Below are 72,089 nucleotides of genomic sequence, written 5' to 3'. Positions count from 1 at the left end.
AACCAAAACAGCACGGTACTGGTACCAAAACAGAGATATAGATCAATGGAACAGAACAGAGTCCTCAGAAATAATGCCGCATATCTACAACCATCTGATCTTTGACAACCCTGACAAAAACAAGAAATGGGGAAAGGATTCCCTGTTTAATAAATGGTGTTGGGAAAACTGGCTAGCCATATGGAGAAAGCTGAAACTGGATCCCTTCCTTACACCTTATACAAAAATTAATTCAAGATGGATTAAAGACTTACATGTTAGACCTAAAAACCATGAAAACCCTAGAAGAAAACCTAGGCAATACCATTCAGGACATAGACATGGGCAAGGACTTCATGTCTAAAACACCAAAACCAAGGGCAACAAAAGCCAAAATTGACAAATGGGATCTAATTACACTAAAGAGTTTCTGCACAGCAAAAGAAACTACCATCAGAGTGAAGAGGCAACCTACGGAATGGGAGAAAATTTTTGCAATCTACTCATCTGACAAAGGGCTAATATCTAGAATCTACAATGAACTCAAATAGATTTACAAGAAATAAACAAAGAACCCCATCAACAAATGGGCGAAGGATATGAACAGACCTTTCTCAAAAGAAGACATTTATGCAGCCAACAGACACATGCAAAAATGCTCATCATCACTGGCCATCAGAGAAATGCAAATCAAAACCACAATGAGATACCATCTCACACCAGTTAGAATGGCCATCATTAAAAAGTCAGGAAACAACAGGTGCTGGAGAGGATATGGAGAAATAGGAAAACTTTCACACTGTTGGTGGGACTGTAAACTAGTTCAGCCATTGTGGAAGTCAGTGTGGCAATTCCTCAGGGATCTAGAACTAGAAATACCATTTGACCCAGCCATCCCATTACTGGATATATACCCAAAGGATTATAACTCATGCTGCTATAAAGACACGTGTACACATATGTTTATTGCAGCACTATTCACAATAGCAAAGACTTGGAACCAAGCAAATTGTCCAACAACAATAGACTGGATTAAGAAAATGTGGCACATATACACCATGGAATACTGTGCAGCCATAAAAAATGATGAGTTCATGTCCTTTGTAGGGACATGGATGAAACTGGAAACCATCATTCTCAGTAAACTATCACAAGGACAAAAAAACAAACACAACATGTTCTCACTCATAGGTGGGAATTGAACAAGGAGAACACATGGACACAGGAAGGGGAACATCACACACCGGGGCCTGTTGTGGGGTGGGAGGAGAGCAGAGGGATAGCATTAGGAGATATACCTAATGTTAAATGACGAGTTAATGGGTGCAGCACACCAATATGGCACATGGATACATATGTAACAAACCTGCACATTGTGCACATGTACCCTAAAACATAAATTATAAAAAAATTTAAAAAGAAGCATTTGGAGCAGACCTTGAATACATTTTATTGTAGTTAACTGGTTGTCAGCTTTCACACATGTAGGAGTTTGTCTAAGGGAGATTTTTACATAGTTTTATCAGAAAATGATAATTTATGTATAAGATCCACTCAAAGTTATTTTTCTATCAATCTTTTTCACCTTTTTATGTGGAAGCAGCAGGAAAGAACGTGTTGGGATTCTTTTTTTATGCCATGTTTTGATCAGCTTAGCTCTGTCTGAATGTTTGTTGTAAGGACTTGTGGCTGCTTCTAGCAGGCACCATTGTTAGGCAGGAATATAGACACTTTCCGATTTAAAGAACCCTGTCTGTTTACAAAGATAACTTTTTTCCCTAAAGTTTTGGCTGAGAGAGGAGTTGAGGCCAAACCTGAGAAAATGCTTACATTGTACTGTTTTCCTGAATTCAGAATTATCTTTAAGTGGTTTGGGGGCCTCTTCACAGCCTCATGCTGCTCCATGCCTTTGTGCTCCATCGCAGTTGGGTTCTTATCATGAGATGAGGAAATGGAGAAATTGGTCTGACGTGATTCGACTTTGGGCGAGTATCAACCAGTGCTTACAAAGGCAGGATTGGGCATGCAGTGAGCATCCTAAACCTTTGAGAAATTCAAGCCCCTTACTCTTGCATATAATCTTTTTATAAAAATATGTATTAAAGCCAGTGTGCAAAAGTTGAAATAAGGGTGTCTGCTTTGGAAAGAGATTTATTTCTCTGGAGCAATAATGATAACAAAATATTGTAAAACAGTATTTTATCATAATTAAATCATCCAGTGAACACTTGCTATGAGCCAGCTCTCTGAGGTTCTGCTCACATCACATGTTATTTTTTCACTTCTGCTTTACAACAGCCCTTTTGGGTAGATACAAATGCACCCTTTTTACTGTTGAGAAATCCAAGGCTCAGAGAGGAAGAGTTCCAAGCAGAGTTAGGGAGTTGAACAGCCTAACTTTAAACATGCCAATGTGTCTCTTAACCTCATTCTATAACCACTATGCTATTGCATATTACATTTTAAATGTGCATTTCAGTGTCCTTTTTAAGTTTAATGGCTATATTTAAATTTTGTAATTTTTTTTCTCTTAATGATTTAATGCAATAGTAGACAGAAGCCAGAAAATGGTGACAGGAAAACTGGGCTTCAGAGAGGGTAGTAAACTGCTGAAGGCAATGCAGGTAACTGGAAAGATAGAATTGGATCTGAGCTCTCTCTGACTACAAACCTCATCTAACATACTATGATGTTTTTGAGGCAGCCTGGACTAGAACTAAATTATGCTGCTCCTATTTTAGGAATACCAGTCCCTATATGAAGAATTTTAAGTGATACTGCCTGGTTTTGTTCTGCTTTTCTCTTAAGATAATTCAATAAGGGAAGCTTCATGTGGTGTGTGGAATAATGGGGAACAGGCAAAATGTTGGATGCAATAAAGTTTTGACATTTTTGAAGAGTAACTTTTTACTTGGGACCTTAACTAAGTTTAATTCAGTTCTCAGATCCCAGGTCCATGTCCATCAACCCTCACCCCACAATCCCTTTAGAACAAGAGCAATGAACAAGACTTCAGCCGCTAGATGATCTTTAAGGAAGCCTAACATTCCATGATAATACATTTTATTTGAGGAAGTTGAACTTATTATATGTAACATGAATCAAAGAAAACTTTTATTTTTGACCATTATGTTACTGATAAAATAGGAAAAGGGCAAAAAATTTCTCATATTCAAAAAGCATAACTTTACAGTAAAAGAAATCTATTGTATTCTTATGTAGTAAATAGTTATGTCTATTTGTTGTTTTGCTTGTTGCTTGTTTATATTTCTTTCCTACTAATTCAAAAACACCTAAAAAATCATGCATTAATACAGTATTTGTACGTTAGGGAAAAAGTCCAAAACAGCAACTAAAAAGATTAAAAATAACAGATCACATTTTATTGAAAAAAGCGCAATGCTTGATTTCATAGTTTAAAAATGTGATAGCATTTGATGAATGTCAACATACACCATCAGAAATGATTTTGTCTTGCATTGTGGGATGACTTCTTTTGCACTTTGTATCATCTTGGGAATCACAATAGCAAATATGCATTTAGAAGCAAACATCACCATCATTTACTACCTCTGTACCCTCATGCATTCCAGGTGTCATGTAGCACCAGAAAGACACACGTTCTGACTTCGAATTTCTAAAGGTTATCCATTAAATGTAATGCAAAGGTGTTGGACAATAAGCATATTTTGTTGAGGTCTACAAGATATCACTACACACGTGTTGTAACAGTGACATTTTAATCACTTATTTGGTAGTCCACCATGAATATATTCAGCTCATAAAAAAGAATATAGATTTGTCTCTAAAAATTTCCCAGGAGCAAAAACACTATTCAAAGTATCTAATTTTGAGCCTTTGTTTTTAATTTACACCCAGGGTTGGTGTGATAAAACTGCTTTCATTTAACACATTTCTAGTCTGTTTTTGAAACTATCTAGATACATTGTGGTCTATTGAACATCTGTCTTAATCAGATTAAAAATGTTTTCTAGGTCAAAATTTTCTTCAAAAATGTCATCCACTCATTCAACAAAAAAATACACTGGACTCCTACTACATTCCAGTCAGAGTAGTGATTAGACAGTTGGGATGCCTGCTTTAAGGGTGTGTTAATTCTAAGAACGAGGATAGACACCCAGCAACAAACTTTATGAAAGGGAAGCCCAGTTTGCCTGAAATATGTGAATATGGAACCTAACTTTATGTAGTAATATATTCATTCCTACACTGTTCTCTGTCTACTTAGCCACAGCACAAACATCCTTGCATTTTAATTGTGTTTTTATACTTTTGATACGAGGAACAAAAAGTTAGATGTTTTATTCATCTAGTTTCCAGCAGTGTCTAACACATGGTAGGTGGTCAATTTATTTTCTTGAACAGAAGTTAACAAGGGACATGGATACTTGCAGAGTATACAGTGGACTTCACTATCAATCATCTCATAAGCAGGTGGGCAAGGCTAGGTAAGCAATTTAGCCTAGATTCTCTTTTACTTTATTCAGGGTATTTTTAAATCTCAATCGCAGTGTTTAATTGTGCAGAGAAATCCATGGCCTAACATTAGAACATGTCACAATATCCAAAGATTTAGAAATTCTTATCCTGATAAATAAAACTAAAGAAATTGGTTGTGGGGGGTCTGCTTCAAATGAACAATAACTTAGACCTTGCCATATTTGAACAATTAGAAATAAAGAAAATTGTTCATACAGTTGCTCTAGAATTCTTTGTATTTTTTTTTTTAAGCAAATCGTAAGTAGAAGAGTCATCAAATTTACCTAGTTCTGGATATATAAACTTACTTAAGGAAATCAGGACTCTTTCTACCATATGCTGATGAGAAATACACCACAAGACACTATGCTATGGCGCACCTGCTCCTGACAAGTACCACATGGGAAGTCTTAGCTCAGGGTTTATCAGAGGCAGACCCTGAGTCAAGCAGTATTGAGGCAAGCATTTGTATGAAAGGAATTCATTTGGTCAGTGATCCTAGGAAGCAGTGTGAGGAAATGGGGAAGGGAGATCAGGGAGGGAGGGATATCAACAAGGAGTGCAGTAAGTGGCAGGAGATCTCTATGGACATCTAGAGCTCAATCCCCTTGGGATCTCCCTAAGAGATTGTGTGGAGCTGTCTCACAGAGAGAAAAGGGGACTGGAGCTTTTGCACCCATGCTTAATCCTTCTTGGTTGAGGTTGATCTTGGGGTGCTACCTGCAGCCTGTCCCCGTGTGTGCCTGGCACACTCCCAGGGGCAGAGAGGACCCTCAGGTAGAAAGATGTTGGATGCAAGCCAGGCGCGGTGGCTCACCCTGTAATCCTGGCACTTTGGGAGGCCGAGATGGGTGGATCACATGAGGTCAGGAGTTCGAGACCAGCCTAACCAACATGGAGAAACCCTGTCTCTACTAAAATACAAAAATTAGCCAGGCATGGTGGCACATGCCTGTAATCCCAGCTACTCGGGATGCTGAGGCAGGAGAATCACTTGAAGCTGGGAGGCAGAGGTTGCGGTGAGCCGAGATTGCAGCACTGCACTCCAGCCTGGGCAAGAAGAGTGAAATTTCATCAAAAAAAGAAGGAAGGGAGGGGAAGGGAAGGGAAGGGAAGGGAAGGGAAGGGAAGGGAAGAGGGGAGGGAGGGAGGGAGGAAGGAAGGAAGGAAGGAAGGAAGGAAGGAAGGAAGGAAGGAAGGAAAAAGAAGAAAGGAAGAGAGAGAGAGAAGGAAGGAAGAAAGAAAGGAAGGAAGAAAGAAAGAAAGAAAGAAAGAAAAAAAGAAAGAGAAAAGAGGGAAAGGATAGATACTGGATGCCACTGGCAGGGCTGGAAATTGTTCAAGGTTACCTCCTGGGTAGGTTGAAAAGACATGGACAGGGACCAATAGCATCAGCTACATGTATCTTATGTCAACTCTTTTAATGAGCTGGTGAGGTTGGCTACATTGCTCCATTATTATAACTGAGAAAAAGCCAGAGAGGTTAGTAACTTACCCTGCTTTATCAGTATAATAAATGATAGAGCAAAAACTCAAACCCACCTACACAGAAATCCAGGACTTTTTGCCTTCCCATTATACTATGCCTAATATATAGGGATTAGACAAAGGAAATGTTATAACCTTTTATCAAAGCAAACTGCATCAAAAAATGCTGAACTCAAAACCTGAAACATTAGATACCTCAAACATGTTATACTCTGCTATCATAGCACAGTGATAGCACCTAAATCCAATGGCTGCTGTCTCTATAAGACAATTATTTATAATTTACTGCTTAATATTTTTGAGAAGAAGAATTTGATTTAGATATTAACAGATCTTTTTGAAAGAAAAACAAATGAGGGAACATTAATTGCAAGAATCTGGGTTTGCACAAAAAAAACTTAAAAATGCCTATGTTTGTTCATCATATGCACTGAAATGATTTTTGTTATTATTTATTACTCATTTTTAAAGAAATTCAGCACTCTCTAAATGGCGTACTATATGATCCTTCCCAAAGTATTTGAAATTTTATGGTACAAGTTAAGGGACCTTTACTTTCTTTGTGAATCCCTGTTACACCTCCATGTTACTATGGCAATTCATCCAAACAACTGTCTTTCTTAAGCTATGTAATTTTTCCTCATTAAATTATTGCACACCGTGCAAAAAATCAACATTGAAACATTAATAATGACCAAGACACAGCCATTGATCAATATTGATGCCCAGAACCCAGGCAGGCATTATGGAGCGAGAGGTTGTACCTTAATAAATGGCCACTTTGCCTTTTCTGAGCAGTTGTCATAAAAACACACCTTAGAGGGGTAATTTCTCTTTCCACCAGAACTTTTTATTGCTTGTAATTTAGAGCCACAGTAATTGAGATGTTGAGTGGGGAATTGGTGACAGAAAGGTGAGAGCTTGGGGAAAGGAAGTTTTGACCCACATGTTAATAACGTATGATCACAGCTTGAGAAGATGGTAGATCCTGTTTTTAATAGCAGAAAAAAAGAGGCTTGTCTTTGTTGGAGAGTAAAATAGCAGCCCCGGAAATTGGAGGGGAAGGAATGGATTAAAATGAAGACACTGGGACAATATTTGTTAAGAAAGTTGTACTGGGCCTTGGTAACAATAAAATCTATGCACTTGGTTTCATCTGATACAGGCTCTTTGAATTTTATTTGACAGTTCTCCTCTTTTCTCCAGCTGCTAAAAAGCCAGACCTGTATTTGTCTTCCAAAGTCAACAAACACGTAAGATATTATGGTATGCATTTCATGATTAATCTTTCCCTCGGATGAAAATTAATTTCCTAGTTTTCTTCCTTCATCTTTTAAATTTTGTTTGGTATTGTGCATACTTCTGGTCTCAAAGCCTTCACAGACCACGCAGGATATAAATCAATCTGTCAATTACATTTTAATGAACATGGCAGGCTAATAAAGTGAACTAGACCATCAACCATATCATAAATATATTGCATTATTTTTGACTCTTTTTATTTACAAGAGGAAGAGGTCAGAAATGCATTTTTCCCTTTAATGCTCATCTTTGTTTAGTTAGCCTTTTCTTCTATTTATGTATAAAAAAGTGAGGTTTCATTCAGCTTAGAAAATATCTGGCTTTAGGCAAACAACTAGTGTTCCCCATCCCATAAACTGTCAAGAAAGGGTTTGAGTAAATATATTTTACTTCATGATTACTGATTTGAAATTGCGAAGACATAGTTTCAGGTTTCATCCCAGATGAAGCTCTCAGCAAATGTAATTCTGACCCATTTCAGACAAGCATTAGAGGTTGTGTGCCATGCACCCGTTCTGTAGACATGATGAGCACTGGCTGCTTGCAGGGCCCATACAACACTGAGCTCCGACCCCTCTCAAAGCTGGGCCGCAGTTATGATGGTGTTTCTCTCAGCATTTCAGAGTCCTCCTGACTCCGAGGGATTTTACTCTATGTTTTATTCATCCATATGGTCACAAGGTTTGAGGACAGTACAGCCTCAAGAAACAGGTGATAAAGGAGTGTGGGGTTTGCCCCTCCATTAACAGCTCCTCTTTTATTCCTGTGACTGATTCCACATTCTTTCATTTTCCCAGGCCAGACATCTTTTACTTTCATTGACCCTCTATTTCATTTGAAAGAGGAAAAATCATGAAGACCTCTGGATTCTTCCTTAGAAATGTATTCTACAGCAAATCTCTCCAGACTTTATTTCATTTAACATTATCTTTATCTGTGGCCTCATCATACTGGGTGCCATATACTAACATAACTTTGGGACTATCTTAGCTGTCTCCAACTGTCCCTTTCTTTATGCTATTTGAATATACCTAAAATATGTTTTTTGTTGTGTCTTTTCCCTTATGAATAATTTCTGCCATTTAATATTTAGTATGTCCTTTTCGGGCACTGAGCTGTCTCTACAATCTGGCTTCACCTCTCGCCCACATTCTTTTCACCAGACTCCCTATCCATTATTGGCCTTCAGAAAATCTGTTTTTATAGTGCAGATTCTGATTTTACACTTCTTGTTTCTCCTTTGCAGAGGCATGTAAGAATCAGTCTTTAATGCCAACATCTGCACCACCAAGAGCATAAAGTTCTTCATTGCTCACATCCTTTTAGGTTTTTCATCATGACACCTGAGACTCTAAAGTAAATAGTGAAGGAAAGATGGAAGGATACTGGCAAGACATTTTATTTTACACATGCAATAAAATAAGGATGTGCCAGATTAAAACATAAAGATTAGGATGGACACACCAAACTCAAAATTGACATTTTCACCCTATTACACCATGACTTAAATAAATATTAGAATTTTCCTGGGTTCTATCTCATATTGCATTTCTTCTCTCGCTGGACCACACTACACATTTCTTAGTTTCACTTGTCACTAATATGCCAGTTACACCCAGAGCTGTGCCTCTTGTGTCTATCTCTCTGCTGCTTGTTGTCCTAACTCTACCTAGATGCCTTCAAACAAGCTCAAATGTTTTAATTCATTGTAGTTTTCACCAAACGAGTTTATCCTCCAAAAATTTCTGTTGAATATTCACCTTGAAGTCTACCTTCTGTAGAAGACTTACAAAAAAGAGGACGAATCAGTGGAAAGTAGAGACTCCGGGCAGAAGTATGAGAACAAGAATACCCCAGGCAAGGGGGAGGGCCCATTGTGGTGCTTGGGAAGGACGAGATGGTAGCTTTAGGTGGTAAATAAGCATGCTACAAGGCACAAGAGTAATGCACAATAGAATTGAAGTGCAATGGATATGTTTGAAAATATTCTAAAACAAGGTGGAAACAGATACTCATATTTAGACCACCTCCCCCTCAAAAGAGTGGAGGAAAGGCAGGAATAGAGGCGGGGGATAGGAAAAGAAGGACAGAAGCAAAATGTATTGTTGAAAATTTAAAAGGTGATGTATACCAATGATCAACAAATAATAATGGCCTAGAATCATCTATTGAAATAAAATGAGCAAAAGGGTCCTCCAGAAATTCCCAGTTATAATTTATGTGAAAATAACAGACCTACCACTGAAGGATGGTTGAAAGTTTGGGGTTAAACTTAGAAAATACTAACCACAAGAAAGTTATGAAATATAACAATTTTAGACAAAACAGACTTTAATAATAAAAGCATTTTTAGACATTTGGAGGATAAAATGTGTGATAAAAGGTTCAATTTAGCAGGAAAATATAACAGTTATCATCTTAAATGCATAGAATAAATTAATATCAAATAAGATAAAGGAAAATAATTGCATAATTACAAGGAAAAATATAAACTACACTATCAAATATGGGGGTTGTAATGCAACTCTGTTGGCAGTCAAGCATTTAAATAACATCCATATACCTAAATAAGCCATCTGTATAGCATAAACTACATGCTTTTTGTTTTTTTTACACCTAAAAGAGAACTCAGGTTCTCAAGAACATACACAATTTTCAGTTTGCCATGGTCTTTGCATTACATTTTTTCAGAAACAGAATTTGGGATAAATATATTAGTACCAGTACTTTACTTATGAGGGGAAGGAAACACTGACAAAGAAATGGAAAGTGAGATAGGAAAAGGAAAAACTAAAGCACTGAGTTTTAAAGCAGTTATCAGCAAGAGTAAATGGAGCTTGTTCTTGCTGAGAAACTGACAGCATAAAACATGCATCTGAGTTCTTCCACACAGGGACAATGGAGCTGGAAAACTGATAGACTAACTCCCATCAGTCGTTGGTTGGATGCTGCTCCTTGGGGGTTGCAAATTCTGGAACACCTCTTGTTCCAGCTCAGCCATCGCACAGGCCATGGCCATCGAAAGAAGGTTACAGGCGAGCAGGTGCTGGCAGTTGGAAATCAAGAAAACTGAAGTGGAGAGGAAGAGGCAATAAGGCTAAACTATCAGCAACGTTTGCTACAACCGCATTCTAGTCAATATAACAAATATAAACACATTTAAGGAATCTGTTCCATATTGTTTAAGTCTAGGGTACAGTGCAACTAAAGTATAATAGTAAAGATATTTTAAATCCACATACATTAAATTTTTTTAAAAAAGTTCTAAATGACTACACATCAAAAATAAACTCCCAATAAAAATTTAAAGAAATATCCAGAATTGAGAGATAATAAAAATTATGTATAGAAACTTAGGAGATGCAGTTATAGAAAGATTTAAAAGAACATTTACAAAAAATAGCTGAAAGTTAATAAGCTAAGCAACTACATTATAAAGTAGTAGGAGTACAGCAAAATAACCAAAAAAATCAAAGGAAGAAAATAATAACCAAGATGACAGTAGAAATTAACAAAAGAGAAAATACCACAAAGAGGGTCAAGAGAGCTAAATGTTGATAGAAAAACAAAAACTAGTGGAACAGATAAATACCTGGGAAGATTGAAGAAAAATAAAATAAATTATAAATAAACTATATTTGAACATTAACTATACATATAATACATAGAGAGCCTCTATAATTATATATATAATGGTGTGTATGTATAATGTTTATGTCTCTAACATAGTTCCATATATGTGGAAATTATTCAATACATTTTAAAATTTATATTAAATATTTGAATTTCTTTTAATTTAACATTTGAAGTGCCCCTCAAGTTATAAACTAGTTTTTGGCCACAGGTTTGTACACATAACAAAATAAAACATTGCCTTTGAGATTAAACATTCCTCTGGAGACCCTGATGGCATTTTGCATGACTCTACAAAATCAAACCGGAACATTGACATTGGTATTACACTTTTAGCTGGATTATAGACGTTGGTCAGTTCTATCTTTACATGCAAACTTGTGTGTATTACGCTGTGTCCAGTTCTATAGAAAGAAATCAATTTTAGAAAATTTAAAATTAAGTAAAATTATGCTCTATACATAAAGTTTAAAGATGCTTATGCATATCATAAGTATGTATCATAGAATATATATTTAAAAACAGATGACAACATAGGTGAGGAGATATGCAGTGATAACGAAAGGTCGTTTTAATGTTTTAGTTTTTAGATGGGTGGTGAGTTCACAAATTCCATTTTCAATTTATATTTCTAATTTACATAAGTGAAATATAAATATATCAATTGTTGTGGAATAAAATATTTCATTGCTTGTAGAAATCTGGAGGCTGTTGTTGATCTCCCTAGGACTGTTGCAGGAGGTATTCCCAAATGCTGACACAGAGATGATAGAGTAAGCATTGCTCTACTGAGTGGATGGGAGAGGAAGAGAGAAAATGTAGGCCTGAGTGGGCATAGCAAGCAAAGTGGCTTTTGTACAAGTTTATGCTTCAGCCTGGGAGCTGTGCACAGTGGATGACACTTGAATGACTAAAGATGGAAGAGATATACAATGCAGCCACAGGGAAGGGAGGGAGTCCATGGGCATCTGATTGATCACTATCAAAGAAGATTAAGGAAGTTTGACCTCCAAATCTTGGTTGGACATTTTTGTGCTTGGGGGAAGGTTAAGAGAAAAGATCTGAAACATTTTCTCTTAGATGCATTTATCTTTTTACTGATGCCCTCCAAAGGTCAAGGGTTAAGAGAAAAAGAGAGGCTAGGCTGGATGTGGAGAGCAGACACGAGTGCAAAATAGCTACAGGGAAGGAGGAGAATAAAAGTCATCTGAGAGCAAATAAAGATTGACTGAAAGCCCAGCTGGGATCAGATTATACAAGTGTGCAGGGGAGGTTTATTATATTCTTTGAGGGGAGCCTGACAAGGATTGGGTATTAATTAGTCACTGATCTGTATTAAATGATATATATATTTTTCCAGGCTGTGGTGATTTGGAGTGCACGTAGATTGGTAGGAACAAGCATCCTACCAGGTCAGTTGACAGAGGACTTTACCTTCCATGGGCATAATATCATATGGATTACGAGGACACACTTAACACACCCTCAATTTCAGGGATATTGAAATGCAAATATTTTGATTGAGATAAGAAGATTCTTGGAGGAGCCCACTTATATACTACCCTGACTGCTCTCCATGCTGTGAAGAGGGGTTTTTAAAAAGAACATCATGGGCCAGGCGCGGTGGCTCACGCCTGTAATCCCAGCACTTTGGGAGGCCGAGGCGGGCGGATCACGAGGTCAGGAGATCGAGACTATCCTGGCTAACACAGTGAAACCCCGTCTCCACTAAAAATACAAAAAATTAGCCGGGCGAGGTGGCAGGCGCCTGTAGTCCCAGCTACGCGGGAGGCTGAGGCAGGAGAATGGCGTGAACCCCAGGGGGCGGAGCCTGCAGTGAGCCGAGATCGTGCCACTGCACTCCAGCCTGGGTGAAAGAGTGAGACTCTGCCTCAAAAAAAAAAAAAAGAACATCATGATCTGGAGAAAGGCAAGGATTAGGTTTGCTGAGCTCTACATTGAGAAGATGAAGGAGAGTGAGAGATTGGGTGCTCCCAGACAATAGCTAGTAAAGGAATTAAAAACAAAAGCCGAGAAACTACGAAGAAAGAAACTTTGAAATATTCCTTTGATTCAATGCCCATTAAAAAATATGCTCTATGCAAATTTACATCTATATCTGTTTCTAGATCTATGTATCTATGTATGTGTGTATGTATGTATGTATGTATCTATCTATCTATCTATCTATCTATCATCTATCTATCTATCTATCTATCTATACCTACTGTATATGTTTTAAATGAATGCTGGCAAGCAAGTTTGATGTAGTGACTATCCCTGATTTTAAAAGATGCTTACAATCCACAGTGGGTGGGGGTGGGAGTGGTGACAGATGGGGGTAAAGGAACAATTTAATGCTATCAAAAATGAGGGACATATTGCTGGGCATGGGTTGTGGATAAATGTGGCAAACCTCAAGTTCATAAAACATAATAAAATCAACAATAATCCCAACAGGCACTATTTCTGAGCACCTAACTTAAATTAGGTGCTTTACAGTACCATTTCAACCACAATGTTCTTATCTCATTTTGTTGAAAGCTGCAAACTCTTTAAGGGCAGGAACTAGGTATGTTCTGTTTATCAGTCTACACCAGAGACCTACTGTAGTGCCCAGCTCACTGTAAAAATAAATAAATAAATAGATAGATAATAATAATAAATAAGGGAACTGAATCTGTCCACCACATCATGCGGTACTGCTGGTGGGGAGAACTATGTTAAATCCTAGTCAGCGCTCACCAGCCATCCCAGCCTGGTCAAGTCCCAGTCAAGTAGGCTGTATTAAGTCCTGTCCCACAGGTTCTGTCCATGGCTTCTCCTCTTTGGCTGGATACTTGAGAGTGCCTAATATTCAGCACCTGTCCAAGCAGGCAAATGTTCAGAAGCCAGCTTTCCCATCAGCAGTAGCATTTGTGCTCCAACCTGGGAGCTGTGCACAGTGGATGGCATTTGAATGACCAAGGATGGAAGAGACACCTGCAAACCCATTTGTGGTGCATATGTCCTTCTTTGAAAGCAAACATGGTAATTTGTGCATTTTAAAGTATATAATATATTGGGAGGCTTCAAAGCAAAGGGGGCAACTTGGAACACCAAGTAAATGACAAATGCATAAAATCATTTTAAAGGAAAAGCATGAATAACCGATTTTTGAAAAATCAGTAAATAGCTCTTTCCCCTTCTAATTTTAAAAGTTGGGTTATTCATTTTCCCCAAGACTTTCATTAGCCTTAGCAAATGCGTGCTGTTCAAGCCTCAATTCTTGCCATAAGTGCTATTCAGAGAACATCTGCGTGTAGCAGCTCTTTCTCTGTTTCCAAGCAGAGCTGCGACACTTGCTGAAAGGGAGCTACCACACTGTTGTGTCATCGATAGGCCCAATCAGGCTGCCTCTTTCAGATGTTGAAATCGCATGTTTTCTGTACAAAGCAGATGCTTCCATCATATGGGACTAAATTATCCTAAGAGGTTGAGGGAAGGGTCTTAGGATGAGCCAAAACAGGAAGCTCTGCAGTAGGCTTCAAATGCTGCTAAATTCTGGCGTTTGTTTATGTTGAAAAGGAAACAATGAGAGAATGGGACAGATGATCAGTGGCATAAAATCCCAACCAAAGCTGAGAAAAAAAATGAGCTCATAGTTAGGTTTTCTGTAAAATGGCCCTGTGTGGTTTAGTTAGCAGAGACTCTGGGCTGCAGCTGTGGTCCACGCTCTAAGGGGTCCCCAAAAACGGATCTTGGCAGGTAGATACTCTCTGAATTTTTAACTTAAGTCAAAGTGACTTCGTTACGAAAAGGGTTTACTTCAGTGAAGAAAATTGGGGTCTGGAAAGGAAGCTTGGCATAAGCCAGTTGTGGTCAGGGAATCTGCTCTGGCCGCAGGGTTGGACTCTGGTAATGGTGCTTCCTGTCCAGATTAGGATGTCAGAATGGGCATCATGGACTCAGTGGGCTGATGGATCCTGTCCTGCGGGGGAGTCTTCCAGCAGCTGGGTTTTTGACTCTGAGATTCTTCTAATCTTGGAAATGCTATCATTTTTGATGCTCTATCAGCCTTAAAGAGAGACCTCAGCAGGCAATTGTGGCTACAGAAGCATGATCAGCTTCCATGGAGATAGGACAAGTGGCCAGGGACCCAGCTATGTGTACTGATGTGCAGAGGCTCAACAATGTGGTAAACAAGATCTAGCAAAATGAAAAGGTCAGGAACACATTTGTAGAGCACTATAATGAAGTCCTAGCCTACCTCATTCAATTCCTAAAATCTTCTGAAAGGTAACTATTACTGTGCTAGACTACATAGAAAATGTAGAAGTTTATAGTGGTGAAATAACTTGCCCAAAGTCATGTGCCTAGTAAATGGTTAGGGCAGAAAGGAGTTTCAGGTGTGGATTATGTAGCTTCCATCTTTAAGCTACATCAAACAACCAAGGTGGGGGTAGGGTTATCAGTTAAGTCTTCAGTATCGAAGGGCCCTCAAAACAGACAATCGGTATATCATGGACACAGCAGCACATCTTGGAATCCAAAAACCTTGTGAGCCTGGTTCAGATAGACTGTGAAACCTGAAGTTCAGCCTGTGAGATCCAACGGTGATGGAAGTGGAAAGGTGTCACTGGCTTGGTTTGCATGCACATGAGCCCATATACAGAAAGGCATTATTACCCACCTGGAATACCAGGTGAAGTCCCTGATTAGCCTGGACCTATGCCCCAGGCAGAGTGGAGAGCTCAGTGCTGCACTTTACTCCAGCGGGATCCAGGATGGGGCCTGCCTGATGACCCGGAATTTTATCCAGCCCCTTTCACTACAGCACTCAGAATTCAGCCAGGTTAGCTAACGTTCACTCACACTCCTCTCAGATTGTCCTTCAGTTATAAAAATCAGCATTTGTCAGACAAATTTATTAATATCTTCCCCAAGTTCAGAAGCTAATTTCTAAATGAATTCCATGACTTTTGCCCTGCAGAACAGGGAGTGCTGACATGCCAGCTCTCTCAGAAGGTGATCAGGGAGTTTGGAGTGAGAAGACAATCCAGGTAGGATGATTCCTGCAAAATAGAGCTGCCATGTTCCTGCATGTTGTGCCTCCAGCCTGTTTAATGCACAGCTGTGTGTGAAGAAGGAAGTTAATTACTCTCATTTTGGCATGTTGGGACATCATCAACATGCCTGTAGGGTTCTAGGAATATAAGGAAACTCCAATATTTAATTAAACTGCCTGCAAACATTGATTCATCTGTTACCACCTGAATGGATTGGTCAGTGAATGTCTGGTGCTCCTTCGGAGAACTCTGGAAAATGGATAACTCAGGGGCAGAAATCTGGTGTTAAAGGGCCACAGGGAGAATGGGAGTTACTTCTTCCAGAAATGCCTTAGGGAGGAGCCAACCTACAAATCTTTCATAAGTACGCAAACTTGGGCCAGGATAGTGATATAAGATCTAGTAGGAGGCAAGGGGAGTGTGAGAACTGTTGGATACTAAATGTGCCTTTGATTCTTAGAAACAGCTGTTTTATGCAGAGATTACTTGAATTTCTCTCCTAAATGTTTGAAAGAAAAACTACTGGTTAATTAGGATTATGCTGACTTCGAGTTAATTTTCTGAATAAGTGTTCATCCAAAACATTTGTTGAGAACATGTAGTAGATGTTCAAAAATGGAAACAAAACCGCTGGCTAGGGAAATAGCTATAGGAGATCTTGCTTTTTAGTTTTCATGCTTTTATAATTAGGATATTGACTGCAGTAATCATCAATGTTCCAAACAGACTCAACTTAAGTATCCATCATTATATGAATTAGTTTATTAAACTCGGACATTGAAAAAGAAAGATCAAAATTTAGTTGAGCATGCCTGAATGCATCCTCTGAAATGAGGGTGGTATTTTTCAGTAGCATAACTTTGTGAATACTTATTTATGACAGACTTAGTGTCATGCGCTCAATTTTCTCATCAGCTTTTCATTTTGCACACTCATTTTTGGTATGACTCTTTAATCAGTACAGTCAAGGGAGTAGACCCTGTCTTGGTTTATCCTGAATGAGTGGTTCTCAACTTGAGGAACTTTGACTCTCTTTACTGAAAGGACCATTTGGCAATGTCTGCAGACATTTTTGATTGTCACAACTGTGGAGAGAGGATGCTAGTGGACTCTAGTGCGTGGAGCACAGAGCTGCTGCTAAACATTCTCTAATGCACAGGACAATCCCCCACAACAAAGAATTATACAATCCAAAATATCCATTGCGCCAACATTGAGAAACCCTATCCTGACCGAGGTCTCTATCTTTAGCAAATAAAAGTACAGGACACTTAGTTAAATTTGAATTTGAGATAAACAACAAATAATATGTATGTATTATGTAACATATAAATAATACATTAGTATATATATGTTCAATTGACTATAAAAATGTGATGCTTAATATGTCCCAAGTTTTTATGAGGTATATTTTTTCTAAAAAAAATATAGTTCATTTGAAATTCAAATTTATTTAGGCATCCTGCATTTTACCTGGCAACCCTAGATCTATCTCTTGTGCAAGAATGTGACCTATTCCATGAATTCTAAGCTTTTCTGCAACAGAAGGAAATTTTATTTTGTTTGCAGCTTATTGTGCAATTGCATGGGCTTTGCAGTAAAGTATGTCTCAATGCGGATTCCATTTCTGACCTACTGTATCATCATGGAGAGGTTATTTAATTTCTTTAAGCCTTAGTTACCTCATATATGTTATGGGAATAATTATGACAACCTCATAGGTTTATTGCAAAAAGGAAATAAAATAATGTATGTAAAATGACTAGTGTTCATAAAGGATAATTATGATTTTTATTATTGATTTATTATTTTCCTCAGTAATACCTTGAAGTTCTCTGTCAGCCCAGGTTTTATCAAGATATTTTTTCTTTGTAATATATTCAGTGGATTTATAGCAGCTTGCTTTACTAGATAACCCAAGAATGGGTTAAGGTTTATCTTTTCTTTTAATGTTTGTTGAAGTAAAACACAATGATCAAGTGAGCAAATCTTGATTATACTCTTCATCATTTTTCTTTACAAAGTGACATACTCATGGGTATCATCCAGCTCAAAACGTAGAATGTTGTCAGCCCCCGGAGACTCTACCGTGATGTTTTCTATTCATTACACCTCTAAAGATAATGAATATCTTCATGTCCATCACTGTACATTAGGATTTTTTTTAATTTATGACGAATGGAATTATGTGATAAGTACTCTTTCATGTCTGGATTTTCTTTTCTTTTTTAAAGAATATGTTTTCTTAACATTATGTCTGTGAAATTTGTCATGTTGCATATAGCAGTAGTTTAATCTTTTTATTTACTGTATGACATTCCATCATGTAAATATGCAAGGCTTTATTCACCTATTCAACTGCTGATGGGCGTTTGGGCAGTTTCCATAGTTTTACTATTGGAAATGGTGCTTTTATTAATATTTTGTATGAGTTTTGATGCACATACAAATGCATTTACATTGGGCAGAACAGCTGTGTTACAAGGCATGCATAATTTTAGTGTTAAGTAGATAGCTATACAATTTTGCATACAGAATGTGCTAATTTATGTTCCTACTAAGAGTATCCGAAAATTTCACTGTTCCACATTGTCTCTACAGTTGAGATTGCCAGTTTTTATAAATGTTTGTTCTTATGGTGGGTAGGTAATATTATCACATTGTGGTTTGAATAACATTTTTCTGACAATAATGTTGAGCACCATTTCAAATGCTTATTGGCCATAGTAATATAGTGCTTTTTATTATTATTATGCCTGCAAAGCAGGTTCGCCATGCAGTGATTATCATTTCATTCCAAAGCATCATGGGCTGCAGTTTCTACTCCTTGCACAAGTTCAGGACACTTTCAAACACAGGTTACATGCAGTAGATTTGTTACCTATAGGCAACTAGAAAGAGACAACGGAGGCCTAAGATTCATGACAGCCTGATCCCCGAGGCTCAGGAAAGCTGCCTGGACATAGTCTCGTTTGCGCATGCCGCTCTTGCACTGTCGCTCAGGAGCCTTGGAAACAGTAGATATTTGACAAACATTGCCAGGCTAAAGTGTTGTAGGACATCCAATTCTAGGAGAGACTGGAACAGAACTTGGGCTGCTCTGGAGAGCCCCTCTTTATCTCAGAATGTTGCATTGTTAGCACATTCTACAGTTATTCTTGAGAACTATAGACAAGAAATGAGAGAGAACTGGGTTAGTCTAAGGCCACTCGGAGATCTGTCTTGCACTATGTTGACTTAGTTTAGAGGTCCCGGCTAGAGACGAGTCAGGCCCTTTTCTTGTGAGGTCAATTAAGTCCTATCCTCAATTACCTCCTTGTTTGTCTCTCAGACCCTTGGCCACTATTCAGTCGCCATATGTGCCTCAGAGCCAGGTAACAGACAACCAGGAACAAGCCCACTGAAATTATTTCAAGTCATCAAGCCTAAGCCTGTTTGCCCTGCCTAACCCTTTCATTCCTGCAGAAACCACAAAAAAAGGTTTTCGCCTGCTGCTGCCCTTTATCCCTCTGGCTCAACTCTGACTCTGGAGCTCCCATGAGTGGCCCCCTGTGGCATGGCATGCTGTGTTCTCCCCAGGGAACTGTGAGTATAACAAAACTGTAAAACTCTTTCAAGCTTCTCTTTTGATCTTCCTCTGGCTTCACCATACCTCATCCACAGTAATATGGTTAAATCAGCCATCTGATATCTTGTCAAATGACAATGTTTTCCTCCCATATTTTTTGGCAGGCCTTTGTTTTCATTCATTGTTGAATTGTAGAAATTTTGTTTTATAAAGGATATAAATCCTTTGTAAGATGCATGCATTTCCAATTTTTTTTTCTACTTTGTGGCTTGCATATTCACTGTCTTACAGTATCTTCTGATGAAGAGTAATTAATGATTTAGCAAATTAATTACCGCTGGGTGCGGTGGCTCACATTTGTAATCCCAACAATTTCTCCCAAATTGAGGCAGGAGGATTGCTTGAGCCTAGGAATTTGAGACCAGCCTGGGGAACATGGCAAGACTGCATCTCTGCAAAAATGCCAAAATTAATCAGCCATGGTGGCACGCGCCTGGGTCCCCACCAGCTACTGGGAAGGCTGAGGCAAGAGGATTGCTTGATCCCAGGAGGTCAAGGCTGCAGTGAGCCATGTTCACACCACTGTATCCTAACCTGGGTGACAGAGTGAGGCTCTCTCTAAAAAAAAAAAATAAAATAAAATAAAAGATTTTGTGTGTGCTAATTACATTAATTTATTAATTATATTGTTCTAATATTTTATAATCTTTCTGATTTACTTATGTTGCTCTGTCATTTACTGAGAATGTTACTTAAACATGAAATTATAAATTTGTCTACTCTTTAAAAATTTTTTTTTTTTTTTTTTGAGACGGAGTCTCGCTCTGTCGCCCAGGCTGGAGCGCAGTGGCGCAATCTCGGCTCACTGCAAGCTCCGCCTCCCGGGTTCACGCCATTGTCCTGCCTTAGCCTCCCGAGTAGCTGGGACTACAGGCACCCGCCACTACGCCCGGCTAATTTTTTGTATTTTTAGTAGAGACAGGGTTTCACCGTGGTCTCGATCTCCTGACCTCATGATCTGCCCACCTTGGCCTCCCAAAGTGTTGGGATTACAGGCGTGAGCCACCACGCCTGGCCTAAAATATTTTTCATCATTTTTTTCCAAGTTTATCTTAGTTTTAGTAGTAAGCAGGAAAAGTTTTAAGCCTCAGAAATTATGTAATTGGAGACAAATATATTTTCCAGGACCTTTTTTTCTATTTCTCTACAAAAGTTAATAATAATATCCATTCCTGTCTTCCTATGGTACATAACATTCATAACACTGTTAATTATAAACAAGTCTGTGGAGCCCTGATAAACTACCAACAGGTTTTCTAGGACTGCCCTTGACACAATTTTTGACACTTAACAAATATGACTAAGTTGGTAGGTATATAATTTTTGTCTCCCCTTAAATAGAACCAAAAAAGGAAGAAACATATGAATGTTTAAGCAGATAAATACAACTACTACAATCTTTATTGTATCAACCTGTTAGAACATATTTCAATTATAAATGCAACAGAGGGGTTTCAAAGTCAAAATGTTCAATTAAGGCAACTGGTTTCTATTAGATTAACATTTGCGTAATCTATTTTTGTCTTTTATTTTACTTTCAAGCTACTTATGTTATTGAATTTAAGGTGAATTTCTTATAAATAGCATATCATTGAATTCTGTTTGTTTATACACTCTGAAAATCTTTTTACCCATTGTAATGCCTCTGTGACCTAGCTGAATTTCTACCCGATCTTAACTCTGCTTAGCTTTAGGAGACAGGATGTCTGAGATCAGAAGTTTCCCCTGGTGACCAAACCAGTTAAGACAGATGGGATTCAAGATCCAGCTCACTTGGCCTTTGAAGAACCTCTAACTTCATTATAATTTATTGTCCATACTAAATGACACTCCCACCAGTGCCATGACAGTTTATAATCACCATGACAACGACCAGAAGAAATCATGAAAGGACCAAAAGGAAGACCACAACTCCGGTTCTGAGGAATTCTTCACCCATTCCCAGAAAAGACAAGAATATTCCTCCCATTGTTTTCTTTTTTTTTGAGATGGAGTCTAGCTCTGTCGCCCAGGCTGGAGTGCGGTGACGCGATCTTGGCTCACTGCAAGCTCCGCCTCCCGGGTTCACGCCATTCTCCTGCCTCAGCCTCTCCGAGTAGCTGGGACTACAGGCGCCTGCCCCCACGCCCGGCTAATTTTTTGTGTTTTTAGTAGAGACGCGGTTTCACTGTGGTCTCGATCTCCTGAACTCGTGATCCGCAGACCTCGGCCTCCCAAAGTGCTGGGATTAAAAGCGTGAGCCTCCCCTTGTTTTTAATGCCCAAACCCTTCACTAAAGATGCCCCATATCTGTGACTTTCTGTCTCTCATTAATTGAGAAGTTAATTTGTAAGCCAAGCACCCACTTCTCAAGTCCATGGCCATTGAATAAAGCCTGCACTGCTTGATGCTCACTTTTGGTTTCATGCATTGTCTTCTCAGCACTGAATAGAAAAAGAACCCATTTTAAAATCAGTAACACTTTGATTTCTAACGGATTAAATTTGCCATTTTATTATTTGTTTTCTGTTTGTTTGATTTGCGTTTTGTTCTTCTGTTTCAAGTGGGTTACTTGAACAGTTTTAAGAATTCTGTCTTTATTTACAGTGTTTTGGAGTACAACTCTTTGTACAGTTTAATGTTGCTGTAGGTTTCACAGTATACCCAACATATGACTTGTCATAGTCTATTGGTATCAATGGTGAGTCCTGTGAAAGTTTATTTCCACTTAGGTCTCTTTACCGTCCTCATTTTTAAATATCATTATCTGGAGTACAAGATGGTGTAATAATTTTTATTTCACTAATCAAATATGGTTTATAGAATTCATAAAGAAAAGGATAATATATTATTATGTATCTATATTCCATGTCCAGTTTTTTCTTCCTTTCTGATCTCTAAGATCTTTTTCCTTTATTGTTTCCTTTCTGTTTTAAGACCTTCCTTTAGCCAGGCTTTAAGAGTAGGTCTACTAGTGACATACCCTACACATCCTCTTAGTTTTCTTATGTCCGAGACTGTCTCTATTTCATCTTCTTACCTTAAGGATAATTTCACCAGTTATAGAATCTGTGGTTCAGTTTTTTTTTTCTTAAATATCATTTGAAAGTTTTGTGTCATTTTCTTTTGGTTTCCAAGGTTTTGGATGAAAAATTCACTGCCATTTGAATTGGGGTTCTCTTGTAGGTAACATAGTTTCTCCAGCTACTTTCAAGCCTTTTCTTTGTTAATTTTCAGAAGATTAATTTTCAGAAGATTAATTATGATGTTTCTTGATATAGATTTCTTTGGATTTATTCTATTTGGGATTCATTTAGATATTTAAATTTGTGAGGTTTATATATTTTGCTAACTTTAAGAAGTTTTATCCATTATTTCTTTAAGTAGAAATGTTGAATATTTTACTTTTCTGTATCCCTAAGGCTCTGATCAATTTTTTTGGGGAGAGCAGGGCGGGGGGTTCTGTTTGCTCTCTGTTATTCAGACTGGGTAAATTTTAGTGATTAGTCCTCAAGTCCATGGATTCTATTCTCTGTCATCTCTGTTCTACTAGGAAGCCCATCTAGCAAGTTTTAAAATTTTTATTATTTTATTCATACCTGGGTAAATTTGATTTGGTCTTCTTTGAGTAACTTCTATTTTTCTGCTGAGAATTGCTAGTATTTCATTTGTTTCAAGAAAATTTATAATTGCTTATTAATTCAATTTTATGATAGCTGCTTTAAAGTCCTCATCAGATATTTCCAACATCTGTATCATTTCAGTGTTGGCTTCAGTTGATTGCGTTTCTCAGGTTGTGATTTTCTTGGTTCTTGGTTAGATAGGTGATTTTCAATTGTATTCTGCACATGCCTGTTATATCTATTATGAGATTCTGGATCCTGTTTAAATTTGTTTCAGCAGGTATGTTTTCTGTTTAGATTTAGCATGCAAATAAATCTTAGATGAGCCTTTGTAGTAGTATTTTGGTCTACTTGGTTTATATGGTGTGTCTGGGGCTCCTGTTGGACCTCGCTGGCATCCTAAGGGGGCAGAAAGTTCTTTCTCAGGACAGGCCGTATGGTCTCTCTAGGTGGGGGAAGTGATTCTCCACCCTGGAGGGGCAAGTCTTCCCAAGTCAGGTGGCTTGTTGAGGCAGGATCCCATTTGCCTGTGCTTTCTGGCCACCCAGTGTCTCTCAGTGACAGAAGAGATTTTCATGCCTTGTGGGGATAGAAATTGCTTACCAGAGTGCTTGTTATGGAGTGATCCCCTTGCCCCTTCCAATACCGTCTGGCTGCCTGGTGTCTCCTGAGGGCAAGGGGAGTCTCAGGCCTGTGAGATCAAAATTGTCTCCAAGGTTGGGCACCCCACCGTGTCTTGTTCTTTCAGTCCTCAGTCCCTAACAAACTCACCTTTGTCCTCCCATCTTTCAGAATATGCCTTTTATTGCATCTTGCACTATTTCCGGGATTTATAGTTAGACCTAGAGTGGAGAAGCAGGGAAAGCCAAGTCTACACCATGTTATCCAGACCACATGCCTCCTTCAACTCCTGCTAAATTGGAAGAAGTAACAAATTTAGAAATGCTATATTTCTTGTTGAGTTGACCTATTTATCATTTTAAAATATGTTTCAATCTTGAGTAATGATTCTTGCCTTATACTTTTTATATTCTTTTTTTTTTTTTTTTTTTTTTTTGAGACGGAGTCTCTCTCTGTCGCCCAGGCTGGAGTGCAGTGGCGCAATCTCGGCTCACTGCAAGCTCCGCCTTCCGGGTTCACGCCATTTTCCCACCTCAGCCTCCCGAGTAGCTGAGACTTGAAGCACTAGCTTTCATTGGTTAGTGTTTGCATTGTTTATGTTTTTCTAGTGTACTTTAAAACTTCCTATCTGTTTATAATGAATTTGTTTCTTTTGTAGGCAGCTTGAAGTTTGGTTGTATATTTTTATCAAATTGACATTATTTGTCTTTTGATTAGAGTTTTTAGTCTATTTATATTATTTGACTTAATATAAATCTAAGTACAGTTAAGTCTAAATCACCAATCTTGCCATGCTTTCTATTTGTCATCTTTTATATGATCAATCTTTTTCTTGCATGTTTGTATGAAGTAAATATATTTTATTCTTTCATATTTTTTCAATCTGTTAATCATTATTATTAATTATTATTTTTATTAGTACTTACCTTCACAATTACTATTTGCATCCCTGATATAGTTGAGTGCTGTTGTCCAACCTGGCAGCCACTGGCTACATGTGATTTTGGAGCACTTGAAATGTGCTAGATTGAATTGTGCTGCAGATGTAAAATACACACTGGATTTCAAGTATTTAACACTGACAAAATAATACATAATATCCAGTATTAATTTTTGCATCTATTAAAATAACATTCGAGATAGAAAATTAAATAAAATATGTTATTAAAATTAATTTCATCTGTTTCTCTAAAAAATTTTTAATGTAGCTATTAAAATTTCTGACTTCATATGTGTGATTTACATCGTATTTCTATTGGAAAGTGTTCCATTGTATTCTACCTTAAATCAGTGTTTTTACTGCTCTGTGAATCATGCAAGGACTTTAAAACATTTTAACTGCATTGAGACTCCTTTTCTCTCATATTGCTTCAGTAAAATATTTTAATTTTACATATTTTAAATCCACCAGATAATATTAATACTGTTTTAAACAGCCAAGCTTTATGTACATTTACTCACATATTCACCCTTTTTACTACTACCACTTATTCTATTTTACATTTCCTGGGAAAATAATCGTGGGTCATTTTTCTGCAAGAGCTTCCTTTAGTAATTTCTTTAGTGTCGTTTTTCTCATAATGAATTTTTTAGTGATTGCCTGAAAACATCTCTTTTTTTCCCTTCATTTTTGGAGGATATTTTCACTGGATGAAAATTTCTACATGGTCAGCTATCCTTTCCTCATTAAAAATAAATGTCATTATATTGCCTCATTTTTTCCATCACATCTTTTGAAATGTTAGCTTGTCAGTTTTATTGTTGCCTTTTTGAAGGTGTACATATTGTTCAATGATTACTTCGAAAATTTTATCTTTGTCTCTATTTTTTAGTAGTTTGCACATGGTATGTGATGGTGTCAGAAATTTTTTCATTTGTCTTGTGTGAGGTTTGTAGAACAATCTGTTTATTATTTTTTATCATTTTTAGAAAATCCTTTGCTAAACATCTCTTCAAATATTGCTCCTTCTCCATTCTCTTTACTCTCTGATTTCAGATGCTAATTACACACGTATTAGACCTTTTCTCTGTGCTTCATATGTGTCTTCTCTTTTTGTTATTTTCCTCTTTATCTTTCTTTGGTCCAATATGGATGTTTTATGCTTAGTCATCTTCAGTTCATGAATCTTCTTTCCTGCTGTATCTAATGTGTATTCACCTATCTATATCGAAACTTGTTGTCATTAAATCCTTACTATCACTTATATTATTTTTAATATCTAGAATTTCTGTTTTATTATTTTATATATTTTAATTCTCTGGTGAAATTTTCATTTTTTCATCCTTTAATTGAATATATCATAGTAATTTAAGTATTCATAGACTCCGATATATAGATCACCTATTGGTCTGCTTCTGATGTTTCATAGTCTCTTGGGTTTTAGTTATTTGTTCTTACTTCCTGGCATGCTTGGTAAATCTCAGTATAGTACAAGATGATTTGTAGAAATTCTGAATTAAATTTCTTTGCTCTATAGAAAAGAATTTAATTTATACTTTTAGTGATATAGAGTATAATCAGATATTTACTTTCAGTTCCCCTTTACTGTTATAGTATATCCTTTCCAGAGTCCCACGAAAAAGCCTGAGTTATGTCTCAGGGTCTCTCCTTTTTGGCAAGCCCAGAACTGTAATTTTTATCTCTCCAGAATCACCAAAGTTCTGAAATATCTGCTTAGCTTTTTACTCTGTTGAAGCCACTTGATGCTTCATTTTGCAGATTCTTGCCCTGTTGTGTGTGCAGTTTAGGAATCAGTATTGAGGGGAGTTGTGTGCAAAATGTTGAGAGCTTGTCTCCATGAAATTTCCGTTTCATTTTGATCCCAAGCCCTTAAGTCCTGGATGCTGTGGTAACATTCAACATCAGTTTAAGTGTGTGTGGGCCAGAGAGACTGCCAGATGCTGTCATTCACGTTTTTCTGTTCAGATTCTATCCTGATCTGAAAGTCTACAAGTGTCCTCAGAGAAAAAAACCTCGTGTTAATCTAATATTTACCTCATGTCTTTCTCTTTTCTCTAGGACTTTGGTCCTTTGACGTATATCTGTGTTAGTTTCTTCTGATGCGTTTAAACAACTATTCCTGCAGTTGTCTCAGCTCTCTTGTTATTACGAATGGGCAGGTTGGTCAAACAGCAATGACTTTGTTACTGCTGGTAGCAGAATTCAGCCCTGAATTCTCATCACTGAAGTTTGGTTCTGGGATAGTGGAGAAACTTAGTATGCTCTATATAGTTGGTTTGGAATCTCCCTAGAATTTTTGAGAAATTAGCACCTTTTATTCTCTGTTTTAGGGCCTCAGATGAAGTTTTAATACTATATAAAATATCTTATTCAAAATGTTCTAAGCACTGTGAAGAGCACAGATGCACTTGGTAAAAGAGATGAGCCAAAATGGAACCTTAGGGAGCTTAACTCGCATCTAAGGAAGTTAATAATAATTATATGAGAGTAATAATAATTATTATGGCTAGTTTTTATTGAATGCTTACAATATTATAGTAATATTCCAAGCTGTATCCTAGGTACATTTTATATGTTTATGCACTGAACTCACGACAACCCTTTATGTTACTCACTGTTATTTGTCCTCTCTTATAGGTGACCAAGACCAGAGAGGTTAAGTAGGTTACCCAAGGTCTCACAGAGAGTAAGTGGCAAAGCCAGTGAAAGATATCAGAGCAGAGACTGTTGTTGTGAAATTGAAAATGCAATGTATTTTAAGTTTCACAACAGATCCCCATCTACTAAAGTTAAGGCAGTCATTGCTTCACAATAAGGATACAATCTATAAGAAAAAAGCCAGATAGCTTTGGCAGAAGTCAGTTATGTGAACCAAATGTCAGACAGATTTGGTAAAAGTCAGACTCTTGCCCTGTCTACTGGAGCATCATCTGGAGAAGGTGCAAGTTCTCAGAAGTCTCATTTTCAGAAGAGTTATGATTTTTCAATCAGGGTGTAGGAGTAGGAGGGATGGCTGATGAAGGTGTCTAGATATATATATCTGAAGAAAGTTCTTAGGACCTAATAGACTTTACTATAAATACTATACTATACTATACTATACTATACTATACTATACTATACTATACAGCAAGACAAGATGCTGATATTTCCCAGCAGGACATTCCAAGGCCTTAGTGGTACTTCCGGGAGCTGAGCCAGGGCCAAGCTGTCCTTTGAGCGATGTTAATCCTTCACTGTGTGGTTCGCTATTGTCATTCCTCTGGAATTGTGCACCAGTTGCTATGACTCTGTTTATGTCTCTAGTCTTCCTCTCCTTTAGTGGGAGAGACTGCAAAGTTACATGTCAAAGGGTACAAAATACATAGAGGAGCGAAGACTTTAGAAAATAATATATTCTATCACAGTGAGTACCCGGGAGCTTAGCTTTGGAGATCATGGAAAAGGGTAAGGGGTAAAAGATACTCAAAGACTATTAGTGCCAAGAGGACCGCTTTGAGAAAAAGTATGGCTGTGATAATAACGTCTGAATTTAACAGGAAATTCAAAGAATTGAACTAGAAATATAGAGATATCTTATGTATATTTGAAGATGGAGGCACTTGTAGGATAGATGAGTGGTTACCAATTTCTGCATTACAGAACATCAAAGAGAATGGAGAGGAGGAGACAGATAAAAAAAGATGACCTCAGGGTTGTAGATGTAGGGGGTTTGAACAAGGTGCAGCTGAAGATGATGCTATTTTTCAGTTGAGCGCTGGGATTCTAGGAATGAGATTAACAAAATCAAGAGAAGAAAGAATAATTTTGGAGAGAATTATCAGCTCACTAGGGCTGTATCACAATTGTGTTTCTACTAATTTCCCATATGTTTCCAATCTCTTTTTGGAAATGACATTTTTTCCAGGCTGTTCCATGCTCCAAACATATTTGACCCAACCTGTTCTCCTGGCTTTGTCCTAACCATGCACCAAACCTCAACTTAAACACCACTTTCTCTGGGATATGTGTGTTGACTCCATATATAGGATGGAATATCTTGGTTTCACCCAGCCCTCCTCTTTCATGACATTTTTCCTTTATTTATTTATTTTTTTGGTAACAACTTTTTTAAAAAATAGCTGTTTTCACCACTTAAATGTAATATGAATAATATTTTATCCACTTGTCTTTTGATTGTAGAGTGAGCCTATATGTAATTCCTGACTTTTGAGTGTTCAAAAGTTCACAAGAAAACAGCATTGTGTAAAGAAGAGTAGATAAACCTCAAACATAAGACAGAATCCATTCTGCTGCCCCCATGCTAGCCATTGCTGGCCAACAACAGCCCTTTTCCATTGAAGCAAAGACTGTTAATTTTTTCAATGTTCTCCACATAAAAATTGATAATTGATTGAACTATCAATGTGCCATAATTTAAAAAAAAGCAATGAAGAAATCTATACAGTAAGTAATATATTAGCATTCTCCAGATAAATGGAAACAATAGGATATGTAAATATATATATCATAAAAATGATACAGACATGTGAGAGAGGACTTGTTAGGAGAGATGACTCACATGATTATGGAGGCTGAGAAGTTTCACAATAGGTCATCTGCAAACTGGAGAATGAGGAAAGCCAGTAGCACACTGAGTCCACGTCTGAAGGCCTGAGAAGAACCCGGGAAGCTGGGGAGCTTCTGGTACAAGTCCCAGAGTCCAAAGGCTGTTGAACCTGGAGTTCTGATGCCCAAGGATAGAAGCTGGGTCTCCCAGTTTCAGGAGAGAGGGAGAGAATTCATCTTCTTTGTGCCTTTCTGTTCCATCTGGGCTTGCAGCCAATTGGATGATGCCTGCCCACATTGGATAAAGGCAGATCTTTCTCAGTCACTCTGTTTATTTAAATGCCAATCTATTCTGGAAACAGTCACAGACACACCCAGAAGTAATGCTTTCTAGGCTATCTGGATATCCCTTAATTCAGTTAAGTTGATACCTAAAATAAACCATCACAGGGAGTTATCTTTGAAATCAATTATTTGCCTAATTTTGAAAAAAAAAAAGAGATACACTCAAAGAATTAACCATAATCTAATACAAATGGTTACCTCACAGGCAAGGAGAATTGGATAAAAAAATACCGGGATGAAAGCAACATTTTACTGAATATACTTTTTTATATAGTTTGGACTTCTGTAAATATTTTCTGTGTTCAAAAAGCAAAATTTAGTTAAAAAGCACACCTCAAAATTGAAAACAGAAACAAACAAACCTACATATTAATATGGTGAAATGAATATATAATTATTTTAAGTAATAAGTTTAAATATAGTGACCTGACCATATACACTTTTTCAGTGTTTATATCCTATAGAAAAATAAAAAAACTACAAAAAAGTTTTAAAATTTACTTATATTATTGTAAGTAGTAGTATTGACATGATAATTTTTAAAACTTTGAAGTTAAGTTCATGTTTTAGAGAATAATTTTAGCTCATAAATGTAGAAGAAAAATCAGAAATACCATCATTTTTTACTATTCATAAAATATTAAATTAAGTCAGAAACTATCCATGGTTACTAATTCATAAAAGTTTCTGGTGAATAGAATTCTTGTAGTGTAAAAAGCAAATAAAATGTGTGTGAATAGCTTGATCACTGCAAAAAAATATATATTTTAATGGAGAGATTAATGTACTACTGGTGATATATCTCAATAATATTTGCCTCTGCATATGATACAGTAGGAAGGATAACTTCACTTGGAAATTACTCTCGCAACAAATGTTTTAACTAAATTGAATCAAATTTTTAGACCTAAATTTCATTCAGGAAATACATGGGCTAGAACAGTATTGCTCAACCTTGGTTGCCTATAGAGATCACCCTTCAGCTTTAAAAACTACTGATGCCTGGATTCTATCCTGAGGATTCTGTAGGATTGGACAAATTTGAATGTGGACTGAGTATTTAGAGAATTATTCTTTAATGAGCTGTGGTCATGATATCGTGATTCTATTTAAATGAGAAATCTGTTCCAAACACCAAAAACATTGAGATTAGTGGCAGCTTTTTAGTCCATATTTTAATTTGAAATAATGTTTTTGAACATTGTTTCAAAACCCTAGGTTTAAGAAATAAAGACTTTTCTGATTCCGTTAAAGTCATCAGTTTCTTTTTTCATAATAATGATCACTATCTGTGGGTATGTAATTCATTTTACTTGTATATGTAGTGGCTTCCACTTGCCTCTAACCACAAAATAGTAAATGAAAACCAATATCACATTCCTGGAGGGAAGGCAGAGATTAGTGTCACTGTCTGGGTCTTGAAAGATGCAGAGATAGTGATTTCTACCACATCCCAATTCAACTTGCAGGTGAATCTTGGGAAATGATTCAAGAAAATAGCAGCTGCTATTCCAGATGTGGTTTTGCTGTGTTAGAAAAGTAATGCAGCCTCTGGTATCTGACATACTGTTATTTATCTTGTGATTTTTTTTCTATATATATCTGCTGGGAAAGATCACCAGAAGAAATTTTCTTCTCAGCTAGCCATGTCTTCATGGGCCTATCTGAGGAGTAGATCAACTCTTCTGTCTTATTCATAATTTAGTTGCCTTTTCTTCTATAAGACATAATGTTGGTCCATTACATTGATAACATTATGATGATAAGACATACTGGATTAGTTTAAGTTACAAAAGAAGAAATGCTTCCATTAGGGGACACAACGATGATCCCATTAAACTAGCAGTTAAGACTGACACTTGGCCGCTTAGGTGTCTCCTGCCTGTGAATCAACAGACAAAGGAGGAGGTACTGGGTTGACAAGGGTGATTGACACTAGGTATGAAGGAGAAATCAGGTTTCTGCTACATTGCTGGGGTAAGAAAGAGTATGTCCAAAATAAAGGTGATCTCCTAGGTCACTTGTTAGTATTCCTGTGTGCTATAATTAACATGAGTGAAAAAAATGGAGCATCATTCAGACAAAGCAGCTAATAGCCCAGATCCTTCGAATGTGAAAAATTGGGTGACTGCATCAGACAAGAAATGATGACCAGCCAAGGTGTTTGCTTTGGGAAAAGGAAATATGAATGGAGAGTTGAAGAAGATAGTTATACATATCAGCTATGACCTCATGACTGGAAGCCGAAATGAGAACTGTAATAGTTGTAAGTATTTCCTCTTGATCTCAATAGAAAAGCGTTTATAATAACATAAAAATAAGCTAGTATATTAAATCCTAAATCTTGAGAAAGTGTAGCTGTAATGACAAATTAAGCCAGGTCGAGCACTTATGTCATCCTCCATCCAGTTACCCCACGGTTATTCCCACACATGGCCCACAGGCTCTTGTCAATCTTTTCTTACGGGACTTTGTATATTTCTCCTGAAAGAATGTTATTGTCTAATTCTCATTATAAGTTGGAAGCTATACGAAATGGAAGGGTTAACTGTGTCATGTGTATGAGTCTGTTCTTGCATTGCTGTAGAGAAATACCTGAGACTGGTTAATTTGTTTTAAAAAGAGGTTTAATTGGCTTACAGTTCTGCAAGCTTTACAGGAAACATGAGACTGGCATCTGCTCAGCTTCTAAGGAGAGGCCTCTGGAAGCTTACCGTCATTAGCTGGCACCTCACATGGCAAAAGCAGGAGCAAGTCAGCAGGTGGAGAGAGGGTGCCGCACACTTTTAAAAGAACAGATCTCTCGTGAGGACTCATTATTATGAAGACAGCACTAAGCCATGAGGGATCCACCCCCATGATCCAAACACTTTCCACCAGGCCTCACTTGGAATTACAATTCAACATGAGATTTGGACAGGGTTAAATATCCAAACTATATCATTCCACCCCTGTCCCCTCCCAAATCTCAAGTCCTTCTCACATTGCAAAATACAATTCATTCCTTCCCCACTGACCCTCAAAGTCTTAACTCATTAATGGAAAGCGTTGACTCATCTGAGACAAAGCAAATCCCTTTCACCTATGAGCCTGTAAAATAAAAAACTAGTTAGCTACTTTTAAGGTACAATGCTCGTATAGGAATTGGGTAAACATTTTTATTTCAAAAGGGAGACATAAGCCAGAAGAAAGGTGCCACAGGCCCCATGCAAGTTCAAAACCCAGCAGGGCAGTTATTAAATCTTAAAGTTTCAAAGTAATCTACTTTTTTCATATCTGATCTCCAGGGCACACTGGAGCAAGGTGGGGTTGGGGGGCTTCCAAGGCCTTGGGTAGCCCCGCTTCTGTGGCTTTGCAAGGTACAGCCCCCATGGTTGCTTTTACAGGTTGTTGGGTGCCCTGTGACTTTTCCAGGCACAGGGTGCAAGCTGCCAGGGCTCTACCACTCTGAAATCTGGAGAATGGTGACCCCTTTCTTATAGCTCCACTATGCAGTGCCCCTCAAGGATTCTATGTGGGGGCTCCAACTCCACAATTTCCCTCTGCACTGTCCTAATAGAGGTTCTCTGTGGGGGCTCACCTCATAGCAGGCTTCTGCCTGGGAACTCATACTTTTCCATACATCCTCTGAAATCTAGGTGGAGGGTGCCAAGCCTCATTCATTCTTGCACTCTTTGCACCCTTAGGCTTAACATCACATGGAAGCCACTAAGGCTCATAGTTTTTGCCCTCTGGAGTGGCAGCCCAAGCTGTAGCTGTACCTGGGCACCTTTGAGCCAAGACTGGAGCTGAAGCAGCGAGAAAGTGGGGAGTATTATTTCAAGGCTTTGCAGGGCAGTGGTGCCCTGGGCCTGTCCCACAAAACTATCATTTTCTCCTAGGCCTGTGGGCCTGTCATGAGAGGGGCTGCCTAGAAGGTCTACTAAATGCCTTCCAGGCCTTTTCCTCATTGTCTTGGATATTAGCATTTGATTCCATTTTAGTTATGCAAATATCTCTAGCAAGAGGTTGCTCCACAGCTTGCTTGAATTCCTCTCCCAAAAAAGCTTTTTCTTTCTCTGCCCCATGGCCAGGCTGCAAATTTTCCAAACTTTTACACTCTGCTTCCTTTCTAAAATAAATTGCAGCTTTAGGTCACTTATTTGCTCCTGTATCTGAGGGTAGGTTGTTAGAAGCGTCCAGACCACATCTTGAATGCTTTGCTGCTTAGAAATTTCTTTCAGCCCCTAGGTTATCACTCTTAAGTTCAAACTTCCACAGATTCCTAGGGCATGAACACAATGTAGCCAAGCTCTTTGCTAAGGCTTAACACATGTGACCTTTGCTCCAGGTCCCTATGAGTTTCTCATTTCCATCTGAGACCTTGGCAGCTTGGATTTTACTGTCCATATCACTATCAGTGTTTTGCTCACAGCCTTTTAAATAGTCTCTGAGTAGTTCCAAAATTTTTCTTACGTTGCTGTCTTCTGCTAAGTCCTCCAGACTCCTCCTACCTCTGCCTGTTAACCAGTTTCGAAGCTACTTTCACATTTTCAGGTATCTTTATAACAATATCCTAGTCCTGTTATGATTTTTTTTTGTATTGAGTAATTCTTGCATTGCTATAAAGGAATACCTGAGACTAGGTAATTCATAAAGTAAAGAAGTGTAATTGGCTCACAATTCTGCAGTATTTACAGGAAACCATGGTGCTGGCATCTGCTCAGCTTCTAAGAATGCTTCAGGAAGCTTACAGCAATGTTGGAAGGCAAAGGGGAAACCAGCACATCGCATGGCAAAAGCAGGAGCAAGTGAAAGAGAGAGAGAGGGAGAAGGTGCTGGGTGGGGGAAGATGCCACACAACTTTAAATGACAAGATCCTGTGAAAACTAACTGTCATGAAGACAGCTCCATGCCATGAGGAATCTGTCCCCATGATCCAAACATCTCTCAGGGGGCCTCATCTCCAGCATTGGGGATTACAGATCAATAAGATTTGGGTGGGGACAAATATTTAAACTATATCAGCCTATAAACTAAAAGTAAAATCCTAAGGCCCCCACCAACTGAACAGATTTCCTCTTGGCCATAGGGATCCCAGAAAAACCTTAAAAACTGAATTCCTGGCTGTATTAGTCCATTTTCACACTGCTGATAAAGACATACCTGAGACTGGTTAATTTATAAAGAAAAGAGGTTTAATTGACTCACAGTTCCACATGGCTGGGGTGCCCTCACAGTCATGGCAGAAGACAAATAAAGAGCAAAGGCACGTCTTACTTAGCAGCCGGCAAAGAGAGAATGAGAGCCAAGTAAGAACGAGAGCGAAGTGAAAATGAGAGCCAAGCCACTCTTATAAAACTATCAGATCTCATGAGACTTATTCATTACCACAAGAACAGTGTGGGGGAAACTGCCCTTATGATTCAGTTATTTCCCACTGGGTTGTTCCTATACACCATGTGGGAACTGTGAGACCTGTAATTCAAGATGAGATTTGGGTGGGGACACAGCCAAACCATATCATTCCACTCCTGGCCCCACCAAAATCTCATGTGCTCACATTTCAAAATAAATCATGCCTTCCCAACAGTCCTCCAAATTCTTAACTCATTTCAGCATTAACTCGGAAGTCCATAGTCCAAAGTGTCATCTGAGATAAGGCAAGTCCCTTCCACCTATGAGCCTGTGAAATAAAAATCAAGTTAGTTACTTCCTAAATACATGGAGGTACAAGCATTGGGTAAATACAGCCATTCCAAGTGGGAGAAATTACCCAAAAGAAAGGGGCTAAAGGCTTCACTCAAGTCCAAAATCTAGTAGGGCAGTCAAATCTTAAAGCTCCAAAATGATCTCCTTTGACTCCACATCTCACATCACGCTGATGCAATAGGTGGGTTCCCATGGTCTTGCCCAGCTCTGCCCCTGTGGATTTGCAGGGTGCAGCCTCCCTCCTGGTTGGTGTCATGGGTGCGCATTGAGTGTCTTGATTTTCCAGCCACATGGTGCAAGCTGTTGGTGGACCTACCATTCTGGGGTCTGGAGAACAGTGGCCCTCTTCTAAAAACTCCACTAGGCAGTGCCCCAGAAGGAACTCTGTATGGAGGCTCTGACCCCCCATTTCCCTTCCACACAGCTCTAGCAGTGATTCTCTATAAGGGCCCTGCCCCTGCAGCAAACTTCTGCCTGGGCATCTAGGCATTTCCATACATCCTCTGAAATTGAGGCAGAGGTTCCCAAACCTCAGTCTTTGACTTCTGTTTACCTGCAGGCTCAATACCATGTGGAAGCTGCAAATGCTTGAGCTTGCACCCTCTGAAGCAACAGCCCGAGCTGTACTTTGACCCCATTACCCATGGCTGGAGTGGCTGGGATGCAGGGCATTTATGTCTTTGCCTATAACTCCTGCCGTCCTGAATTTTTCCAGTAATCCAGCTGCCTCAGAATCACTTATTCAAGGCTTCTTGGGTTTGCACTTTCTCCAGGTGATGGTCACTTATAATGGCTCAGAATAAACCTCTTTAAGGTATTGTTTAGAGTTTTTTTTTTCCATTAACTGGAGGATAATAGAAACCTCTTTATGAGGCACCTTCTTGGGTGATGTTATTACTCAAAGATTTTAAGCACAAGAGAGCCTGTCTCCAGACCGAGAGAGAGAGTGCTTCCATTAGTTAGGTTGTCCATGGGTATTGACTTTTAGCATCCCATTTTCCAATAACAATGAATTCATCATTAATTCAGATCAAACTGGTGGGCCTTCAAATTTTTAAATCTGATCTCAAAGGTCTGTTTCCTGAGCTCACTCTTGGTACCCAGCTGCTGTCAGCCAAGGTAAAGCTAAGAGAACAAAAAATCCATTCCTGGAGTCCAAGAGAGGAAATACAATGTGAGGAACTGCTTACGAAGTTGTCAAAAGAGATAAAAATGAGAAAGTAAGGCATCTCAGAGATTAATAATGACCGATTAACAACTTACAAAATAATAACACAAATAGGGCTAGAGGGTCATCTGGGAAAAAAATGGGGTTACTATATGACAGGAACTGGAACTGCCTGGTAGGACAGAGAAGCATGGTGGAAAGGATAGGTGATGAGGGCTGGAGCTGTGAAGAAGCTTCCTGGAGGAAGATGAGATGAAGTAAAGAGACATCCCAGTAGGAGATTAAATCACAGAGGACAACTATTAGGCTGGTGCAAAAGCAATTGCAGTTTTGGACTATGAATTTTCAATAATTATAACTAAGCTCAAACATATCATTATTAATCAAAATAGGAACCATTACAGTCAACACATTTTTGACAATGAGAAATAAGTTTGTTTATTCCTGTAGTGTAAAAATCCATGCTTTGGGATTCAATGAACTCTAGGAAAGCATTTTCTGCATCCTATTGGCTGTGGAAGCATTTTCCCTGCAAAAAGTTGTTGAGATGCTTGAAGAAGTGGTAGTCAGTTGGCGAGAGGTCAGGTGAATATGGCAAGTGAGGCAAAACTTTGTAGCCCAGTTCATTCAACTTTTGAAGCCTTGGTTGTGCAACACGCGGTTGGTGGTGTTGTGGAGAATTGGGCCCTTTCTGTTGACCAATGCTGGCTACAGGTGTTACAGTTTTCAGTGCACCTCATCGATTTCCTGAGCATACTTTTCAGATGTAATGGTTTTGCTGGGATTCAGAAAGCTCTAATGGATCAGACCAGCAGCAGACCACCAAACAGTTGCCATGACTTTTTTTTTGGTGCAAATTTTGATTTGGGAAGTGCTTTGGAGCTTCTTCTTGGCCTGACCACTGAGCTTGTCATCACCAGTTGTCATATAAAATCTACTTTCTGTCACATGTCACATTCTGATAGAGAAATGATTCGTTGTTTTTGTGTAGCATAAGAGAAGAAGACACTTGAAAACGATAATGTTTTTGATTTTTGCTCAGCCCATGAGGTACCTACTTATTGAACATTTTTACCTTTCCAATTTGCTTCAAATGCTGAATGACCTTAGAACAGTTGATGTTGAGTTTGTCAGGAACTTCTAGCATAGTTGTAAGAGGATCAGCTTCGATGATTGCTCTCAATTGATCATTGTTAAGTTCCGGTCGCTGGCCACCATACTCCTCATCTTCAAGGCTCTCGTCTCCTTTGCAAAACTTGAACCACCATGGCACTGTATGTTCATTAGCAGTTCCTGTGTCAAAAGTGTTGTTAATGTTGTGAGTTGTCTCCACTGCTTTAGGACCCATTTTGAATTAGAATAAGAAAATCACTTGAAAACGCTTTTTGTCTGACATTATTTCCATAGTCTAAAATAACCATAAAATAAACAAGAGATTAGCAAAAAAAAAAAAAAAAGTGAGAAACGCCCATTAAAATGTTGTATAACATAACGAGATTTATTTAATAATGTATACCAATATCAAATGACAAATTCCAGCAATGCAAAAACCACAATTACTTTTGCACTCACTGAATAGATGTACCTAGGCAAGCCATATAAAGAGGAGGGAGGGAGTAGAAACAGCTGAGATTCTCTCTTCCTCCTGCTTCTAGCCTACCATCCTACTCTCCACTGACCAAACCTGCCTAAAACCAGTGGACAATGAAGTCTGGGGAACATAATTCTTATGCATCTACCCCTTAAATTGCAGAGCACAGCAATAGAAATGTACAAAGTGAATCTGAAAGTAAACAAATGCAGACCCAATAGACATCTACAGAACTCTCTACCCCAAATCAACAGAATATACATTCTTTTCAGCACCACACCACACCTATTCCAAAATTGATCACATAGTTGGAAGTAAAGCACTCCTCAGCAAATGTTAAAGAACAGAGATTATGACAAACTGTCTCTCAGACCGCAGTGCAATCAAACTAGAACTCAGGATTAAGAAACTCACCGGGCGCAGTGGCTCACGCTTGTAATCCCAGCACTTTGGGAGGCCGAGGCGGGCGGATCCCGAGGTCAGGAGATTGAGACCACGGTGAAAGCCCGTCTCTACTAAAAATACGAAAAATTAGCCGGGCGTGGTGGCGGGCGCCTGTAGTCCCAGCTACTCAGAGAAGCTGAGGCAGGAGAATGGTGTGAACCCGGGAGGCAGAGCTTGCAGTGAGCCAAGATTGCACCACTGCACTCCAGCCTGGGCGACAGAGCGAGACTCCATCTCAAAAAAAAAAAAAAGAAACTCACTCAGAACCGCTCAACTACATGGAAACTGAACAACCTGCTCCTGAATGACTACTGGGTACATAACGAAATGAAGGAGAAATAAAGATGTTCTTTGAAATCAACGAGAACAAAGACACAACATACCAGAATCTCTGGGACACATTCAAAGCAGTGTGTAGAGGGAAATTTATAGCACTAAATGCCCACAAGAGAGAGCAGGAAAGATCCAAAATTGACACCCTAACATCACAATTAAAAGAACTAGAGAAGCAAGAGCAAACACATTCAAAAGCTAGCAGAAGGCTAAAAATAACTAAGATCAGAGCAGAACTGAAGGAAATAGAGACACAAAAAACCCTTCAAAAAATCAATGAATCCAGGAGCTGGTTTTTTGAAACAATCAACAAAATTGATAGACCTCTAGCAAGACTAATAAAGAAGAAAAGAGAGAAGGATCAATTAGACACAATAAAAAATGATAAAGGGGATATCACTACCGATCCCACAGAAATACAAACTACCATCAGAGAGTACTATAAACACCTCTACCCAAATAAAGTAGAAAATCTAGAAGAAATGAATAAATTACTGGACACATACACTCTCCCAAGACTAAACCAGGAAGAATTTGAATCTCTGCACAGACCAATAACAGGCTCTGAAATTGAGGCAATAATTAATAGCTTACCAACCAAAAAACTCCAGGACCAGATGGATTCACAGCCGAATTCTACCAGATGTACAAGGAGGAGCTGGTACCATTCCTTCTGAAACTATTCCAATAAATAAAAAAAGAGGGAATCCTCCCTAACACATTGGAAAAATGGAAAAAGAAGGAATCTTCCCTAACACATTGTATGAGGCCAGCATCATCCTGATACCAAAGCCTGGCAGAGACACAACCAAAAAAGAGAATTTTAGACCAATATCCCTGATGAACATTGATGCAAAAATCCTCAATAAAATACTGACAAACCAAATCTAGCAGCACATCAAAAAGCTTATCCACCATGATCAAGTGGGCTTCATCCCTGGGATGCAAGGCTGGTTCAACATATGCAAATCAATAAATGTAATCCAGCATATAAACAGAACCAATGACAAAAACCATATGATTATCTCAATAGATGAAGAAAAGGCCTTTGACAAAATTCAACAAACTTCATGCTAAAAACTCTCAATAAATTAGGTATTGATGGTATGTATCTCAAAATAATAGGAGCTATCTATGACAAACCCACAGCCAATATCATACTGAGTGGGCAAAAACTGGAAGCATTCCCTTTGAAAACTGGCACAAGACAGGGATGCCTCTCTCACCACTCCTATTCAACATAGTGTTGGAAATTCTGGCCAGGGCAATCAGGCAGGAGAAGGAAATAAAGGGTATTCAATTAGGAAAAGAGGAAGTCAGATTGTCCCTGCTTGCAGATGACATGATTGTTTATCTAGAAAACCCCATCATCTCAGCCCAAAATCTCCTCAAGCTGATAGGCAACTTCAGCAAAGTCTCAGGATACAAAATCAATGTGCGAAAATCACAGGCATTCTTATACACCAATAACAGACAAACAGAGAGCCAAATCATGAGTGAACTCCCATTCACAATTGCTTCAAAGAGAATAAAATACCTAGGAATCCAACTTACAAGAGATGTGAAGGACCTCTTCAAGGAGAACTACAAACCACTGCTCAATGAAATAAAAATGGAAGAACATTCCATGCTCATGGGTAGGAAAAATCAATATCGTGAAAATGGCCATACTGCCCAAGGTTATTTATAGATTTAATGCCATCCCCATCAAGGTACCAATGACTTTCTTCACAGAATTGGAAAAAACTACTTTAAAGTTCATATGGAACAAAAAAAGAGCCCGCATTGCCAAGTCAATCCTAAGCCAAAAGAACAAAGCTGGAGGCATCATGCTACCTGACTTCAAACTATACTACAAGGCTACAGTAACCAAAACAGCATGGTACTGGTACCAAAACAGAGATATAGACCAATGGAACAGAACAGAGCCCTCAGAAATAATGCTGCTTATCTACAACCATCTGATCTTTGACAAACCTGACAAAAACAAGAAATGGGGAAATGATTCCCTATTTAATAAATGGCACTGGGAAAACTGGCTAGCCATATGTAGAAAGCTGAAACTGGATCCCTTCCTTACACCTTATACAAAAGTTAATTCAAGATGGATTAAAGACTTAAATGTTAGACCTAAAACCATAAAATCCCTAGAAGAAAACCTAGGCAATACCATTCAGGACATAGGCATGGGCAAGGACTTCATGTCTAAAACACCAAAAGCAATAGTGACAAAAGCCAAAATTGACAAAAAGCATCTAATTAAACAAAGGAGCTTCTGCACAGCTAAAGAAACTACCATCAGAGTGAACAGGCAACCTACAGAATGGGAGAAAATTTTTGCAATCTACTCATCTGACAAAGGGCTAATATCCAGAATCTACAATGAACTCAAACAGATTTTCAAGAAAAAAACAAACAACCCCATCAAAAAGTGGGTGAAGGATATGAACAGACACTTCTTGAAAGAAGACATTTATGCAGCCAAAAGGCACATGAAGAAATGCTCATCATCACTGGCCATCAGAGAAATGCAAATCAAAACCACAATGAGATACCATCTCATACCAGTTAGAATGACCATCATTAAAAAGTCAGGAAACAACAGGTGCCGGAGAGGATGTGGAGAAATAGGAAAACTTTTACACTGTTGGTGGGACTGTAAACTAGTTCAACTATTGTGTAAGTCAGTATGATGATTCCTCAGGGATCTAGAACTAGAAATACCATTTGACCCAGCAATCCCATTACTGGGTATATACCCAAAGGATTATAAATCATGCTGCTATAAAGACACATGCACACATATGTTTACTGAGGCATTATTCACAATAGCAAAGACTTGGAACCAAGCCAAATGTCCAGCAATGATAGACTAGATTAAGAAAATGTGGCACATATACACCATGGAATACTATGCAGCCATAAAAAATGATGAGTTCATGTCCTTTGTAGGGACATGGATGAAGCTGGAAACCATCATTCTCAGCAAACTATCGCAAGGACAAAAAAACCAAACGCCGCATGTTCTCACTCATAGGTGGGAATTGAACAATGAGAACACATGGACACAGGAAGGGGAGCATCACACACTGGGGCCTGTTGTGGGGTGGGGGGAGGGGGGAGGGCTAGCATTAGGAGATATACCTAATGTTAAGTGACGAGTTAATGGGTGCAGCACACCAACATGGCCCATGTGTACATATGTAACAAACCTGCACATTGTGCACTTGTACCTTAAAACTCAAAGTATAATAAAAAAAACAAAAACAAAAACAAAACAAATGACCAGCATGTTGATTTTTTTTCCTTAAAACTCGCAGTGTAAAGGATAATCCAAATTGGAAGTCACATTTTCTACAGCAGGTCAATGTCTTTTCCCAGTAAGCATGTATCTCCTTTACTACTGTATTCATTTTCTGTAGCTGTGTAAAAAATTAATGGGTTGAAACAATATACACTCATCTCACAGTTTTAGTGGGGCAGAATCTGTGCATGGCTTAGCTGGATCTTTTGTTCAGCAACAAACAAGACTGCAGTCAAAATGTTGTTTGGGCTGCAGTCTCATCATCAGTTTGACTGAGGAAATAGCCCCTTCTAAGCTTCCTCAGGTTGTTTGCTGAATTAATTTTCTTGCAGCTATGGAACTCACGATGTCTTCTTCAAGGCCAGCAAAAGTGCTTCTCTTCAACACGGACCTAGTCTCTTGTAGGGCTTTTCACCTGATTGTCAGATTCATTGAGGATAATCTCCCACTTGATTAACTAAAAATCAATTTATTTGGGACCTTACACTACCTCTGAAAAATTTTTCCACTTTTGCCATGGTACATAACCTAAATACAAGGAATGAACTTTTATTCTAATCATTCCCAAATACAAGGAATGATCTTTTATTCAAAGATCTTGCCCATACTCAAGGTGGGGAGGATTATGTAGGGTGTATATACATTGAGGGTTTGGGGGGGCAAGAATCATGGGGTCATCTGAGAATTATGCCTATCTCAGGTGCTTTGTATAATCTTCATTTTTTTTCCACATATAGAAGTCATATTTCAGAAGTTCCACCATTGAATTTTTTTCTAGTTCTATCAGTTGACATCATTGCCTTTTTTTAGAAAAGGCAACTTCCATTCCATAGTCTCAGAGATAATGATCAGAAGCCCAGTACATGGTGATTGCACTTTCTAATTCTATTCTAAGTTTACTGGTAACAGATTACATCATCAGAACTGAAGAAACAAATATAATGTACTGCTGAGTTATTCAGTTATTGGGAGGAGGTAATAGTAATGATTGATGAATGAAGTCAGCAAAACTAGAGGTGAGTATGTGGTAAACCGGAAGCGTAGAACAAAGCATTTAATTTATTGCCTTAAGGAGCTTTTATTTTACGAAGAACAGTGGTCCCTTGGATTATAAATCTACATTTATGGGCTCTCCAAAGAGCTATCACCTTAGAATAGAAAGCACTGCAGTCCACAGAGTGAAGATCAGTGTCTTTACAGAACTGATGGTAGATAGATGTTCATTATTTGCATAATCCATATGCAAGACTCTAGAAAGTGGTGTGGGGGTCCTATTTTGGGAAGCTATACATTATAATGGGGATTGTTAAGGGCCAAGTTTGTGGCCATGGCTCTGAGACTCATTGCTGGGTGAATTTGAACAATTTTCTTAATCTCTTTAGGACAGCTCCTTTCATCCATAAATGAATTGGTGGATTCTAAAGTCAGAGGCTCCAACATCCTATATGTCTTAAAATTATGGTAGAGATGCTATTTAGGTGCCTTAGAATTTGGAATCCTTGCTTTTCATTTTTTTAAAAAGAGAAGGATTTCAAGTGCATGGTGTGTTGTCAGCTGGGGAAAAGAAAACACAGAGAACACAAAACCTAAGACCCTCATTAACTAGATGGTAATACACATAGCCCTTATTGTTTTCATGTCATAAAGAAAAACCTCCTCAGTATGGCTTTGAAACCTTTCCTGTTATTGTTCCTTCCTGCTGAAGCAACAACTTTATGTATTTCATATGTCACATCCTCTCTTGATTTTGACTGAAAGATACATTCTCAGTTTCTTAATCTGACACGCTATTTCCCCTTTAAGGTGGAAGCCAGAATGTCTGTGACATATCCTCCACTCCTCCTTCCCCTAAGCTGTAGAGGTCTTCCCAGCATTTATTGCACAGGCATTGCCTGCATCATTGCAAGTTCTGTAGTGACATCATCCTGCTTCTTGGAGGCAGGGACCTTAATTGTTGCTATTGGCTTAAATGATTAAGTGAATGTATATATTAGACTTTACCCTACATTTAAGTATTCCAGGGGTAAGATAAAGGGATCTCCCTTCTCTCTAGTAAGCCATATGCTTTCAATAATAGAATTTTAAAGAATAGCATTGCCATAGTTTGAGTATGTCTTCTAACAATCATGTGTTGGAAATTGAATCTCCAGTGAAACAGTGTTGGGAGGTGGAGCTAAGTGGAAAGTGTTTGGATCATAAGGGCTTCACCCTCATGAATGAATTTATGCCAATTGTAAAACAGCTTGAGAATGCCAGTTGGATGTTTTGCTCTCTATTTGCCCTTTTACCATAGGATGATGACACAGCCAGAAGTCCCTCACAAGATGTGGGCTCCCTGACATTGGACCTCCTAACCTTCAGAACTATAAGAAATAAATCTGTTTTTTTATAAATTACCCAGTGTCAGATCTTCTGTTACAGCAGCACAACATGAGTAAAAACAAATATATGTATCACTTTTTAATTTAACAAATATATAACACTTATTGTGTAGCTGGCATTGTTCTATGCACTACACATACTAATTTAATTTTTATAACAATTCTGTGAGGTCATTGCTATTATTGTCTCTGTTTTATAGATGAGAACTGAGGCACAGAGAAGTAACTTCCCCAGTGATCTTGTTTGTCTCATGATCGAAACCAGTGTTTTCTTTTTTCCCCAGCTTTTAAAGTGGTCTGTGTAGTAAAACAATTTTTCAAAAGAGAAACACAATCATTGTCTTTTCCTCCAGAATGTCCAACTGAAAAGTAGTTGTTTTTAAATCAATTAGGAGATTCTAGTTGTGAAGTTGAGCCCTATTGTTGACAAGAAGAGAGCACTAAAGGAAACCCTTGGGACTAGCCCCATAATGTTGGATCTGTCTAGTTTTCACACAGAAAGATAACTCTTAAATTAAAAACCAATAACTAATAGAGCAAAACGAAAAGGTTGAGACAGCATGACACAGAATGGGCAATTACTTTTAGAGGACTTTTTCTCCAATATTTCTAATAAAATGGGACGTGTTTCCTCAATGCTGCTTTCAAGAAAATATTGCTAACTTAAATATAACTTAAATCACAATAATAACAATCCATGATAGAGGAAAGAAATCGCACTTTTCTAGTTTTCTTTTATTTGCCTTTAATAGTGTGGCAAAGCTTCAGAGACCTTTTCCAAGATTGCTTTAGCAAATTTGTGCCTTTGATCAAACACACACCATACCACACACACAGACACACACACACGTGTGCACACACACACACACGTCTATTTTGAAATCCAGTTGCTTTAATGGTCATCATAATGATGCTATCTATACTCAGCTTCTCAATACTTCTTTTATGACCAAGAACTAGACAATTGTCAATACAGAAAATTCAAGGAGGTAAACCATGTGACAAAATGTAAACAGGTGTTCAATAACAATATCTCATGAAAATGACTGGTGTTAGAACAGCAAAAGGACTTGAGATCATCTGAGGTTTACATCTCTATGGGCCCTCTTGCCTATTTAGGGGCTAGGCTTATGGGGGACATGCAATAATACATTTATTCAACAAACAAATTTGTGAGTGTGCCAATAAAAAACTAACGCCCAGTCGGGTGTGGTGGCTCATGCCTGTAATCCCAGCACTTTGGGAGGCCGAGATGGGCGGATCATGAGGTCAGGAGATCGAGACCATCCTGGCTAACACGGTGAAACCCCGTCTCTACTAAAAATACAAAAATTAGCCGGGCTTGGTGGCGTGCACCTGTAGTCCCAGCTACTCCAGAGGCTGAGGCAGGAGAATGACATGAACCCAGGAGGCGGAGCTTGCAGTGAGCTGAGATTGCACCACTGCACTCCAGCTTGGGCGACAGAGGGAGGCTCAGTCTCAAAAAAAACAAAACAAAACAAAAAAACAAAAAAACAAAAAAAAAACAAAAAAAAAACTAAGGCCCAGGGAAATTAAACAACTTAATATCATGCAACTATGAGATAGCAGAGAGAAACACTGAATCTAGGCATTCTGTCTTCATATACCACATTCTTTCCCATACGCCTTGGCTATTATTTTTACACAGTGCAGATATTTATTTTGTTTTTTAAAATAATATATAATGCCACTATTTATGGAGTATAAATCAATTTGGCTGTTACATGTTTGCCTAAAAGAATTTCTGACATTTATTTTAGTACAAAAATGCTCCTAAATAGCAAATAAATTTGTTATTATTTTATTAGAATTCTTTTGGTGTGCCTATTTGCTTCTCCCTCAAAAGTGCGTGTCTGCAAGAATACTTGTGCAGGTAGTCCAGGGTGGACAGAAAGGTCTGTGGGAGAAAAAAATGTAAAGATTGAACCTGAATATGGATTTTGAAATTGATGTGCTTTACCAAGAAATTTCAAGAGGAGAGAATGTATGCCTTTACAGAACCAATAAAACGATTATGGTATTTATTTTCCTTTGCCAATTATTGATTCACTAGTTCATATTAATAGATACCTTAATTTAAAAGTATTGGGGAGTTCTCCAATTATACCCTAAATGATCAAAGCATAATACATGCTGATATGGTTTGGCTGTGTCTCCACCCAAATCTCATCTTGAATTGTAGTTCTCATGATCCCCACATGTCATGGGAGGGACCCCATGGGAGGTAATTGAATCATGGGGGCAGTTATCCCCATGCTGTTCTTGTGATAGTGAGTTCTCATGAGATCTGATGGTTTTATAAAGATATTTTCCTCCTTTGCTTGACACTTTCTCTCCTGCTGCCACGTAAAGAAAGATGTGTTTTCTTACCCTTCTGCCATGATTGTAAGTTTCCTGAGGCCTCCCAAGCCATGCAAAACTGTGATCCAATTAAACTTCTTTTCTTTATCAATTACCCAGTTTCAGGTATGTCTTCATAGCAGTGTGAGAGCAGACTAATATAGTAAATTGGTACCACAGAGAGTGGGGTGCTTCTTTAAGGATACACTTTGGAACTCGGTAATATGCAGAGGTGTGATGGTTTGGAGGATGCTGAAGAAGATGGGAAAATGTGGGAAAGTTTGGAACTTCATAGAGACTTATTGAATGATTTTGACCAAAATGCTGATAGTGATATGGACAAAGAAGTCCAGGCTGAGGTGGTCTCAGGTGGAAATAAGGAACTTTTTGGAAACTGGAGTAAAGGTGACTCTTGCTATGCTTTAGCAAAGAGACTGGTGTCATTTTTCCCCTTCCCTAGAGATCTGTGGAACTCTGAACTTGAGAGAGATGCTTTAGAATATCTGGCAGAAGGAATTTCTAAGTGGTAAAGCATTCAAGAGGAAGCAGAACATAAAAGTTTGAAAAATTGGCCAGGCGCGGTGGCTCACGCTTGTAATCCCAGCACTTTGGGAGGCCGAGGCGGGCGAATCATGAGGTCAGGAGATCGAGACCACGGTGAAACCCCGTCTCTACTAAAAATACAAAAAATTAGCTGGGTGTGGTGGCGGGCGCCTGTAGTCCCAGCTACTCGGAGAGGCTGAGGCAGGAGAATGGCATGAACCCGGGAGGTGGAGCTTGCAGTGAGCCGAGATTGCACCACTGCACTCCAGCCTGGGCAACAGAGCGAGACTCCATCTCAAAAAAAAAAAAAAAAAAAAAGTTTGAAAAATTTGCAGCCTAACAATGCTGTTGGAAAGAAAAATCCATGTTCTGGGGAGAAACTGAAGCAGGCTGCGTAAATCTGCATAAGTAATGAGCAGCCAAATGTTAATCACCAAGACAATGGGGAAAATGTCTCCAGGGTACATCAGAGACCTTCATTGCAGCTCCTCCCATCACTGATTCAGAGGCCAAGGAGGGAAAAATGGTTTCCTGGGCCCAGCTCAGGGCCCCCTGCTCTGTGCAGTCTTGGGACATGGTGCCCTGTGTCCCAGCTGTTTCAGTGCCAGCCATGGCTAAAAGGGGCCAAGGTACACCTCAGACCATTGCTTCAGAGGGTACAAGCCCCAAGTCTCAGTGGTTTATACATGGTTTCGGGCCTGAAGGTGCACAGAATTTAAGAATTGAGGTTTGGGAGCCTCCACCTAGATTTCAGAGGATGTTTGGAAAGCCTGGATGTCCAGGCAGAAATTTACTACAGCAGGGAGCTCCAGTGGTGCAATCGGTTAGTATGCGGTACTTATACAGAAATTTACTACAGGGGTGGAACCCTCATGGAGAACCTCTGCTAGGGCAGTGCAGCAGGGAAATGTGAGGTTGGAGCCCCCACACAGCATCCCCCCTGGGGAACTGCCCAGTGGAGCTGCGAGAAGAGGGCCACCAACCTCCAGACCCCAGAATGGTACATCCACTGACAGCTTGCACTGTGCACCTGGAAAAGCTGCAGGCACTCAACACCAGCCCATGAAAGCAGCTGTGATGGGGGCAGTATCCTGCAAAGCCAGAGGGGCAGAAGGCTGTGGGAGCCCACCTCTTGCATCAGCATGACCTGGATGTGAGACATGGAGTCAAAGAGGTCATTTTGGAACTTTAAGATTTAATGACTGCCCTATTGGATTTCAGACTTGCATCGGGCCTGAAGCCCCTTTTTTTGGGCCAATTTCTTCTCTTTGGAAAAAGTGTATTTACCTAATGCCTGTATCCCTGTTGTAACTAGCAAGTATAATGACTAACTTGCTTTTAATTTTTCAGGCTCATAGACATAAGGGACTTGCCTTGTCTTGGATGAGACTTTGGACTTGGATTTTTGGGTTAATGCTAGAAGGAGCTAAGACTTTGGGGGACTGTTGGAAAGGCATCATTATGTTTTGAAATGTGAGGTCATGATTTAGGAGGGGCTAGGAGTGGAATGATGTGGTTTGGCTGTGTCCCCACCCAAATCCCATCTTGAATTATAGTTCCCATAATCCCCAGATGTCCTGGGAGGGACCTGGTGGGAGGTAATTAAATCATGGAGGCAGTTACTCCCATGCTGTTCTTGTGATAATGAATGGATTCTCACAAGATCTGATGGTTTTATAAGGGGCTTTTCCGGCTTTGCTTGGCATTTCTCTCTCCTGACACCTTGTAAAGAAGAACATATTTGCTTCCTCTTCCGCCATTATTGTAGGTTTCCTGAGGCCTCCCCAGCCATGCAGAACTGTGATTCAATTAAACCTCTTTCCTTTATAAATTAACCAGTCATGGGCAGTTCTTTATAGCAGCATGAGAACAGACCAATACTCAAGCCTATGTGCGTTGTGGACACTGCCCTTACTCTGCACAGGTCTCTGGCTCCCACCTGAAAGTTCTGTTTGCACCTCCCTTCATTACTATTTGCTTCTGCTTCCAAAGATCCTTTGCCTGGGACTTGTTTTGGAGACCTGCTCTTGGACTACTAGAACCTCCTGTAGCTACTTTGCGGACATAAAGGAAGCAGAAGTGCCTGCAATTTTATATTCACATGAGCAACCCAGAGCCAGTGCCTAACTTGTCAAAGAGTGTGAAAACCCAGCTCCTTGCCCAGTCTTGGGACAAACTCCCAGATATTACTTATACTCTAGCATCTGCCTGTAGGATCTAGCCTAACCTTTCCTGCCTGGGACTCAGCCTAAAATTTTCCTTACTCTTGCATGGCTTCATCTTTCCATTTCTTTTTTCTTTCCTCTCTTACTCACTTTTTTTCCTGGGAACACTTCCTGAATAACTCACTTGCCCAAGAATCTTTGTTTTATTGTTTGCTTCTAAAGAATTGGCCTAAAATGTATACTATGTATACTTCATGATTTGCAAATGTTAAATGCTGATTTTAGCCTCTGTAACAATTTTCTAAAGGGGTCTATATGTTTCTTCTGGAGGCTCTGGGGAGAATTAGTTCCTTGGGGTTTCCAAGTACATTACAAGCATCTCCCAACCTCTGCTTCCATCAGCAAATCTCTCCTGCCTCTGCCTTGCAAGGATATTTGTGGTTACATTGTGTCCACCCTGATAATTCAGGCTAATCTCCTCATCCTGAAGGCTTTAATTAAAGCAAATCTGCAAGTCCCTTTTGCTACATAAGATAACATGTTCATAGGTTCTGGGGATTAAAATGTAGAGATTTGATGGGGTGGATTATTCTCTTTACCATAGCAACTCAGAAAGATGCCCTTCTCTGAAATTTTATTAATCTCCTGTTTGTTACAGTCTTCTGTTACTTATACTCACAAGTGAAATTGATCTATCAGAGGTATTTTTGTGGGTCAGAGTTTTGTATAATATTGTTGTTAATATAACATCATTTACTGAGAAAATTACTTTTTTCTTTGGTCTGAAACTTTTTACATTGCAAACAACGATCAGTGTGAAAAAACATGTATTTATAAAATCAAAATGAGTGGACAATGCTTGAAAGCTGTTCTTAAGATTAAAAAAAAAAAAACCCACAACACAACTTTTCCAATTATTTTCAGTACTTTTTCCCCATGAAAGTTTTTATTTCTTCTGTGTCAGTTCAAAGTCATTTGCATAGCATTTTATAGGATGTCATCTGTTTTCTTTCAAAGTATACTGCATGCTCATGTTTTCTAATATAATGTTGTCTTTCTTTCCTTCTTGATTATAAAGTGCATGGAATCTTATTTGTTACTATGCCTTTAAATGTCCTAGCTCTTAAATTTATAAATTCTTTTATTTACACATTTTCTCTTGCAAATATTTTGAATGTAATATATTTAGGTTTGCTCATTTTTCCTTTGCTAGAATGGAATATTTAGCATATATTTTCTTTTAAATGATAACTTGTTTTAGTTTTTGAAAATGAGATTATTAGTTTCATGCTGCCCTTCAACATTTCATTCAACTATATTTTGCTTTATTTGGAATAGCTGGAGAATTTTATAGATATACTATATATAACTGATCTCTTATTGCTACACATCAAGATACTGTTCAAGTTTTTTGTATCAGAAAAAGCACTATATAAACAAATTGATATTCACTTCTGTATACTTTTGTTTAAATTTCCTTAGAGAATTTTGACAAAAATCTTGAAGGAGAAATTGTCTGGGTGTTTTGGGGAAATTGTCTCTTCCTCTTTCCTAAACACAAAGATTTTACTTTCCATTTTAGGAGCCTCTGATCAGCTCCCCACCTCCAGTAGGGCCCCACAACTCAGAAAGTTTTCTTTAGGGACATGTGTTTGTGGCCCCTTGGATTCCCAGTGCCCCACTCCATCACTGTGTGAGTGGATTTTTGTTGGGTAACATTTCTCCAGCAGGGACTCTCTGTGTTGGCCAAGTGTGCCCCTTATCTGTGCCAGAATCAGCAGATGCCCTAGGGAACACCTGGCTAGAGAATGTCAGTTTCTTTTAGAAAGATATCCCTCTCTGAAATTTTAGTTCATTTGGTCTTCGTTGCTTATTCATTCTGTCAAATAACACTGATTGCGCATCTAGTCTGTGCCAGAGACTAGGAAGTTTTTATGAGTCCAGAAAATACTTTCTTGCTCTTAAAATAATCAAAGACAAGGACTGAAACTACTACAGTGAGAGGTAAGATAAGAAGAGTTTCATAAGAAGGGCCATGGACTGTTTATAAATTGGAGAATTCCAGGCATCAGTGCACACATTTGCATCCAAATCACTGTTTCTAGTAAAGTCTACAAATAATTGAGGCAAAAGTGTCTGGGGGCTGGAGTAACTGGGCGTATTTTCTCAATTCAGCACTTGTACTTGAGGGTGTTGACACAGTGCAGAGGAGAATTGTAATCCTATTGACAAGGGTGCTGTGAGAAAGAACTAATAAAAATGATGTGAAGACAAACACCCAAGTCCTGTTTCCCAGGGTTTCCAACATTGGTATAAATGAAGGTCTGTTTTCAAAAACTCTGCAGAATCTTTATGCCAACAAATATACCAGAACTGATGTTTGGTACACACGGCCTTGAGGGCTGTGTGTGTGTGTGTGTTGTGTGTGTGTGTGTGTGCATGTGTGAGAATCTGGCAGATCTCTGTATTCAGGGACGTATATGTATGTATGCATGGGATGGCAGGGACTTGGAATCAGAGCACATGAATAACCTCTTTGCAACCTAATAATGCTGTGGCCTCTGACGAGTGACACAGAAAATCCAGGCTTCCACTTACTTTTCTTGCTATTGAAAATAATTATTTGCCTCATGGAGCCATCTTGAAGTTGAGGTGAAATAACACCTGTCATAATGGAGTTGTCTCTAAGAAAAGTAAACACTGAAACAGGCTTCTTTTTCAGAACAATGACACTTACCTGGACCTAGAGTCCTTCTTAACCACATTTAATCATCATAATAAGTGATAACCACAATAATTGATGGCCATAGCAAGTACCATAATAGTACCAATTGCTAATATCTCCTCAATGCCTCGTTGCACACTCCCAGTCCCCACTTTGGCCAGGCACCACCTGCTTCTCTGCCACAGTAAGATTACAGTATGCTGCCAAGATCACTACAAATCCAGCTGAACTAAAATGCAGAAATAAGAGGGATGAACCCTGTTTCCCAGTTTAAGAGCCAGTTCTGGAGGTGAGACCAATTGGTAGAGCAGGTAAACAAGAAGAAATGGACTGAAACTAATTCAATCACACAGAACCATCTGAGAAACTCCTGGAAGCATCAAGCCCTCAGAAAGTCCACCAGTTCTTAAAACATGGGCTTAGATTTGCACATTATACTAAAAAGCATACTCATTCCTTTTTGGTTTCCTTTTTTCATTGTCTTAAGGTTTTTGATTAGTGCCACTCTGTTGAAGTCACCATGATTTTCCCTATTTCCTGCAAAGCTTTCAACATTTCACCATTAAGTGCTGAGAAATGTAAAAGAAAAACCTATTTACAGTTCCACTTGTTTAGAGGATACCAAACTTGAATGTTGTCTTTTATCACAGTTCTTCTTTTTACCACCACCTGCAGCTCTTTAAAGACCATGAACTTTGAATGGGTTTAGTATGTCAAACACTGAGCCTACTGAGTAATGAATGATGGAAATTCCTTAAACCAATGGTATACAAATGATGGCACTGATTCTATCCTCTCTAGGGCATTAGTTTTTAGTGTTTGATTGGTATCACATCAAAACATGTACTCCTCCACTCTGCAATATCTACCAGTGAAATCTCCCGAAGTCCCCTCCTCTGGCTGCTCGATGAAGTCCTTCACTTGTCTGTATCCCTTGCCTGGCAAGTCACTAAATTCCTTTTTCAGCTTTTCCTTTAAAAAAAAACTTCAGGAGAAACTCCTCTATTTCTAGTCGTTTACAATTTTTATTATGAATTGAAAACTGAATTCTATCATATTTTTCCCTGTACAATTTGGCTCTTATATGGTTTCTTTTTGTGTTTATTTAGTTTGCTAATATTTTGTTTAGAATATGTGCATCTTTATTTATGAAACAGATGGGTGTGCAATCTCACTTTTTTGAAGAATGTACACTCTTTCAGTTTTCTGGAAAACTTGGTATATGAGTGAAATATTTCTATATTGAATGTCTGGGACTATTTTCCAATAATACTATGTAGTGCTGGAGTTTCTTTGTGGGAAGAATTTGGATAATGAATTCTTTTTAAATAATGGTTAGATGATTTTTCAAGTTGTTGATTTTTCTTGAATGATTTTTATTTTAAGTTTTGTCCATTATCTAAAATTGCAAATTATTAGCATAAGGTTATTCATAATACATTTTAAATGTCTATTTAATATCTGCACAATCAACTCCCAAGAGAGATAATCTGCATTTTTGGTCCTGAGATAGAATCACTGACTGTTAATTTAAGCTCTCTCCCTCATAGCAGGAGTGAAGGAAGACTGAATGGACAGGTGTGGGGTGGAGGTTGTGAAGGTTTTCTTTTGATTGCTTCTATTTTCTTGGTGAAATGAAAAGCAAGGTTATGGGCTGAGAGTGAGTAGGTACCAGGGAGTATCGAGGACTGGAGGAGAAGAATGAGTTATGGAAGAGTTGTCTCAGAGAGTAAAAGGAGGAAGTGACCAGGAATATGTTGTATGATTTCCAGGCAGCTTGAAGTAGTTGTTGAAGGCTTATGGTCATAAAATCCAAATGACATCAGTCCCTGTGGCTGTGCGTTCCTCCATGTGTGGAATAGATGGAGAGGTGGATGTAACTCAAATTGAGATTCTGGCCTGTAAGGGTGAAGAAGTCAGAGTTTGCTAGATTGGACCAATTGCTAATAAATAAATAATGCTCATATTCTTTTGTTTTGTTAATACTTGTTGCCTTTAATTTTGTATTATCTAATAAAAAGTTCCTTTATTTTCAATTTTGCCTTATATTTTAATATATTTAGCCATCCTTTAATTTTTAATTATTTTGTGCCATTTGGCTTTAGAAAACATATCTCTTGAAAACAGGACAAAACAGGTGGTGATGCACTCTTTCTTATTCTCGCAAATTGCGTCGTGTTCTTCCTTGCTGTTTTTATTTCCTTTTTATGCTGTCTTAAATTCTCATGTCTTCCCCCATTAGTTTGAAAATTATAATTTTAATATTTACCCTCTGATGGTTTCAATACATACTTGATACTTTGTCTTTAACTACATTAGAAATGAAAATAGATAACATAATATTTTTCAAAGGAATGCAAAAATTTATTACTTTTGTTCTTACTATCCTCTTTCTTTCTAAAAGTATTATTTAATTGTATTAAATCTTTACTAATATGGAATTTTTGAATCAGGTGTTTACTATTACATTTTTATATTTTAATAGTTACTTTATTCACTAATCACGGAAATAGAATGTTTTTAATTTATTTCACAATTCATTATTTACTATCTTTGAAATAATACATTTCTCCTCTCTTTGAATAGTATCCTGGTCACATAATGAAAAACTTCCCAAACTTAGTATGCACACAACTCACTGGGATACTGGGATTTTGTAAAAAGGCAGATGATGACTCATTAGGTCTGGATGGGCCTGAGATTACACATTTTTAACAAGCTCCAAGATGGTACAGATGAGCAGATTGTCTCATTTGCCTATCACTTTGTATAGCAGGAAGATAGAGTGTTTCCTTGAAAACCTTCTCCTAGGAACAGTGCACAGCTAGTATAGTTTCTGACTTCTTGCAGAAACTAAGATTATTCCAAGACTACTGTATCATTACCCTTGTGCAATGACAGTAGTCTGCCTAGCTAATTGTCTTCTGGTGTCACAGCATGTTTTTTTCTCATAGATTTTCCTGTTGTAATTTTTCAGAAAGATTGTTTTTTAGAAGATGGAAATGGATCATAGGAGTAAGAACGTGCATTCAGTGAGACATACTATTTTGTGTCATATTTGGTTGACTTTAAATTGTGTAAACTTTTTGCATTAATATTTTGAAACATGTTTAGTGTTTAATGTATAAAGCACATCCCACTTGATGAGATGTTTCTAAAGTTCATTTGTTTATTTTAATCCAACAACATGGAAAAAGAGTTCTGTGAATAGCATCCTTCCAAACATATGTGATACAGCACTGATTATAATCAGCAAAATTCCTACCCTCAAGTAGCTTAAAAGAAAAAAATATCCTGGAATTAAGCAGTAATAGTGGAGATCAAGAGGTCTGAATGCATTCAAATGCCTTTTAAAATTAAAAATTGCAAGAATAATTTGTAAGTATCTTAGTCTTTGATCTTTTATCAATTTAGCTTGTCTGTTTATTACTGAAAATTATGATTGACTTTATTAATTTATGTGATCTCTTTATATAACGTTGAAAGTAACTGTTATATTTAAATATTGTGTTTATTTTTTAAACTTAAGTTTGATTTTTATTTAACCAAATTTTTAAGTATTTAAATGGTAGAATCTTTTGCTTCATGTGTTTGTATTTTCTTCTCTGCTTGGGAAATCATATTGTACATATAATTTTGGGTCATAAAGTATTTGGCTGACTTTAAATTGTGTAAACTGTCCGCCTTAATATTTTGAAACATGTAGTGTTTGATGTATAAAGTATCAATTTTTATCCTTTGTATGCCATTACATTGTTTAAGTGTCTATTTTTCTTTATATATTCATATTTATTATGTGCTCTTTAAACCAGTTTGCCTAAAGTCACATTTAAAAGCAAAAAAAGAAACATTTGTTTTAAGTTCAGGGGTGCACTTGCAGATTTGTTATATAACTAAAATCATGTCATGGGGTTTGATGTATAGATTATTTTGTCACCCAGGTACTAAGCCTAACACCCAATAGTCATTTTTACTGCTTCTCTCCCTCCTCTCACCCTCTGGTAAGCCCCAGTATCTGTTGTTTCTCTTTTTGTGTCCTTGTATTCTCATCATTTAGCTTCCATTTATGTGTGAGAAGACATGGAATTTGGTTTTCTTTTCCCGCATTAATTTGCTAAGGAGAATGGCCTCCAGCTCCACCCATGTTCTTGCAAAGGACATGATCTTGTTCTGTTTCATTCCATACATAGTATTCCATGGTGTATATCCAGATTTTCTTTATCCAATATGCCATTGTCTTTGAAAGCCTCTAAGAACTTGCTTTATGAAACTGGGCTCTCCTGTGTTGGGTGCATATGTATTTTGGATAGTTAGATCTTACTGTTGAATTGCACACTTTACCATTATAAAATGCCCTTCTTTGTCTTTTTTGATCTTTATTGGTTTAAAATTTATTTTGTCTGCAATTAGGATTGTACCATCTGCTTTTTTATGTTTCCATTTTCTTGGTAGGTTTTTCTCCAACCCTTTATTTTGCAGAAGTTCTCTGCATTTCTTGAATTTGAACGTTAGCTTCCCTAACTAGGTTGCGGAAGCTATCATGGATGATATCCTAAAATATGTTTTCCAAGTTGCGTCCATTCTCCCCATCTCTTTCAGGGACACCAGTGAATCACAGATTCAGTCTCTTTACATAATCCCGTATTTCTTGTACGTTTTGTTCATTTTGTTTCATTGTTTTGTCTTTATTCTTGTCTGACTGTCTTATTTCAGAAAGCCAGTCTTCAAGCTCTGAGATTCTTTTCTCAGCTTGGTCTATTGTGCTCTTAATAGTTGAAACTGCCTTATGAAATTCTTGCAGAGTGTTTTTCTGCTCTATCAGGTCAGCTATATTCTTTTCTATACTGGTTATTTTGTCTGTCAGCTACTGTATCATTTTACTGTGATTCTTAGCTTCCTCCAGTCTGGTTTCTCTGTTCTCCTGACTCTGGATGATCTTTGTGCCTATTCATGTTCTGAATTCTATTTCTGTCATTTCAGCCATCTCAACACTGTTGAGAACCCTTGTTGAAGAACTAGTGAAGTCATTTGGAAGAAAGAACATGCTCTGGCCTTTTGAATTTTCAGAGTTCTTGTGCTTGTCCTTTCTCATCTTTGTGGTCTGATGTTCCTTCAATCTTTGAAGTTACTGTCCCTTGGATGAGTATTTTTCCTTTTTATTTTATTTGATGACCTTGGGGCTTTGATTGTGGTATAAGGTGGGTTCAGTTGACTGGCATTGTGAATGGAAGATTTTAGGGGGCCGTGGCTCAGCCCGAACTCCTGAACTGCATGCTCTAACTCTGGGGTACTGTTATTGCCCTGGCTTTTATCTCTGGCTTCCAGAGATTAGAAACCTGCTGCACTGGAGGGGCAGTTGCTCTTGGACTACTGGTCATAACACTTCGAAGGGCGGGGCCAGCCAAAGTACTTCATAGGGTGGTGGCAGTGGAACCTGTGCTTGTTGGCATGTGCCAGCAGCAGCAGTGGCAACAAGAGAGGGTGCACGCTTGTCAGCTGGGCAGGGTGCTAGTGGGTGCTGGGGTGCCAGTTTCCATGCAGGCGTTCACAGCAGCAGTGGTGGTGGTATGACTTGGGTGGATGGGAGCCCCCACTGGTGACTGTGTTCATGCTGGTGGTGGTATTAGCATGGGGGCAGGGGACTGGTGGACTCAGGACTCTATGTCTTTGAGTGTTCAGGCTAGTGGTTGTGGCTGCTAAGGGCTGGGGTGGTCTGCCTTTTTCCGCTGTCTAGTTTGTGGCTGGCAGCAGTGTCAGTGCAGGGATGTGGTGCTGGTGGGGGCAGGTCCAGCAGGCTCCATGCCCGTCAACACTACCACATCACTGGCGGTGCTGCTTGGCGGTGAGGGTTTAGGGTGCACTCACACTTGCAGCAGTGGCACTGCAGGGTGCACATGCACACGTGTGCTGCTGTGGAAGGAAAGGTTAGGTCTGCCGGTGCTCCTGCAGAGCAATGTGAGGGGTGGCTGTGGTCAAGTGCCTGCAGGCGAAGCAGCATGGGGGAGGCTGTAGTGCCAGGAAGGGCATGAGTGGGCTGTTGAATGTCCATAGGGGCTGCTCTGCTGGAGCACTCTGCCATCAGGTGGTCCTCTAGCACAGGAGCTATGACGTGGGCCCCCAGGAGGTACCTGGCCTGCACCGAACCCTCTGGGCTCTGCACCGAACACTCTGGGCTCTGCACCTGCTGGAGATATGCCCCAACCACTTCTCTAATCAGCTTTCAAGTGTCTGTGGTGGTTGGGAGTTTCCTCCTGCCAGAATTACCGAGGCCCATGGTGAGAGCGAGTTGCTCCTTGCCTTTTCAAGTCACCTCCACTGCAGGAGTCCTGGGGGGCCAGGAATGAGTCCTGGTGGGCAGTTGTCCCATTCAGGGTTCCCAGCTTCCTTCACCTTCAGCCTGTGTTCTGTGTCTTCCCTCTATCTGTTGTCAATTCCTTCCTTCTGAATATCTGCTAGGAGTGCGCCAGTCTTTCAGATGTCCCAGTCCCTTAGAGTGAGATGTTCTTCCTGGCTACGACTAGTTGGCCATCTTGCAAGTATTTTCATAGTAGGCAATTATCAGACTTTTAATTATTTCTTTATATCTTTTAGTCAATTGGTTAGGCTTAGGCAAGTTTTCCTAGCAATCAGCTGGATGTGCTATACCCATAAGATTAATTCAACCAGTGATCTTATATTCATATTGTGAAAACATAAACATCACACTCTATTAATTTGTAAATGTTTTTGAAAAGAAACACTTATTAATTATATAATGTGTTATTAGGCAATTATTTATCCAGTTTTTAAATAAACAGACTTTCTACAATCCATATTTTTCAACATTTTAAGTTAATGCAGGAATTAATTGCCTGTGTTTCAAATTATAAGTTTTATCTTAATAAGTGCTTACAGAATTAACAAGTCTACACTGTTAGAGTGATCCTAGACTTGTCAGTGAATCGCTAGGAGAGGATCAAGATGCCCAGACACTGAAGAGACAGTGTAGCAAGAATGCATCACACAGGCATGGGAGAGAATCAGAAATGAGAAGGGGAAAATGCCATAGAATCCATAACACTGAGCACTTAGTATGTCCCTAGTAAGACTTACTACGTGTGAAGGAAGGTAACACTCAGCAATTAGCATCGTGGGAAAGAGCATAAGACAGAACAGATGGAGTAAAATTGTAAGCACTTCAGCACGCAATACCAGAGACAGGAGTTAAACATATTGCACTGATATTCTAAATGCTGTCACAATGGAACGATTTAAGTCAGTTCAGTGTTTGAGACATCACTATCACCATAGCTAATTACAGGGGAATCCACATGGAGCAACAGCTACTTAGAACATATTCAAGGGCCAGGACTGCTTTCATCTGTGAATTTTGAATTTAAGTCGCTGCCTGTAAATAATCACAGCCAAATGTTTGTTGATTTCTCAAAATTTTGCCATTGGATTTATTTGTTGATATGTCTCAGTTCCATGCAGTTGTTAATTATGTTCACAATAAATATATAAATATGCAAAACACTTACCATTTTAATAACGTCACAATGTTATAACATAGTTTACTTACTGTATATACGCCTCAATATATAATTGAATTAGTTATGCCGTTTGTTTTAAATGTTAATAATAATCTTTCATTAGGTCACTTTCACTCTTCCACATGACTTCCAGAAACAATTTGCTAGGTTACAAAAGTATTTTCCTTTGGATTTTTTACTAATATTTCATTAAGATATATAGGTTGACTTTGAAACATTGGTGTTTGATCACCTCATTCAAGAAAATACCCTGTTTCTTCAGATATCCAAGTCACTTTTGTCTCCACTTGCAAACTTTTATAATCTTGTTTTGTAGATTATGCATCCTTCTCACAGTATATCCTGAAGTATTTTACATGTTAGTTGCTATAGTGAAGGAGATCTCTTATATTCTATCCAGCCAGAAGGGGCTCATCATGAGGGTATTAATTTTTATATATTTATAATATGTGCACTATTTTTATTGGACTTTTCTAATAATATTTGGCATTGATTGGAGCCTTTATTGCCTCCTTGTTCAATACCATGGGTATGTCTGTATTGATATAGAATTGAGTCTCAGCAGACTAGAAGACTCTGAAATATCTGTCAGAAACTAAAATCTTGTGGGAATGCCTGAAGTGAATCTCACCTTTAGAAGGGCAAGAAAGTGAGAAACCGGTTAACTTTGGACTCTATAATGGATACTATTAGATTTTACTCTTGAAACATCTGGGTGGCAGAGGTCACTTAAGCATGGTTATCGAGGAACTGGGAAGTTTTTGTTGTAGTCTTTTGCTGTACCATCTATTTACAGAAAGTATTATGTTTAAACTTTTGTGAACATAATTTTATGTTTTTCTCTAATTTATATTGCTGCCAAATGGGAGAGCACAGGTCTAAATTATTGTACCTGCCACACCTACATGAGGTGGAAAATACCATGAAAGTATCTTTGTGCAGAAAGGGAGGATTCATGGTGCTTTCATCTGTGGACCTCCAGTGGCAGGAGGACAATCCAGACCTAATTTAGAGCATGGTAGGAAACATAGCTTTTCGTTTTATATCTTTAAAAATCTATGGAGGGGAAGTAACTGATTCACACAATTTAGACATTGGTTTATCCTGTGTGCTTGGGCTACTCAAACAGGGCATATAATTCCTAATTCCAAAGGAGGATAATAAGATCTTCTTTTCCTGCAACCCAAAGAGATTGAACATTCATATATATTTTTTTCAAAGTTAAAAAAATTACCTATCTGGGAAAACCCAAAGAAGCTGTGAGATTGCTATTAGTTAAATGATTATCTTAAGCATAGATATATACATGGAAGCACGTGCAGTTGCATTAGCCAACTCTTGTTTGGTATACATTAATTCTACTTCTCTTATTAGCGTAATAGTGGGACTTCAAGTAGGTAGTCCTTGATTATGCTCTATATTCATTACCATCTAGGACAGAGGATAAATTTAGTCCTCAGATAAATTGGTTTTTGCCTTCATGTTTCATTTTTTAACATTTACATTGACATTAAAATATATTTTTTATGTGTCTAAGTTTATACCACCATTTAAATATTAGTAATCAACATTTTTAGCTTTTCTTAGAAACAGAAAGGCTGCTCTGCCCATGTCTGGAATTCACGTCCACAGGGGCCCCCTTTAGATGAGCATGTGCCCCTGGCATTTGCCATGAATTGTCAAACAATGTTTTGGTCACATTTATATCTGCCTCCTCCACTAATTTTAGCTTCATGTCTGGTTCCTGAAGGCAGGTAGAACTCTCATTTGCATTTCTTTAATTCATTTTTATAGATTATTGCTGTATTTCATCAGAGGCAACATAAAGATTAAACAGAGTCCTTCCCTGTCTGTTCTACAGCTGCCTGAGAAAGTTTTGTCTTTAATGTAAAACAAATTCTTTTCTATCTTCTATTTTCCTTTCCTCTTAGCAAAGATCCAAGTAATAAGGAAGTTTCAAGAGTCATGGATATGTTAATTTCTTCTTTATATATGTATGTTTCCTACACATTATGGGGAAGGGAACAGTTAGATACGTCCCTTGTCAAAGAATAAACATTATCATTTCTGGGTTAAATTTGATTCAGAAAGATTATGGTTGTAAGTATTTGTATAGCATTACGCAATATATAAAAGACGATCAATTATAGTACATCTTTCTTATTTTTGGAAACAACTTGAACTATGTACTATGCCGTCAAGCTCAAAGGGTATCAGAAGAGTCAAGCAGACAGGTGAATATGTCTAGGCATATGTTTTGGGTGGACAGGGATGCACTTCCAGCCAGCTTCTCTGATGCTGATTCCTGGTTTTCTCCACAACACCATGACTTCATGTTTCTATCACCACCGTGAAGTGCTTCTCTAGTCCTTGAAAGGAAATGTAAAAATTGATATTTTCACTGTCTCCCCAGGTTTATTCTTTAACCACTATGCAGCTTAGGGAGAGTTGAGGGAGCTAGATCCTGTATAGAGGAGAAAAAAGTTAAGTATCTTTAGAGCAGGTGACTGGCTCCAAGGTTCTTAGGTTACCATAAATGAGAAAATGAGTTCTTAAGCAAAGAGAAGGAGCTTGCTTTGGAAGAAATAACTTCTTAAGAAGCCTTGATATGCAGAAGGGACGTAATAGCTATTTTGTACCAATTACTATGTATTCACAACCTTTCATTTGTGATCTTGTTGAATAATTTATAAAGTATCATGTCATCGTCAGAAAGACATATGAGGTAGAAAACAATACTAAGTATTTATAGATGAGAAAACTGAAGTTTTGTGTGGTTAACATACTCATTGAGTAAGTGGCTGAGTGAGGGTTTTAGCCCAGGACTCTTGAGGTTGAGTCTATTATAGCTGTTAGGGATGCTAGAAGGCAGCTATTTTCTTGCAACTGTTCTATTTCCCAAGTTTCTTCTTTATTATTCCAATACACTCTGCTCTACCTTCATGAGACTTCTCTGATTAAAGACACTTACATTGCAAGATCAGCATCTGTCATGTAGCCACAGATTGATTTTCTTACTGCTAGAGCAGAAAAACACATTTTCTATTTCCCATATAGATTTTTCAGCGCAGCTGTGCAGGTAATAAATTGTTGGCACATTCAGATTATGCGTGATGCACAAAATCTAGGTGTGTTGTATATGATCTTCCAAAAATGCAAATTAAAATTGTATTTGCTTCATCCTTCAGCTCTGGCGTTTCATCACCCAGTGTCACTACAACACTGAAGGAAACTGTAGGAAAAGGCAGAATAGAAAATGTTAGATTTGGAAATTCTGGTAAACTTTATTTAATATGCACCCTATGCAGAGAGACAAGGGGAAGATATGCCTATGTTTGGAGCAATATGTTTATAAGATTAGCAGGACAAAATGAGGCTAAAGGCATGACATATCTTATTGTCCACAGCCAGTCCGTAGCTCAGAGTTCTCTGGCACTGGGGTTAAAGGAAAGAGCATATCTGGCTATTTGAGAGACAATGTTTACAAGATGGTGCCCAGTGGAATGTCAGTGCCCATGGAGGTAACATCTTTCCCTCTCTTCATGTTTCTGTGTTGGTCCTTAGTTCAGGATTTTTGTCAAACATTTCTACATTCTTGGGAAGTTCTGGTGGACTTTCGCCACCATTTTTACCTTCTCAGGAAAGTGTTTAGAAGGAAGGGTCTGCCATTTCTTCTAGCCCCTCACTTTTCCTCCACAAGGGAGAAGGGGTGGTTATACGTTGGAGGGGACTGGAGTAAAAGTCCCTTCATACGTGTGATCTCCTCTGCCACTTACTTTCTCTCCAGTATGCCTGACTACAGGAAGCATGCCTCTGGAGAACATTTCTCTGGTTTCCTCTAGTCTTTTGGATAAAAACTAAGTCAGTCATGGTTCTCAGGGAAGCTGGTTGGATTACTATCTGCTGTTCATATCCTAGTAGCTTCTCACTAGCCTTAAATACTGGTCCCATGACCCACTTTAGGGAAGAAAAAGGAAGCATTTGCTTTGGCCTGATACTAAATCTCGTTTTCCAGATCATAATTATTATTGACAGCACTGACATTTTTATTCCTGTCTGACTGTGGTTTCTGTCTCTGATTCTGAACATAAAGAAAGATAAAGTATTTCCAGTGTAGTGACCCATTGTCTTGCTGACATTAGATTACAAAGAGCAGAACACAGCAGAAGGAGGACAAGACTTGCAAGAGGTCACCACAGTCTAGAAACTTGGTTTGCCAGGGAAACTAGAGCTTATCAGGACCTTGGAAATGGCATTCAACAAATAAATCATAAGGCACTACAGATTAGCAGTGTAAATATATCATCAGGCTGTGAGAGGAAAAATGTTCAAGTATCCCACTCTCTGGGACTCACGTTCATCTCTTGTAGGGATATGTAAATGGCATTCCAAAAATGGTCTTGACTGAGGAGAAAGACGGTGCACTGGATGATCCTGTTGGCCCACATTAGTAAAGTTGGCAATCTACCATAGAATCACCATTGGGATGAATTATCTCTACGTGACAGTGCTGGAGAGAAACTGAAAAGATCTAGGTGGTGTGGTAGGGGGAGGCCTTTGTCTAAAGTCCACACCAGTGACTTTTCTCCTACTATTTTATTATCTCTGTAGATACAGGGGCTAAGGGTATGGGCTCTAGGGAAAGGCAAGATCTGTGTTTGAATCCTGGATGTGTTATTTACTAGCTGTGTGAGCCTTGGACACAAACCCCATGAGCCTCAGTTTGCTCGTCTGAAAAATGGAGATGACAATTACACCTACCTAATTGGTGTGGTGTGAAAGTCAAATTAGTGCTATGCATGTAAAGTACAGTGTCTGGCTTGTAATAAACATGCAGTAATTATAAACTACTGGGCCTCTAGTGAAAGAGCCTTTGGCAGTAGCCCTAGTAAGAGCTTTAGTGTAGATGTTGTTTGAACAAAGATTCTGTGAGGCAAATGTGCAAAGCAAACTAAACCTTCTTTTGCAAGACAGGAATAATAGTTCTCAGAAATGAGAGGCAAACTTTCTGTCTTTAAATAGAAATGATGACTGCTTTGTAACTGATGGGCCCTATGAGTGTGTCAAGAGCACACGCTTTGTGGTTAGATAAAGATACACATTCCAGATCTCCGGCTTAGTAACCTAAAGCTTTGCTTCTTTAGGATTAGGGAAAATAAGCATAACTATTTCGGAAGATTCCTTTGGGTAGTAAATACAAGGTACTTAGCTCAATTGCCCAATAAATAGTTTGTCCTTACTGACAAGTCAATACCGTGCCTGCAGTAGCTATCACAGATGGCATAGCCATAGCCTAGTAAATCCCAGGTTTATCTCTCAGTCATCTTTCTGTCCTTCCATCTTCCCATTCTCTCATCCTTCATTTCTTCACTCATTTCATCCTTCTATCCTTCCTTCGTCCAATCTTCCCAATCTACCATCTTTTCATTCTTCTGTTTATTCATTTATCCTTCAATCCTCTCTTCTTCACATTCCCTTTCCATATATCCTTCCCTCCATCTTCCATCCTTCCAACCTTCCATCTGTTTATTCATTCATGCTTCCATCCTTCTATTCTTGCATGCCGACCTCCTCGGGATTTTTGACTAGATTCACACAAAGCCTTCACACTAAGGTTCTGGAGGCACACATGTCTTCAAGGTAACTTGGGGGACACTGGAAAGGCTGGCTATCTATAAAGAGTAAGGAAGGAACACTAGCCATGACAGCTCATCTTAAATCAGAGAAGCTTCTGATTTGAAGAAGGAAAGAATTCTTTGAATCCTTACGACTACATTATCCCCAAGTGTCTTTGGAGCTGTGTTTAGTCTGTGCATGCTGGGATGGTGCAATGGTCACTGTGTGGACTGACGTGCTGTTGTCCTTGCCATCCCTATTGTAAATATTTAATTAATCTATTTAGGATCTGGAATCTTATTCAGGAGGCTGAAATAAATTCTTCTAGACCTAATAAAGTTCTTAAGCAAAATTGTCTCCTTGCTATTTGGAATAATTCAAGCCACAACAAGACAATTAGTAGCATGAAATAAAATGGTTATTTACTCCATTGAAAGGGTTGGTTAACTCAATGTCAAGTCTGTTGTGCTGTGTGTGTAGCTGTAAATTCCTGTGGTAAACTTATGTGTTTACTTATAGGGTCACCAATCATGAGAATGCCAGTTAATTGCAAAATCTTAAAGTATATATTAAACTTTCATGCTATTTCTAATTAAGCTTTAATTTATTTAACATGATATGATTTTAGTTACTTTTATCAGCCACCATATTATTATTACTTTTGTTTTTTATCGTTTTCAAAATACTTTCTATTATACAAGCATCCCTGGCTCTCAGAATGATGTTTTGCAGAAAAATCTCTGTCAGAAGAGAAAACTGAAACTCAGGGACTTATGTAAGGTTTTGTGGCCAACATATGGCAAAGCCCAGGCTGGAACCTGGTAGTTAAAAGTGTTGAGTATTAGCCACACACACAGGGAGCAGAGAGCAAGTGGCCTGAGGAAAGGAGACACTCAGGACGTCCACTGAAGATCAACATAGAGCAAAGCTTTGCTATGGCTCCAGATATGTCACCTTCAAGACACCCCAGCTAGTCTCTATGTCTCAGAGCACTAATCTACTATGATGGTTCATTTAAGATGTCAGCTTGATGGGGCCATGGGATCCCAGATATTTGGAAACATTCTTTCTGAGTGCTTCTGTTAGGGTATTTCTGGATGAGATTAATATTTGAATCAGTAGACTGAGTAAAGCAGATAGCCTTCCCCAATGTGGATAGGTCTCATTCTGTCCATTAAAGGTCTGACTAGACTAAAAGACTAAGAGAGAATTCCCTTTGTCCACCTGACTGTCTTCAAGCTAGGTCACTGCTCCTCTCCTGCCTGCAGACTTGGACTGGATGGAACTCCATCACCTCTCTTGGTCCTCAGATCTTTGGACTCAGATGGAAACTACACCACTGGTTCTCCTGGGCCTCCAGTTTGCTGACTACAGATGTTGGACTTCTCCACCTCTATAACTATACCAGCTGATTTCCTATAGTAAATCAACTTCTCTGTCTGTTTCTACATGTCTCTCTCTCTCTCTCTTTCCTTCTCTCTTTCTCTACACGCACACCCACCCACCCACACACACACACAAACACACACACGTGTCCTTTGGTATCTGCAGGGTGTTGATTCCAAAACCCCCATGGATATTAAAATCCACACATGCTCAAGTCCGTTATATAACATGGTGTGGTATTTGCACATAACCTGTGCATATCTTCCCATATGCTTTAAATCATTTCTAGATTACTTATAATACCTAATACAATGCAAATGCTGTATAAATAGTTGTTATACTATATCTTTAATAAATAATGACAAGACAAAAAGTCTATACATGGCCAGTGCAGACACAACTATCTGTTTTTTTCCTTCCAAATATTTTCTATTTGCAGTTGGCAGAATCCACAGATGCAGAGCTCACAGATACAGAGAATTCACAGATACATATACCCTTGGTTCTGTTTCTCTGGAGAACCCAGACTAACACATTTACCATGTACTAACCCAGACTAACACATTTACTATGGTACTTTCTACTATAATCCTTTTGTAGCTTCAACACAATAGTTGTTTGGCCTTAAAGCATATACTTTATAACAGTAACAATTAATATTTGTATGGATTTTTAATCTTCTATTATGTGTATTTTCACATTGAATCCTTTTAAAAGCCTGCATAACAAGGAATTTATTATCATCTCAATTTACTGATGAGGAACTCCAGGCTAAAAGAAATGAAGTAAGGGCTGGGTGCAGTGGCTCGTGCCTGTAATCCTGGCACTTTGGGAGGCAGAAAGGGGTGGATCACTTGAGATCAGGTGTTCAAGACCAGCATGGCCAACATTGTAAAACCATGTCTCTACTACAAATACAAAAATTAGCCTGGCATGGTGGCATGTGCCTGTAGTCCCAGTTATTCTACTCGGGAGGCTGAAGAAGGAGAATTTCTTGAACCTGGAAGGCAGAGGTTGCAGTGAGCCAAGATCGTGCCACTGCACTCAAGCCCAGGTGACAGGGCCAGCCTCCGTCTCGAGTAAAAAATAAGAAATAAAAGTAAATTTAAAAAAAAAAGAAAGAAAGAAAAAAAGAAATGAAATGGGGTAAGGTGCCATAGGTCACATCTAGATAAGGTTACAGGTGGCATGTGGCTGAGCAGGGCAGATGCCTGTGCTTACCCACTCTGGAGCTGCCTCTTTAGAGCAGGGCCCTCTGCGATTGACAGTGAAGGCAAATGTGCTCAGCAAGATGGCACTGAAACTTAGGCCCTCGATCTTTTCTCTATCAAATTCTGTGATGTTTCTGGTTTTAAAAGACCATTCCAAATTTAATAATTTGAAATGTGCTATTAAAGAACAGTCTTTTCAGTTGCATCGCTTTAGAATGGACTGTATTTTAAAATGTGCCTTTTTATTCAACTGCTTTCTACTTATTGCTCACCATTTATCCATGATATGTTGGCAAAGGACTGAATCTTAGTAATTCATATTTTCAGACAGAGGCTGGAGATTGCCTTTAACAAATTAAACATTATACTAATGCATGCAGGCAGCCACTGTTTGAATGAATTGTGAGAACAAGAGCACCCATTTATTATTATTTTCTTGCTAGATTCCTGTATCAGAGTTTAAATTGTTTCAGAGCAAGAAATCACGAAGTACATTACTTATGTGTCCTTTTTCCTTTTTGTTTACATGCACAAAATTTAGATGGGGACACACACACACACACACACACACACACAGACACACACACACACCCTTCAGGGAACTATGCTAAAATAAGGCTCAGAAACCAAGAGAAAATTACTTTACTGCTGCAGCCTCCTGCCTGCTCTCCCTCTCTCTCCCCCACAGAGAGAAACAGTATCATACATTTTATCTTAATTATCCCCATTTTCTTTGCTCTCTTTCCCCCACAGGAAATATATGCATCTCTAAGCAGTCTATTGTTTGGTTTTAGGAGGTTTGGGGCTTTGTCTAAAGGAACCATACTGTGTGCATTATTTTGTAACTTCATTTTTTATCCAACCTGTTTTGAAGATTCTTTTCCACATGTGTCATATACACAATTTGCCCTAGAAATGAACATTTTAAAAATTGATTAGTAGGGGAATCATCCACTTCCAACTAAATGGGCAATCAACATTGCTTGAAAAATTACCTAAGGAGATAAAAGATCCAATTATCCCTAGTTGAACAAAAGCCTTTGACAGAGCACTGAGGTTATGGGCAATCTTGGCTTCAACCTTCACTTTTGTGAGTTGAAATCCTCTGTGTAATGGCTTCAGCCTTTTGAAGTTCCACTCCACCTGTCTATGCTGTACATGACTGTTATTCCTCTCCACACTACCTAAACAAAAGGTAGACACTTGTGCCAGACAAACAGAATCAATAAGATGTGTATGTGTACACACACACACACGCACACACACACACAGTCAGGATTATAGAGAGATTTATTATGAAGAATTGGCTTATGTGATTACAGAGGCTGGCAAGTCCAAATCTGCAGTGCGGCTGGCAGGCTGGAGACCCAGGGGAGCTGCTTGTGCAGATGAAGTCCCAAGGCCATCTGCTGAAGACTCCCTCTGGTTCAAGGGATCAGTCTTTTGTTCTATTCATGCCTTCAACTGATTGGAGGAGACCCACTCACATTATGGAGGGCAACCTACTTACTCAATGTCTACCAATTTAAATGTGAATTTTATCCCAAACACCCTCCAAATTGATGCATAAAATTAACCATCACAATGCTGAAGACCAGAAATTCAGAATTTTGAAATGTCTACCTGAAATTATTTCTGCTCTATAAATGTAGATCACATTTGTGACAGCTTCTCTGACGAGTCTTCTATGTCTTTATGTTCTCTTATTGATATTTTGTGAACTATCTTAATGCCTGATGTATACCACATTGTTACTGTTATTACTTTATCCTTTTCTTCAGGTAGATTAATTTCAGGTCAGGTAATGAGTCTCATTCATTTTCGCATCTCTGGGACCTCATACTGTGCATAGCACAGAACAAGTATGCAGTAAGTACTTGCTGAATGCAAACCAACACAGTCTTGATAAATCACAGTCATTTCAATATTAAGGTATAATAACATTAAATAGAAGTAAGCCTCTTTACTAGAACATTGTGAGAGAAAAGGCTATTTTCTTTGCTTTTGCTTTCTGGTATTAAGATCTTGACTCTTAAGTGTCTGGAATGATCCAGCCATTCAGAATATATCTGTGAATAACAGCACTAGACTGGAAGGTTCTCTAAAGTACATCTTTATAAAAAGGGTAAAAGGATTTTCACTCTTGACTGAAATCAAATAGAACTCTATGTGCTTTGCTTACCGGTTAACTTAGGCAGAGCTCCAGACCACTACACATGCTCCACCATGACGTTCTTGTTCTAGCCCCAACTTCTTATGGGATTAGTAATAACCACAGTGACAAAAAGATGAAACTTATCCTCATCTGGTCCTTTTTTTTTCGGGAATCTGCTCATCCACCCTCAACTAGAACTTAATTCATGGCTCTGGGATGTCCACTTCTGGTTAACAATTCTTACAACCAATTGCAGAAAGTCTGCAGAGTGTGCTTGACCATTTTAAGCAGCATATGATTGGTAATTGTCATTTCTGGAGGCTAAATAGTCCCCTTCACTGTAGCTTCTGCCACTCCAATCATCTTCCACAGAAGTCATTCTGAGCATGTCGGGGCCTCTACCAGTTCACTCTGGAAGTGGATTTGGTCTCATTACTCTCTGTCTAACTTTAGCACTCTATGTTTGCAGCAGCCTCTGATTCATATACATCTTTCTGCATTAGCCATGAATAGCACAGGAGCATTTGAAAACACGCTGGGTGTGGAGAACCAACTCTTCAATGTGTGAACATGCACAGCTCTTTGTGTGATTTAATGTAATCTTGTGAGGTAGGGTAACTTATCCACATTGTGCAGATGAGGAAAATAATCTAAGAATGGCTCACATCATAAAATTCCTAAATGTTTCTGCCAAAATTAAAACCCAGATCCGTGTCTAGAGGACATGCTTTCCCCTTTTCAACTCTCCTCCAGATATATGAGCACCAGAAGCCCTGGTGTGTCTGCTCCTTATCTGGACCCTGAAGGCAGGTGAGGAAGACAGTGATTAAGAGACTACTTAGAATGGTTTTCCTGACGCTTCACCTTCCTTGTCATTCTGACCTCCACCACTGTCTTTACCAAGCACACAGTGAATCACCTTTAGCCATGGATAAAGACCCAGTGCTAAGGACTGAATGGAGAAGACCTCTGTCATAGTGCCTCCCGTATACCCCAGAAATCATGGCTCCATGCAATGACTCCCAATGGGAAACCTCTAAACACTCAGCTTGAATGCAGGACAGGCCAGAAGTTCTGGGCACTACCCAGCTCCACACCTCAGAAGCAGCCCTCAGCCAAAGGGCTGACCACATATCTCTCTGTTAGATTGGTCTGGTTCCAATCAAGTCACAAAAGCACACTGTGGAACAATGGAAGTTCACTCATTCAAATCTGACCAAAGAGAAATTGCAAGAGATAAGGACACTCTATAACGTACTGGGAAAGCAGAAGAGTAAGGAGGATGAATAAATTTGGAGATAGCCCCTTCCCCAAAGCAGGGATTCTAACCTCACTAGAGAAGGTACGGTTGCAGCCCAGTGATAGGTGAACCTCTCAGGTTTCCTCAGCCGGAGTTGATCCACAGTCAGTGAGCAAGCAGGAAGCAGCATCCTAGGGCACAGGCCAGGTATGTGGTGGTGTGCAGAGGGCATGGGGTGCCCTGGTGGGCAGGGAGCCTGAGGTGCTGTGTTCATGTTGAGGGAGCCACAGGAAGGTGATCAGCTGGCTGGGCTGGAGCTATAAGCTCATGGACGGACCATGCATTCTGCACATGTGGCCAGAGCAGAGCCCCACCAATGTCCTCACACCTAAGCTTCTGAGTGGCCCTGCGGCACTGCCAACAAGAAGGGAGCTCCCTGATCCTGCAGTGTCCCTTGCAGAACCCTCTACTGAGAAATCTCAGGATCTGTCATGCTCAATGTAAAGGAGGAAGGCATACAGGAATTTCATCTATTATTGCAGTGTGAGTATTGAGGGGTGAATTTTGACTTGAGAGGATGACCCATGG

Source organism: Hylobates moloch, unplaced genomic scaffold (genome assembly GCF_009828535.3).
Source record: "Hylobates moloch isolate HMO894 unplaced genomic scaffold, HMol_V3 SCAFFOLD_1, whole genome shotgun sequence".
In the NCBI taxonomy this organism is placed as follows: domain Eukaryota; kingdom Metazoa; phylum Chordata; class Mammalia; order Primates; family Hylobatidae; genus Hylobates; species Hylobates moloch.
The sequence above is the reverse complement of the archived record's forward strand: the minus strand, read 5'-3'. Positions refer to the sequence as shown.